The sequence below is a fragment of the Anomaloglossus baeobatrachus genome, chromosome 7, assembly GCF_048569485.1.
Source record: "Anomaloglossus baeobatrachus isolate aAnoBae1 chromosome 7, aAnoBae1.hap1, whole genome shotgun sequence".
Classification (NCBI taxonomy): domain Eukaryota; kingdom Metazoa; phylum Chordata; class Amphibia; order Anura; family Aromobatidae; genus Anomaloglossus; species Anomaloglossus baeobatrachus.
Window position 1 is genome coordinate 230203104 of NC_134359.1, and position 72089 is coordinate 230275192.

Below are 72089 nucleotides of genomic sequence, written 5' to 3' on the forward strand. Positions count from 1 at the left end.
TACAAAAATAATGCCCCCTCGTACAGTAGTATTGCCCCCTGTGAGGAGCCTCTGTACAATACTAATACCTCCTGTACAGTAGTAATGCCTCTTGTGAGCCCCTGTAAAATTGGAATGCCCCCTGTGCGTGCAGTAGTAATGCCCCATGTACCTTAGGAATTCCCCCGTGTGGCCCTGTACAATAGTAATGGCCGTTGTACAGTAGGAAATAGGCCCCATGTTCTCCCAGGATCCTGTGCGGCGCCGATCACATTTGCATACTGATCTCATTTGCATATTAATTTCTGACAAATTATTACTTATTTTTTCCCTGATGAGTTTCTTTACAGTTTAACTGCAACATTCATAGAGTGCTACATGAAACCTTTCAGAATTAACTCATTCAAAAAATAATCTCCCTAATTTAAAATATTCACTTTTATAGGACTATATATATAGCGGACATGTCGGTTAGCAGTTTGTGCTAGCTTCGGCAGCACATATGCTCAGTGGCAGAGCCTACACACAAGATGATTAGCATATGATTGATTAGCCCCTGCACAGCAGCTGCAGCAGGCCATGGATGATGACATGGAAAATACAAAAAACAATCAACTTTTTCCAAAGCGCATTTCTAAACACAAGCTTTTTTTTCCACCCTCATTCACTGACTTAAAAAAAAACATTTCTTGCCTCGTTAACCCCTTCATGTCATGGCCATTTTAACGGGTTTTTTTTTTCATTTTCCTCTCCTTATTCCAAAAGCCAGAACTTTTTTACTTTTCCTTAAATATACTCTAGAAGGGCTTCTTTTTTGGGGGAAAGTTCACCTTTTCACTGACATCATTGATTTTACCATAGAAAGGAGTGGAAAATGGTAAAAAAAAAAATCCAAGTGCACTGAAATTGCTAACAAAGTGCAATTCCGCATTGTTTTTTGGCTTTTTATATACCATGTTCACTATATAATAAAACTCACCTGGTGGTATCATTCCCCAGGTCAGTACGAGTTCATACAGACCAAACATCTAGATTGTTTTATTTTATTTAAGTAGTCAAAAAAAATTCTGAAATAAGTAAAAAAAAAAAATTGTTTTTTTTTTTCCAAGGACCGTAACAGTTTTAATTTTTGGGGATCTGGGGCTGTGTGAGGGCTTATTTTATTTGTACCCTGAACTGACTTTTTACTGATAAAATTTGGGGGTAAATATAATGTATTTTATTACAATGTAAAGGGTGCTTTACACGCTGCGACATCGCTAACGATTTATCGTCGGGGTCACAGTGTTTGTGACGCACATCCGGCGTCGTTAGCATCATCGCAGCGTGTAACACGTACAAGCGACCTACAACGATCGCAAAAGTGGTAAAAATCGTTGGTTTTTGAGAGGTCGTCCAAACACCAAAGATCGTTGTCTGGTGAGTAACGAGGTTGCTTGTCTTTCCTGCGGCAGCATACATCGCGGTGTGTGACACCGCAGAAGCGACAAACATCTCCTCACCTGCCTCCGCTGGCAATGCGGAAGGAAGGAGGTGGGCGGGATGTTACGTCCCGCTCATCTCCGCCCCTCCGCTTCTATTGGACGGCTGCCGTGTGCCGGCCCCTTAGAAAGGAGGCGGATCGCCGGCCACAGCGACGTCGCAGGGCAGGTAAGTAGTGTGACGGGTGTTAGCGATGTTGTGCGTCACGGGCAGCGATTTGCCCGTGACGCACAACCGACAGGGGTGGGTACGATCGCTAGCGATATCGGTACCGATACCGCAGCGTGTAAAGCCCCCTTTAGGCTCTGTGCACATGTAAAGTGTTTGGTGCATCTTTTGGCGGGGAAAATTTACGCGTTTTTGCATTTGTTTTTCCCCTGCATTTTTCTATTTTGTTTTTTTTTATACAGCAATGAATACTTTAGACATAAAAAATATATAGATATAGGCAGATACCAAAACAGACAAATAACTGCACAGCCCCCCACATATAATAATGCTTTCTCTCTTTTTGTGTCCTTCATATTTCCATTTGTGGACTACGTCAGATTCCCAGGACTACATCTGACCTGCCTGGGTTTTTATTTAAATAAATTGGTGAAACAGGAAAGAGTTTGGAGTGTTTTTTTTTCAAATAAACTATTTTTGGGTGTGTTTTTTTTCTCTTTATACTTACTGAGTTAGCAATGGGGGTGTCTAATAGACGCCTCTCCAATACTAACCCCATGGGCTTGATGACAGCTGACATTACAAAGCTAACATCAACTCCAAAAGTATTACCTCAATTGCAAAACCTGCCGACATATAATAAAATTGTACCCTGTGGAGCTTATTGGACATCTATTTATGATTAAATAAATCAATAGAAAAAAACAGGGACCCCTTTACTTTTGAGAACTACAAAGGTCAAGCAGACAGCTGGGGGCTGGTATTATCAGGCTTGGATGGCCTATGATTATTGGCCCCTTCCCAGCCTAAACATAGCGTCCCACAGCTATCCAAGAAGTGGCACCTCACAATAGATGTTAGCACTTTGCTTTGGCTCTTCCTGATTGCCCTGGTGCTGCAGGGGCAAATAACCATGGTCATTCCCAGACTAAAAATAGCAGCAAGCATCCACCCCAGAAGTGGCGCATCACATTAGCTGCGCCAATTCTGGCACTTTTCCTCAGCTCTTCCTGATTGCCATAGTGCAGTAGGAGCCAATAACCATGGGCCTTCTCAGAGTAAAAATAGCAGCACACAGCCACCCCAGAAGTAGCACATCACATTAGATGCGCCAGTTCTGGTGCTTTGCCTCTGCTCGTCCCTGGTGCACTGGCAATCGGGTAATGGTAGTTGGGGTTGATGTCAGCTGTGTAGTGTCAGCTGTCATCAAGCCCAGGGATTAGTAATGGAGAAGCGTCTATCAGACACCCCCATTACTAACCCAGTAATAAAAAAAATACTCACAAGTAAAAAATACTTTATTAAAATAAACACTCCCCAACTCTTTCCATCATTCACCACTTTACTAAATAAAAAAAAAGCAGCAGGACTGCCGTAGTCCAAGGAATCCGCCATAGTCCACAAATGGAAACCAGAAAAACATAAACAGAGAGAAATAAAAACAAGACACAGTCACTAGTTCACCAATTTATTAAAAAGCAAAGTTCCCACGCAGGTCCAACGTAGTCCGGCGCTTACCAAGACGTTGCACAATGATCAAAGACTATGGAGGCTCAGAACAAGGCTCCATAGAGTTTGAGAAGCAGCACACAGCGAAAACCAGCAATTCCGATGAACGGTGACGTCAGGAACGTCCCTTATTAACAGATACTAGCTGTAGCACCCGGCGCTTCCCGGGATAGTAACTGTCTCTCTGTTTCTCTCCCATTCTCTGTCTGTCTCCCCCTCTGTATATCTCTCTCTGTCTCTCTCTCTCTCTGTCTTGGTCTGTCTGTCTTTCCCTGTCTGTCTCTGACTGTCTCTGTCTCTTTCTCCGTCTGTCTCAATCTCTTTCCCTGTCTGTCTATCTATCTCTTTCTCTGTCTGTCTCTGTCTCTCTGTCACTTTCCCTGTCTGTCTCTTTCCCTGTCTGTCTCTTTCCCTCTCTTTCCCTGTCTGTCTCTTTCCCTGTCTGTCTCTTTCCCTCTTTCCCTCTGTCACTTTCCCTGTGTCTGTCTCTTTGTCTGTCTCTTTACCTGTCTTTGTCTGTCTCTTACCCTGTCTGTCTCTTTCCCTCTCTTTCCCTGTCTGTCTCTTACCCTGTCTGTCTCTTTCCCTCTCTGTCTGTTTCCCTGTGTCTGTCTGTCTGTCTCTTTGTCTGTCTCTTTACCTGTCTGTGTCTGTCTCTTAACCTTTCACTCTCTTTCCCTCTCTTTCCCTGTCTCTCTTTCCCTGTCAGTCTGTCTTTTTGTCTGTATCTGTCTCTTTGTGTCTGTGTCTTACCCTGTCTATGTCTGACTCTTTCCCTGTCTGTGTCTGCCTCTTTCCCTGTCTGTGTCTGTCTCTTTCTCTGGCTGCATTGTGACACGCCAACATTCCATTTAAGGGCGTGTCTGCGCATTCTTCTGAAGTTCTGGCTGCACTGTGGCTCCCAGCTCTATTCGCTTTAATGGAGGCAGGTTTTTTGTTGAATAACTGTAAAGCGCGGCGTTAAAACTTCCCCTCAAAACATAGCCTATGACGCTCTTGGGGTCCAGACGTGTGAGTGTGCAAACTTTTGTGGCTGTAGCTGCGACGGTGCAGATGCCAATCCCAGACACACACACACACACACACACACACACACACACACACACACATTCAGCTTTATATATTAGATATGACTTTATGTCCTCCAGACTGTACTCATGCCCCTTTTCGTGTTCCTATACAGTAACAATGTCCCTCTTTGACCACCGTCCATTACCATTGGTCCGCCTTTGTGTTTGTGTTCCTACACAGTAACTGTGCTTCTCTTAGGGCTGTACAGTTATATTACACCCTATGTGCCCCCTTTTGTCCCCCTATACTGTTGTGATGTCCCCATTTGTTTACCCACACAATAATAATGGCCCTTTTATCAGCCACATTCATTGGTATTGTTTGCCCTCTGTGCTCCTATAAAGTAGAAATTACCTCTTTGTGCCCCTATACAAATGTAATGTCACCTTCCATCCATGCAAATTCGTGAAGCGTTCCATATTTTGATGCATTTATTAACCCAAATGTATTTTTTTTTCGTCATTTTTTGAGGTAAGAACATTTCTGGTCTTGTTAACCCCTTCAAGCCATGGCCATTTTACTTTATTTCCTTTTCATTTTTCCATGTAGTGTATTGGAAGAAAAATTCCAAAAGTGTAGAAATTGTAATTAAAAAGTGAAATTCCACAATTTAGGGGGTTTTTTTTGCTTTTTTTCTGTCACCACGTTTACAATTTGGTAAAAGTGACCCGGCATTATGATGCCTCAGGCCGGTGCGAGTTCGTAGATACAAAACATGTATACTTTTACTTTTATCTAAAGGGTGAAGAAAAAGCAGAAGTTTGTCCAAAAAAAGAATAGCGCCTTGTCTCCATGTTCGGAGACCTGTAGCATTCTCATTGTTCGGTATCTGGGGCTCAGTGACGGCTTTTTTTTTTGCGTTTTGAGCTGATGTTTTTAATTATACCATATTTGTATATGATGATTTGATCGCCTGTTATTGCATTTTAGTGCCATGTTGCGATGACCAAAAACCATCATTTTGTCATCTGGAATATTTTTTCTCGCTACACCTTGTACTAATCAGATTAATTGCTTTTATATTTTTATAGCCCAGGCATTTCTGAACTCAGCAATACCAAATATGTGTATTGTCGCACCCCGGGGCAGCCGAGCTGCTTGGATCCGGGCAATCCGTGGCTCGAGGGGTCCCAGATCCAGGGGCACGTTGATCAGTTTTTAAATAAAATGGGAAAAATAATAAAAATAGTCCGACTACGCCACACGCGGTGCGCGGCCAGGGATGGCATGGCCACCGCTGCCGTTCTTCCCTGGGGGTGATGGATGGGGCAGCGTGGATGGTGAAGCCCTACGCGAGCAGGGCTTTTCCTCAGGGGTAGGTAGGGGTTAATGTGGAGGTGCAGTGAAATACCTCAGTCCAGACAGGGGAGTGCAGTTTGGTCGCTTTACTTACAGCTGGGTTCGCAACCTGGGGAGGTGGTGGATCCCAGGTGCGCCCAAGTCCTGTGTCCCTGTGCCAGCTGACCTGGTGCCACTCGCCCACCGATGCACTTGTGTGTGTGTGTGTGTGGGTCCTCCCTGGCGTGGAGCACTTGGAGGTCCTCCTGGTGTCTGGGTCCTGCCGCAGGCAGTTTGGACTATTTAAGGGAATATGTCCCGGTCCTCCCTTTGCTGCTTATGCCTCGGATGTTAATGGTGGCAGATGAGTCCTGGAAACCCACCCACCTGGCAGAGTTAATAGACGGCTTGAAGTCCCGGTCTGTTCTCGGATCTGCACCCCGTGCGTGCAAAGTACTAGGAGCCCTGGATTTCCACTCCCACAGCATTCCACTGTCCCTGGAGCTTGACCTCTCGTTCTCCAGATACTTTCTCCCCTGAGTGGCTGCTGTTTCTACTTAGGTCTTGGCGGGGTCTTTGCTTTTTTCACTGTGTCTCAAGATTCCTTTGTCTTGACACCTTTACTGACAACTCATTCTCCTCCTTGCGACTGCTCACTTTCAGTCTCTCCAGCCCGCTAACTGACTTCTCCCACTCTCCCCAGGCCATCCACTCCCCCCCCAGGTCTGATCTCTCCCTACCCAGTTGTCTGCCTGTTAGCTCACAGTGCCCAGCCCTGTCACCTGGTTCTATGGGAGTCTCCCGCCCTGGTTTTGGAGTGTATGTGTCCTGGTGTGTGTGTACTGACTGGCACAGTTATGTAGGACCCGAGCTGTTACAGTGATGTTACCTTGTTTTGTGACACCTGGTTACCTCAGGGATGTCTCAATTTTGTTTTTTAGTTTTTTAATTGTTTTGCTTTCAATGAGGCAAAAGGGGATTTGATTTGAGCTTTAGCTTTTATTTTTTCATATTTTACATAATTATTTATTTCTTTAATATTTTTTACTGATTTTACTAGTTGCCCTAGAGGACTTTATGACTGTACACTGCGATGGCTTTTCCTGTTCAGAGCGATGCTGCAGCATCGCACTGATCAGGAGAAATGCTGGTCTCCTGAGAGTGCTGGCATTCTGTTGACTCTCACAGGAAGTGATTCATGACAGCATCAGGAGTAATAATCTGACCCCGAGCTGTCATAGAAATACAACGGCGCCCCGTGATCGCATCACGGGGCCACTGACTAGATGCTCTAATTCTGACGCTTTGCCCGCCTCTTCCTGATTGCCATGGTGCAGTGGCAATCGGAGTAATGGTAGCTGGGGTTGACGTCAGCTGTGTAATGTCAGCTGGCAGCAAGCCCATGGGATAGTAATGGAGAGGCGTCTATCAGGCACCCCTATTAATAACCCAGTAATAAAAAAAAGACAACATACACAAATTAACAAAATGATTTATTAAAATAAACACTTTCCATCATTCACTACTTTATTAAAACAAACAAAAAAAAATAGCAGGACCGCCGTAGTCCAAGGAATCCGCCATAGTCCACAAATGGGAACCTGAAAAAGATAAACAGAGAGAAAATAAAAACAAGAGACTGTCCCCTGTGAGCCACTGTATAGTATTAGTAGCCCCATGTACAAAAGTAATGCTTATCAATGAGCCCCTCTACAGTAGTAATGACCTGATGTACAGTAGTAATGCCCCCTGTGTTCCCCAGTACATGAGTAATGCCTCCTGTACAGTAATAATGCCCTCTGTGAGCCCCTGTACAATTATAATGCCCCTGTACAGCAGTAATGTCCCATTGTACAGTAGCAATACTCTCTGTGAGCTCCTGTACACTAGTAATGCCCCCATGTACAGCAGTAATGCCCTCATTCACAATAGTAATGCCCCCTGTACAACAGTAGTGTCCCCTTGTGCAGTAGTAATGCCCCATGATCAGTAGTAATGCCCACTTGTGACCCCATGTACAGTAGTAATGCCCCCTGTACAGTAGTTCTGCCCCCTGCACAGTAGCAATGCCCCCTGTACAGTAGTAATGCCCCCTGTACAGTAGTAATGCCCCCTGCACAGTAGTAATGCCCCCTGTACAATAGCAATGCCCCCAAGATCAGTAGTAATGCCCACCTTTGACCCCATGTACAGTAGTAATGCTCCGTTGTGCAGTAGTAATTACCCCTGTGAGCCCCAGTACAGTAATAATGCCCCCCTGTACAGTAGTATTGCCCAACTGTGACCCCTATGTACAAAAATAATGCCCCCTCGTACAGTAGTATTGCCCCCTGTGAGGAGCCTCTGTACAATACTAATACCTCCTGTACAGTAGTAATGCCTCTTGTGAGCCCCTGTAAAATTGGAATGCCCCCTGTGCGTGCAGTAGTAATGCCCCATGTACCTTAGGAATTCCCCCGTGTGGCCCTGTACAATAGTAATGGCCGTTGTACAGTAGGAAATAGGCCCCATGTTCTCCCAGGATCCTGTGCGGCGCCGATCACATTTGCATACTGATCTCATTTGCATATTAATTTCTGACAAATTATTACTTATTTTTTCCCTGATGAGTTTCTTTACAGTTTAACTGCAACATTCATAGAGTGCTACATGAAACCTTTCAGAATTAACTCATTCAAAAAATAATCTCCCTAATTTAAAATATTCACTTTTATAGGACTATATATATAGCGGACATGTCGGTTAGCAGTTTGTGCTAGCTTCGGCAGCACATATGCTCAGTGGCAGAGCCTACACACAAGATGATTAGCATATGATTGATTAGCCCCTGCACAGCAGCTGCAGCAGGCCATGGATGATGACATGGAAAATACAAAAAACAATCAACTTTTTCCAAAGCGCATTTCTAAACACAAGCTTTTTTTTCCACCCTCATTCACTGACTTAAAAAAAAACATTTCTTGCCTCGTTAACCCCTTCATGTCATGGCCATTTTAACGGGTTTTTTTTTCATTTTCCTCTCCTTATTCCAAAAGCCAGAACTTTTTTACTTTTCCTTAAATATACTCTAGAAGGGCTTCTTTTTTGGGGGAAAAGTTCACCTTTTCACTGACATCATTGATTTTACCATAGAAAGGAGTGGAAAATGGTAAAAAAAAAAATCCAAGTGCACTGAAATTGCTAACAAAGTGCAATTCCGCATTGTTTTTTGGCTTTTTATATACCATGTTCACTATATAATAAAACTCACCTGGTGGTATCATTCCCCAGGTCAGTACGAGTTCATACAGACCAAACATCTAGATTGTTTTATTTTATTTAAGTAGTCAAAAAAAATTCTGAAATAAGTAAAAAAAAAAAATTGTTTTTTTTTTTCCAAGGACCGTAACAGTTTTAATTTTTGGGGATCTGGGGCTGTGTGAGGGCTTATTTTATTTGTACCCTGAACTGACTTTTTACTGATAAAATTTGGGGGTAAATATAATGTATTTTATTACAATGTAAAGGGTGCTTTACACGCTGCGACATCGCTAACGATTTATCGTCAGGGTCACAGTGTTTGTGACGCACATCCGGCGTCGTTAGCATCATCGCAGCGTGTAACACGTACAAGCGACCTACAACGATCGCAAAAGTGGTAAAAATCGTTGGTTTTTGAGAGGTCGTCCAAACACCAAAGATCGTTGTCTGGTGAGTAACGAGGTTGCTTGTCTTTCCTGCGGCAGCATACATCGCGGTGTGTGACACCGCAGAAGCGACAAACATCTCCTCACCTGCCTCCGCTGGCAATGCGGAAGGAAGGAGGTGGGCGGGATGTTACGTCCCGCTCATCTCCGCCCCTCCGCTTCTATTGGACGGCTGCCGTGTGCCGGCCCCTTAGAAAGGAGGCGGATCGCCGGCCACAGCGACGTCGCAGGGCAGGTAAGTAGTGTGACGGGTGTTAGCGATGTTGTGCGTCACGGGCAGCGATTTGCCCGTGACGCACAACCGACAGGGGTGGGTACGATCGCTAGCGATATCGGTACCGATACCGCAGCGTGTAAAGCCCCCTTTAGGCTCTGTGCACATGTAAAGTGTTTGGTGCATCTTTTGGCGGGGAAAATTTACGCGTTTTTGCATTTGTTTTTCCCCTGCATTTTTCTATTTTGTTTTTTTTTATACAGCAATGAATACTTTAGACATAAAAAATATATAGATATAGGCAGATACCAAAACAGACAAATAACTGCACAGCCCCCCACATATAATAATGCTTTCTCTCTTTTTGTGTCCTTCATATTTCCATTTGTGGACTACGTCAGATTCCCAGGACTACATCTGACCTGCCTGGGTTTTTATTTAAATAAATTGGTGAAACAGGAAAGAGTTTGGAGTGTTTTTTTTTCAAATAAACTATATTTGGGTGTGTTTTTTTTCTCTTTATACTTACTGAGTTAGCAATGGGGGTGTCTAATAGACGCCTCTCCAATACTAACCCCATGGGCTTGATGACAGCTGACATTACAAAGCTAACATCAACTCCAAAAGTATTACCTCAATTGCAAAACCTGCCGACATATAATAAAATTGTACCCTGTGGAGCTTATTGGACATCTATTTATGATTAAATAAATCAATAGAAAAAAACAGGGACCCCTTTACTTTTGAGAACTACAAAGGTCAAGCAGACAGCTGGGGGCTGGTATTATCAGGCTTGGATGGCCTATGATTATTGGCCCCTTCCCAGCCTAAACATAGCGTCCCACAGCTATCCAAGAAGTGGCACCTCACAATAGATGTTAGCACTTTGCTTTGGCTCTTCCTGATTGCCCTGGTGCTGCAGGGGCAAATAACCATGGTCATTCCCAGACTAAAAATAGCAGCAAGCATCCACCCCAGAAGTGGCGCATCACATTAGCTGCGCCAATTCTGGCACTTTTCCTCAGCTCTTCCTGATTGCCATAGTGCAGTAGGAGCCAATAACCATGGGCCTTCTCAGAGTAAAAATAGCAGCACACAGCCACCCCAGAAGTAGCACATCACATTAGATGCGCCAATTCTGGTGCTTTGCCTCTGCTCGTCCCTGGTGCACTGGCAATCGGGTAATGGTAGTTGGGGTTGATGTCAGCTGTGTAGTGTCAGCTGTCATCAAGCCCAGGGATTCGTAATGGAGAAGCGTCTATCAGACACCCCCATTACTAACCCAGTAATAAAAAAAATACTCACAAGTAAAAAATACTTTATTAAAATAAACACTCCCCAACTCTTTCCATCATTCACCACTTTACTAAATAAAAAAAAAGCAGCAGGACTGCCGTAGTCCAAGGAATCCGCCATAGTCCACAAATGGAAACCAGAAAAACATAAACAGAGAGAAATAAAAACAAGACACAGTCACTAGTTCACCAATTTATTAAAAAGCAAAGTTCCCACGCAGGTCCAACGTAGTCCGGCGCTTACCAAGACGTTGCACAATGATCAAAGACTATGGAGGCTCAGAACAAGGCTCCATAGAGTTTGAGAAGCAGCACACAGCGAAAACCAGCAATTCCGATGAACGGTGACGTCAGGAACGTCCCTTATTAACAGATACTAGCTGTAGCACCCGGCGCTTCCCGGGATAGTAACTGTCTCTCTGTTTCTCTCCCATTCTCTGTCTGTCTCCCCCTCTGTATATCTCTCTCTGTCTCTCTCTCTCTGTCTTGGTCTGTCTGTCTTTCCCTGTCTGTCTCTGACTGTCTCTGTCTCTTTCTCCGTCTGTCTCAATCTCTTTCCTTGTTTGTCTATCTATCTCTTTCTCTGTCTGTCTCTGTCTCTCTGTCACTTTCCCTGTCTGTCTCTTTCCCTGTCTGTCTCTTTCCCTCTTTCCCTCTGTCACTTTCCCTGTGTCTGTCTCTTTGTCTGTCTCTTTACCTGTCTTTGTCTGTCTCTTACCCTGTCTGTCTCTTTCCCTCTCTTTCCCTGTCTGTCTCTTTCCCTGTCTGTCTCTTTCCCTCTTTCCCTCTGTCACTTTCCCTGTGTCTGTCTCTTTGTCTGTCTCTTTACCTGTCTTTGTCTGTCTCTTACCCTGTCTGTCTCTTTCCCTCTCTTTCCCTGTCTGTCTCTTTCCCTGTCTGTCTCTTTCCCTCTTTCCCTCTGTCACTTTCCCTGTGTCTGTCTCTTTGTCTGTCTCTTTACCTGTCTTTGTCTGTCTCTTACCCTGTCTGTCTCTTTCCCTCTCTTTCCCTGTCTGTCTCTTACCCTGTCTGTCTCTTTCCCTCTCTGTCTGTTTCCCTGTGTCTGTCTGTCTGTCTCTTTGTCTCTTTACCTGTCTGTGTCTGTCTCTTAACCTTTCACTCTCTTTCCCTCTCTTTCCCTGTCTCTCTTTCCCTGTCAGTCTGTCTTTTTGTCTGTATCTGTCTCTTTGTGTCTGTGTCTTACCCTGTCTATGTCTGACTCTTTCCCTGTCTGTGTCTGCCTCTTTCCCTGTCTGTGTCTGTCTCTTTCTCTGGCTGCATTGTGACACGCCAACATTCCATTTAAGGGCGTGTCTGCGCATTCTTCTGAAGTTCTGGCTGCACTGTGGCTCCCAGCTCTATTCGCTTTAATGGAGGCAGGTTTTTTGTTGAATAACTGTAAAGCGCGGCGTTAAAACTTCCCCTCAAAACATAGCCTATGACGCTCTTGGGGTCCAGACGTGTGAGTGTGCAAACTTTTGTGGCTGTAGCTGCGACGGTGCAGATGCCAATCCCGGACACACACACACACACACACACACACACACACACACACATTCAGCTTTATATATTAGATATGACTTTATGTCCTCCAGACTGTACTGATGCCCCTTTTCGTGTTCCTATACAGTAACAATGTCCCTCTTTGACCACCGTCCATTACCATTGGTCCGCCTTTGTGTTTGTGTTCCTACACAGTAACTGTGCTTCTCTTAGGGCTGTACAGTTATATTACACCCTATGTGCCCCCTTTTGTCCCCCTATACTGTTGTGATGTCCCCATTTGTTTACCCACACAATAATAATGGCCCTTTTATCAGCCACATTCATTGGTATTGTTTGCCCTCTGTGCTCCTATAAAGTAGAAATTACCTCTTTGTGCCCCTATACAAATGTAATGTCACCTTCCATCCATGCAAATTCGTGAAGCGTTCCATATTTTGATGCATTTATTAACCCAAATGTATTTTTTTTTCGTCATTTTTTGAGGTAAGAACATTTCTGGTCTTGTTAACCCCTTCAAGCCATGGCCATTTTACTTTATTTCCTTTTCATTTTTCCATGTAGTGTATTGGAAGAAAAATTCCAAAAGTGTAGAAATTGTAATTAAAAAGTGAAATTCCACAATTTAGGGGGTTTTTTTTGCTTTTTTTCTGTCACCACGTTTACAATTTGGTAAAAGTGACCCGGCATTATGATGCCTCAGGCCGGTGCGAGTTCGTAGATACAAAACATGTATACTTTTACTTTTATCTAAAGGGTGAAGAAAAAGCAGAAGTTTGTCCAAAAAAAGAATAGCACCTTGTCGCCATGTTCGGAGACCTGTAGCATTCTCATTGTTCGGTATCTGGGGCTCAGTGACGGCTTTTTTTTTTGCGTTTTGAGCTGATGTTTTTAATTATACCATATTTGTATATGATGATTTGATCGCCTGTTATTGCATTTTAGTGCCATGTTGCGATGACCAAAAACCATCATTTTGTCATCTGGAATATTTTTTCTCGCTACACCTTGTACTAATCAGATTAATTGCTTTTATATTTTTATAGCCCAGGCATTTCTGAACTCAGCAATACCAAATATGTGTATTGTCGCACCCCGGGGCAGCCGAGCTGCTTGGATCCGGGCAATCCGTGGCTCGAGGGGTCCCAGATCCAGGGGCACGTTGATCAGTTTTTAAATAAAATGGGAAAAATAATAAAAATAGTCCGACTACGCCACACGCGGTGCGCGGCCAGGGATGGCATGGCCACCGCTGCCGTTCTTCCCTGGGGGTGATGGATGGGGCAGCGTGGATGGTGAAGCCCTACGCGAGCAGGGCTTTTCCTCAGGGGTAGGTAGGGGTTAATGTGGAGGTGCAGTGAAATACCTCAGTCCAGACAGGGGAGTGCAGTTTGGTCGCTTTACTTACAGCTGGGTTCGCAACCTGGGGAGGTGGTGGATCCCAGGTGCGCCCAAGTCCTGTGTCCCTGTGCCAGCTGACCTGGTGCCACTCGCCCACCGATGCACTTGTGTGTGTGTGTGTGTGGGTCCTCCCTGGCGTGGAGCACTTGGAGGTCCTCCTGGTGTCTGGGTCCTGCCGCAGGCAGTTTGGACTATTTAAGGGAATATGTCCCGGTCCTCCCTTTGCTGCTTATGCCTCGGATGTTAATGGTGGCAGATGAGTCCTGGAAACCCACCCACCTGGCAGAGTTAATAGACGGCTTGAAGTCCCGGTCTGTTCTCGGATCTGCACCCCGTGCGTGCAAAGTACTAGGAGCCCTGGATTTCCACTCCCACAGCATTCCACTGTCCCTGGAGCTTGACCTCTCGTTCTCCAGATACTTTCTCCCCTGAGTGGCTGCTGTTTCTACTTAGGTCTTGGCGGGGTCTTTGCTTTTTTCACTGTGTCTCAAGATTCCTTTGTCTTGACACCTTTACTGACAACTCATTCTCCTCCTTGCGACTGCTCACTTTCAGTCTCTCCAGCCCGCTAACTGACTTCTCCCACTCTCCCCAGGCCATCCACTCCCCCCCCAGGTCTGATCTCTCCCTACCCAGTTGTCTGCCTGTTAGCTCACAGTGCCCAGCCCTGTCACCTGGTTCTATGGGAGTCTCCCGCCCTGGTTTTGGAGTGTATGTGTCCTGGTGTGTGTGTACTGACTGGCACAGTTATGTAGGACCCGAGCTGTTACAGTGATGTTACCTTGTTTTGTGACACCTGGTTACCTCAGGGATGTCTCAATTTTGTTTTTTTAGTTTTTTAATTGTTTTGCTTTCAATGAGGCAAAAGGGGATTTGATTTGAGCTTTAGCTTTTATTTTTTCATATTTTACATAATTATTTATTTCTTTAATATTTTTTACTGATTTTACTAGTTGCCCTAGAGGACTTTATGACTGTACACTGCGATGGCTTTTCCTGTTCAGAGCGATGCTGCAGCATCGCACTGATCAGGAGAAATGCTGGTCTCCTGAGAGTGCTGGCATTCTGTTGACTCTCACAGGAAGTGATTCATGACAGCATCAGGAGTAATAATCTGACCCCGAGCTGTCATAGAAATACAACGGCGCCCCGTGATCGCATCACGGGGCCACTGACTAGATGCTCTAATTCTGACGCTTTGCCCGCCTCTTCCTGATTGCCATGGTGCAGTGGCAATCGGAGTAATGGTAGCTGGGGTTGACGTCAGCTGTGTAATGTCAGCTGGCAGCAAGCCCATGGGATAGTAATGGAGAGGCGTCTATCAGGCACCCCTATTAATAACCCAGTAATAAAAAAAAGACAACATACACAAATTAACAAAATGATTTATTAAAATAAACACTTTCCATCATTCACTACTTTATTAAAACAAACAAAAAAAAATAGCAGGACCGCCGTAGTCCAAGGAATCCGCCATAGTCCACAAATGGGAACCTGAAAAAGATAAACAGAGAGAAAATAAAAACAAGAGACTGTCCCCTGTGAGCCACTGTATAGTATTAGTAGCCCCATGTACAAAAGTAATGCTTATCAATGAGCCCCTCTACAGTAGTAATGACCTGATGTACAGTAGTAATGCCCCCTGTGTTCCCCAGTACATGAGTAATGCCTCCTGTACAGTAATAATGCCCTCTGTGAGCCCCTGTACAATTATAATGCCCCTGTACAGCAGTAATGTCCCATTGTACAGTAGCAATACTCTCTGTGAGCTCCTGTACACTAGTAATGCCCCCATGTACAGCAGTAATGCCCTCATTCACAATAGTAATGCCCCCTGTACAACAGTAGTGTCCCCTTGTGCAGTAGTAATGCCCCATGATCAGTAGTAATGCCCACTTGTGACCCCATGTACAGTAGTAATGCCCCCTGTACAGTAGTTCTGCCCCCTGCACAGTAGCAATGCCCCCTGTACAGTAGTAATGCCCCCTGTACAGTAGTAATGCCCCCTGCACAGTAGTAATGCCCCCTGTACAATAGCAATGCCCCCAAGATCAGTAGTAATGCCCACCTTTGACCCCATGTACAGTAGTAATGCTCCGTTGTGCAGTAGTAATTACCCCTGTGAGCCCCAGTACAGTAATAATGCCCCCCTGTACAGTAGTATTGCCCAACTGTGACCCCTATGTACAAAAATAATGCCCCCTCGTACAGTAGTATTGCCCCCTGTGAGGAGCCTCTGTACAATACTAATACCTCCTGTACAGTAGTAATGCCTCTTGTGAGCCCCTGTAAAATTGGAATGCCCCCTGTGCGTGCAGTAGTAATGCCCCATGTACCTTAGGAATTCCCCCGTGTGGCCCTGTACAATAGTAATGGCCGTTGTACAGTAGGAAATAGGCCCCATGTTCTCCCAGGATCCTGTGCGGCGCCGATCACATTTGCATACTGATCTCATTTGCATATTAATTTCTGACAAATTATTACTTATTTTTTCCCTGATGAGTTTCTTTACAGTTTAACTGCAACATTCATAGAGTGCTACATGAAACCTTTCAGAATTAACTCATTCAAAAAATAATCTCCCTAATTTAAAATATTCACTTTTATAGGACTATATATATAGCGGACATGTCGGTTAGCAGTTTGTGCTAGCTTCGGCAGCACATATGCTCAGTGGCAGAGCCTACACACAAGATGATTAGCATATGATTGATTAGCCCCTGCACAGCAGCTGCAGCAGGCCATGGATGATGACATGGAAAATACAAAAAACAATCAACTTTTTCCAAAGCGCATTTCTAAACACAAGCTTTTTTTTCCACCCTCATTCACTGACTTAAAAAAAAACATTTCTTGCCTCGTTAACCCCTTCATGTCATGGCCATTTTAACGGGTTTTTTTTTCATTTTCCTCTCCTTATTCCAAAAGCCAGAACTTTTTTACTTTTCCTTAAATATACTCTAGAAGGGCTTCTTTTTTGGGGGAAAAGTTCACCTTTTCACTGACATCATTGATTTTACCATAGAAAGGAGTGGAAAATGGTAAAAAAAAAAATCCAAGTGCACTGAAATTGCTAACAAAGTGCAATTCCGCATTGTTTTTTGGCTTTTTATATACCATGTTCACTATATAATAAAACTCACCTGGTGGTATCATTCCCCAGGTCAGTACGAGTTCATACAGACCAAACATCTAGATTGTTTTATTTTATTTAAGTAGTCAAAAAAAATTCTGAAATAAGTAAAAAAAAAAAATTGTTTTTTTTTTTCCAAGGACCGTAACAGTTTTAATTTTTGGGGATCTGGGGCTGTGTGAGGGCTTATTTTATTTGTACCCTGAACTGACTTTTTACTGATAAAATTTGGGGGTAAATATAATGTATTTTATTACAATGTAAAGGGTGCTTTACACGCTGCGACATCGCTAACGATTTATCGTCGGGGTCACAGTGTTTGTGACGCACATCCGGCGTCGTTAGCATCATCGCAGCGTGTAACACGTACAAGCGACCTACAACGATCGCAAAAGTGGTAAAAATCGTTGGTTTTTGAGAGGTCGTCCAAACACCAAAGATCGTTGTCTGGTGAGTAACGAGGTTGCTTGTCTTTCCTGCGGCAGCATACATCGCGGTGTGTGACACCGCAGAAGCGACAAACATCTCCTCACCTGCCTCCGCTGGCAATGCGGAAGGAAGGAGGTGGGCGGGATGTTACGTCCCGCTCATCTCCGCCCCTCCGCTTCTATTGGACGGCTGCCGTGTGCCGGCCCCTTAGAAAGGAGGCGGATCGCCGGCCACAGCGACGTCGCAGGGCAGGTAAGTAGTGTGACGGGTGTTAGCGATGTTGTGCGTCACGGGCAGCGATTTGCCCGTGACGCACAACCGACAGGGGTGGGTACGATCGCTAGCGATATCGGTACCGATACCGCAGCGTGTAAAGCCCCCTTTAGGCTCTGTGCACATGTAAAGTGTTTGGTGCATCTTTTGGCGGGGAAAATTTACGCGTTTTTGCATTTGTTTTTCCCCTGCATTTTTCTATTTTGTTTTTTTTTATACAGCAATGAATACTTTAGACATAAAAAATATATAGATATAGGCAGATACCAAAACAGACAAATAACTGCACAGCCCCCCACATATAATAATGCTTTCTCTCTTTTTGTGTCCTTCATATTTCCATTTGTGGACTACGTCAGATTCCCAGGACTACATCTGACCTGCCTGGGTTTTTATTTAAATAAACTGGTGAAACAGGAAAGAGTTTGGAGTGTTTTTTTTTCAAATAAACTATTTTTGGGTGTGTTTTTTTTCTCTTTATACTTACTGAGTTAGCAATGGGGGTGTCTAATAGACGCCTCTCCAATACTAACCCCATGGGCTTGATGACAGCTGACATTACAAAGCTAACATCAACTCCAAAAGTATTACCTCAATTGCAAAACCTGCCGACATATAATAAAATTGTACCCTGTGGAGCTTATTGGACATCTATTTATGATTAAATAAATCAATAGAAAAAAACAGGGACCCCTTTACTTTTGAGAACTACAAAGGTCAAGCAGACAGCTGGGGGCTGGTATTATCAGGCTTGGATGGCCTATGATTATTGGCCCCTTCCCAGCCTAAACATAGCGTCCCACAGCTATCCAAGAAGTGGCACCTCACAATAGATGTTAGCACTTTGCTTTGGCTCTTCCTGATTGCCCTGGTGCTGCAGGGGCAAATAACCATGGTCATTCCCAGACTAAAAATAGCAGCAAGCATCCACCCCAGAAGTGGCGCATCACATTAGCTGCGCCAATTCTGGCACTTTTCCTCAGCTCTTCCTGATTGCCATAGTGCAGTAGGAGCCAATAACCATGGGCCTTCTCAGAGTAAAAATAGCAGCACACAGCCACCCCAGAAGTAGCACATCACATTAGATGCGCCAATTCTGGTGCTTTGCCTCTGCTCGTCCCTGGTGCACTGGCAATCGGGTAATGGTAGTTGGGGTTGATGTCAGCTGTGTAGTGTCAGCTGTCATCAAGCCCAGGGATTAGTAATGGAGAAGCGTCTATCAGACACCCCCATTACTAACCCAGTAATAAAAAAAATACTCACAAGTAAAAAATACTTTATTAAAATAAACACTCCCCAACTCTTTCCATCATTCACCACTTTACTAAATAAAAAAAAAGCAGCAGGACTGCCGTAGTCCAAGGAATCCGCCATAGTCCACAAATGGAAACCAGAAAAACATAAACAGAGAGAAATAAAAACAAGACACAGTCACTAGTTCACCAATTTATTAAAAAAGCAAAGTTCCCACGCAGGTCCAACGTAGTCCGGCGCTTACCAAGACGTTGCACAATGATCAAAGACTATGGAGGCTCAGAACAAGGCTCCATAGAGTTTGAGAAGCAGCACACAGCGAAAACCAGCAATTCCGATGAACGGTGACGTCAGGAACGTCCCTTATTAACAGATACTAGCTGTAGCACCCGGCGCTTCCCGGGATAGTAACTGTCTCTCTGTTTCTCTCCCATTCTCTGTCTGTCTCCCCCTCTGTATATCTCTCTCTGTCTCTCTCTCTCTGTCTTGGTCTGTCTGTCTTTCCCTGTCTGTCTCTGACTGTCTCTGTCTCTTTCTCCGTCTGTCTCAATCTCTTTCCTTGTCTGTCTATCTATCTCTTTCTCTGTCTGTCTCTGTCTCTCTGTCACTTTCCCTGTCTGTCTCTTTCCCTGTCTGTCTCTTTCCCTCTCTTTCCCTGTCTGTCTCTTTCCCTGTCTGTCTCTTTCCCTCTTTCCCTCTGTCACTTTCCCTGTGTCTGTCTCTTTGTCTGTCTCTTTACCTGTCTTTGTCTGTCTCTTACCCTGTCTGTCTCTTTCCCTCTCTTTCCCTGTCTGTCTCTTTCCCTGTCTGTCTCTTTCCCTCTTTCCCTCTGTCACTTTCCCTGTGTCTGTCTCTTTGTCTGTCTCTTTACCTGTCTTTGTCTGTCTCTTACCCTGTCTGTCTCTTTCCCTCTCTTTCCCTGTCTGTCTCTTACCCTGTCTGTCTCTTTCCCTCTCTGTCTGTTTCCCTGTGTCTGTCTGTCTGTCTCTTTGTCTCTTTACCTGTCTGTGTCTGTCTCTTAACCTTTCACTCTCTTTCCCTCTCTTTCCCTGTCTCTCTTTCCCTGTCAGTCTGTCTTTTTGTCTGTATCTGTCTCTTTGTGTCTGTGTCTTACCCTGTCTATGTCTGACTCTTTCCCTGTCTGTGTCTGCCTCTTTCCCTGTCTGTGTCTGTCTCTTTCTCTGGCTGCATTGTGACACGCCAACATTCCATTTAAGGGCGTGTCTGCGCATTCTTCTGAAGTTCTGGCTGCACTGTGGCTCCCAGCTCTATTCGCTTTAATGGAGGCAGGTTTTTTGTTGAATAACTGTAAAGCGCGGCGTTAAAACTTCCCCTCAAAACATAGCCTATGACGCTCTTGGGGTCCAGACGTGTGAGTGTGCAAACTTTTGTGGCTGTAGCTGCGACGGTGCAGATGCCAATCCCGGACACACACACACACACACACACACACACACACACACACATTCAGCTTTATATATTAGATATGACTTTATGTCCTCCAGACTGTACTCATGCCCCTTTTCGTGTTCCTATACAGTAACAATGTCCCTCTTTGACCACCGTCCATTACCATTGGTCCGCCTTTGTGTTTGTGTTCCTACACAGTAACTGTGCTTCTCTTAGGGCTGTACAGTTATATTACACCCTATGTGCCCCCTTTTGTCCCCCTATACTGTTGTGATGTCCCCATTTGTTTACCCACACAATAATAATGGCCCTTTTATCAGCCACATTCATTGGTATTGTTTGCCCTCTGTGCTCCTATAAAGTAGAAATTACCTCTTTGTGCCCCTATACAAATGTAATGTCACCTTCCATCCATGCAAATTCGTGAAGCGTTCCATATTTTGATGCATTTATTAACCCAAATGTATTTTTTTTTCGTCATTTTTTGAGGTAAGAACATTTCTGGTCTTGTTAACCCCTTCAAGCCATGGCCATTTTACTTTATTTCCTTTTCATTTTTCCATGTAGTGTATTGGAAGAAAAATTCCAAAAGTGTAGAAATTGTAATTAAAAAGTGAAATTCCACAATTTAGGGGTTTTTTTTTGCTTTTTTTCTGTCACCACGTTTACAATTTGGTAAAAGTGACCCGGCATTATGATGCCTCAGGCCGGTGCGAGTTCGTAGATACAAAACATGTATACTTTTACTTTTATCTAAAGGGTGAAGAAAAAGCAGAAGTTTGTCCAAAAAAAGAATAGCGCCTTGTCGCCATGTTCGGAGACCTGTAGCATTCTCATTGTTCGGTATCTGGGGCTCAGTGACGGCTTTTTTTTTGCGTTTTGAGCTGATGTTTTTAATTATACCATATTTGTATATGATGATTTGATCGCCTGTTATTGCATTTTAGTGCCATGTTGCGATGACCAAAAACCATCATTTTGTCATCTGGAATATTTTTTCTCGCTACACCTTGTACTAATCAGATTAATTGCTTTTATATTTTTATAGCCCAGGCATTTCTGAACTCAGCAATACCAAATATGTGTATTGTCGCACCCCGGGGCAGCCGAGCTGCTTGGATCCGGGCAATCCGTGGCTCGAGGGGTCCCAGATCCAGGGGCACGTTGATCAGTTTTTAAATAAAATGGGAAAAATAATAAAAATAGTCCGACTACGCCACACGCGGTGCGCGGCCAGGGATGGCATGGCCACCGCTGCCGTTCTTCCCTGGGGGTGATGGATGGGGCAGCGTGGATGGTGAAGCCCTACGCGAGCAGGGCTTTTCCTCAGGGGTAGGTAGGGGTTAATGTGGAGGTGCAGTGAAATACCTCAGTCCAGACAGGGGAGTGCAGTTTGGTCGCTTTACTTACAGCTGGGTTCGCAACCTGGGGAGGTGGTGGATCCCAGGTGCGCCCAAGTCCTGTGTCCCTGTGCCAGCTGACCTGGTGCCACTCGCCCACCGATGCACTTGTGTGTGTGTGTGTGTGGGTCCTCCCTGGCGTGGAGCACTTGGAGGTCCTCCTGGTGTCTGGGTCCTGCCGCAGGCAGTTTGGACTATTTAAGGGAATATGTCCCGGTCCTCCCTTTGCTGCTTATGCCTCGGATGTTAATGGTGGCAGATGAGTCCTGGAAACCCACCCACCTGGCAGAGTTAATAGACGGCTTGAAGTCCCGGTCTGTTCTCGGATCTGCACCCCGTGCGTGCAAAGTACTAGGAGCCCTGGATTTCCACTCCCACAGCATTCCACTGTCCCTGGAGCTTGACCTCTCGTTCTCCAGATACTTTCTCCCCTGAGTGGCTGCTGTTTCTACTTAGGTCTTGGCGGGGTCTTTGCTTTTTTCACTGTGTCTCAAGATTCCTTTGTCTTGACACCTTTACTGACAACTCATTCTCCTCCTTGCGACTGCTCACTTTCAGTCTCTCCAGCCCGCTAACTGACTTCTCCCACTCTCCCCAGGCCATCCACTCCCCCCCCAGGTCTGATCTCTCCCTACCCAGTTGTCTGCCTGTTAGCTCACAGTGCCCAGCCCTGTCACCTGGTTCTATGGGAGTCTCCCGCCCTGGTTTTGGAGTGTATGTGTCCTGGTGTGTGTGTACTGACTGGCACAGTTATGTAGGACCCGAGCTGTTACAGTGATGTTACCTTGTTTTGTGACACCTGGTTACCTCAGGGATGTCTCAATTTTGTTTTTTTAGTTTTTTAATTGTTTTGCTTTCAATGAGGCAAAAAGGGATTTGATTTGAGCTTTAGCTTTTATTTTTTCATATTTTACATAATTATTTATTTCTTTAATATTTTTTACTGATTTTACTAGTTGCCCTAGAGGACTTTATGACTGTACACTGCGATGGCTTTTCCTGTTCAGAGCGATGCTGCAGCATCGCACTGATCAGGAGAAATGCTGGTCTCCTGAGAGTGCTGGCATTCTGTTGACTCTCACAGGAAGTGATTCATGACAGCATCAGGAGTAATAATCTGACCCCGAGCTGTCATAGAAATACAACGGCGCCCCGTGATCGCATCACGGGGCCACTGACTAGATGCTCTAATTCTGACGCTTTGCCCGCCTCTTCCTGATTGCCATGGTGCAGTGGCAATCGGAGTAATGGTAGCTGGGGTTGACGTCAGCTGTGTAATGTCAGCTGGCAGCAAGCCCATGGGATAGTAATGGAGAGGCGTCTATCAGGCACCCCTATTAATAACCCAGTAATAAAAAAAAGACAACATACACAAATTAACAAAATGATTTATTAAAATAAACACTTTCCATCATTCACTACTTTATTAAAACAAACAAAAAAAAATAGCAGGACCGCCGTAGTCCAAGGAATCCGCCATAGTCCACAAATGGGAACCTGAAAAAGATAAACAGAGAGAAAATAAAAACAAGAGACTGTCCCCTGTGAGCCACTGTATAGTATTAGTAGCCCCATGTACAAAAGTAATGCTTATCAATGAGCCCCTCTACAGTAGTAATGACCTGATGTACAGTAGTAATGCCCCCTGTGTTCCCCAGTACATGAGTAATGCCTCCTGTACAGTAATAATGCGCTCTGTGAGCCCCTGTACAATTATAATGCCCCTGTACAGCAGTAATGTCCCATTGTACAGTAGCAATACTCTCTGTGAGCTCCTGTACACTAGTAATGCCCCCATGTACAGCAGTAATGCCCTCATTCACAATAGTAATGCCCCCATTCACAATAGTAATGCCCCCTGTACAACAGTAGTGTCCCCTTGTGCAGTAGTAATGCCCCATGATCAGTAGTAATGCCCACTTGTGACCCCATGTACAGTAGTAATGCCCCCTGTACAGTAGTTCTGCCCCCTGCACAGTAGCAATGCCCCCTGTACAGTAGTAATGCCCCCTGCACAGTAGTAATGCCCCCTGTACAATAGCAATGCCCCCAAGATCAGTAGTAATGCCCACCTTTGACCCCATGTACAGTAGTAATGCTCCGTTGTGCAGTAGTAATTACCCCTGTGAGCCCCAGTACAGTAATAATGCCCCCCTGTACAGTAGTATTGCCCAACTGTGACCCCTATGTACAAAAATAATGCCCCCTCGTACAGTAGTATTGCCCCCTGTGAGGAGCCTCTGTACAATACTAATACCTCCTGTACAGTAGTAATGCCTCTTGTGAGCCCCTGTAAAATTGGAATTCCCCCTGTGCGTGCAGTAGTAATGCCCCATGTACCTTAGGAATTCCCCCGTGTGGCCCTGTACAATAGTAATGCCCGTTGTACAGTAGGAAATAGGCCCCATGTTCTCCCAGGATCCTGTGCGGCGCCGATCACATTTGCATACTGATCTCATTTGCATATTAATTTCTGACAAATTATTACTTATTTTTTCCCTGATGAGTTTCTTTACAGTTTAACTGCAACATTCATAGAGTGCTACATGAAACCTTTCAGAATTAACTCATTTAAAAAATAATCTCCCTAATTTAAAATATTCACTTTTATAGGACTATATATAGCGGACATGTTGGTTAGCAGTTTGTGCTAGCTTCGGCAGCACATATGCTCAGTGGCAGAGCCTACACGCAAGATGATTAACATATGATTGATTAGCCCCTGCACAGCAGCTGCAGCAGGCCATGGATGATGACATGGAAAATACAAAAAACAATCAACTTTTTCCAAAGCACATTTCTAAACACAAGTTTTTTTTTCCACCCTCATTCACTGACTTAAAAAAAAACATTTCTTGCCTCGTTAACCCCTTCATGTCATGGCCATTTTAACGGTTTTTTTTTTTCATTTTCCTCTCCTTATTCCAAAAGCCAGAACTTTTTTACTTTTCCTTAAATATACTCTAGAAGGGCTTCTTTTTTGGGGGGAAAGTTCACCTTTTCACTGACATCATTGATTTTACCATAGAAAGGAGTGGAAAATGGTAAAAAAAAAATCCAAGTGCACTGAAATTGCTAACAAAGTGCAATTCCGCATTGTTTTTTGGCTTTTTATATACCATGTTCACTATATAATAAAACTCACCTGGTGGTATCATTCCCCAGGTCAGTACGAGTTCATACAGACCAAACATCTAGATTGTTTTATTTTATTTAAGTAGTCAAAAAAAATTCTGAAATAAGTAAAAAAAAAAAATTGTTTTTTTTTTTCCAAGGACCGTAACAGTTTTAATTTTTGGGGATCTGGGGCTGTGTGAGGGCTTATTTTATTTGTACCCTGAACTGACTTTTTACTGATAAAATTTGGGGGTAAATATAATGTATTTTATTACAATGTAAAGGGTGCTTTACACGCTGCGACATCGCTAACGATTTATCGTCGGGGTCACGGTGTTTGTGACGCACATCCGGCGTCGTTAGCATCATCGCAGCGTGTAACACGTACGAGCGACCTACAACGATCGCAAAAGTGGTAAAAATCGTTGGTTTTTGAGAGGTCGTCCAAACACCAAAGATCGTTGTCTGGTGAGTAACGAGGTTGCTTGTCTTTCCTGCGGCAGCACACATCGCGGTGTGTGACACCGCAGAAGCGACAAACATCTCCTCACCTGCCTCCGCTGGCAATGCGGAAGGAAGGAGGTGGGTGGGATGTTACGTCCCGCTCATCTCCGCCCCTCCGCTTCTATTGGACGGCTGCCGTGTGCCGGCCCCTTAGAAAGGAGGCGGATCGCCGGCCACAGCGACGTCGCAGGGCAGGTAAGTAGTGTGACGGGTGTTAGCGATGTTGTGCGTCACGGGCAGCGATTTGCCCGTGACGCACAACCGACAGGGGTGGGTACGATCGCTAGCGATATCGGTACCGATACCGCAGCGTGTAAAGCCCCCTTTAGGCTCTGTGCACATGTAAAGTGTTTGGTGCATCTTTTGGCGGGGAAAATTTACGCGTTTTTGCATTTGTTTTTCCCCTGCATTTTTCTATTTTGTTTTTTTTTATACAGCAATGAATACTTTAGACATAAAAAATATATAGATATAGGCAGATACCAAAACAGACAAATAACTGCACAGCCCCCCACATATAATAATGCTTTCTCTCTTTTTGTGTCCTTCATATTTCCATTTGTGGACTACGTCAGATTCCCAGGACTACATCTGACCTGCCTGGGTTTTTATTTAAATAAATTGGTGAAACAGGAAAGAGTTTGGAGTGTTTTTTTTTCAAATAAACTATTTTTGGGTGTGTTTTTTTTCTCTTTATACTTACTGAGTTAGCAATGGGGGTGTCTAATAGACGCCTCTCCAATACTAACCCCATGGGCTTGATGACAGCTGACATTACAAAGCTAACATCAACTCCAAAAGTATTACCTCAATTGCAAAACCTGCCGACATATAATAAAATTGTACCCTGTGGAGCTTATTGGACATCTATTTATGATTAAATAAATCAATAGAAAAAAACAGGGACCCCTTTACTTTTGAGAACTACAAAGGTCAAGCAGACAGCTGGGGGCTGGTATTATCAGGCTTGGATGGCCTATGATTATTGGCCCCTTCCCAGCCTAAACATAGCGTCCCACAGCTATCCAAGAAGTGGCACCTCACAATAGATGTTAGCACTTTGCTTTGGCTCTTCCTGATTGCCCTGGTGCTGCAGGGGCAAATAACCATGGTCATTCCCAGACTAAAAATAGCAGCAAGCATCCACCCCAGAAGTGGCGCATCACATTAGCTGCGCCAATTCTGGCACTTTTCCTCAGCTCTTCCTGATTGCCATAGTGCAGTAGGATCCAATAACCATGGGCCTTCTCAGAGTAAAAATAGCAGCACACAGCCACCCCAGAAGTAGCACATCACATTAGATGCGCCAATTCTGGTGCTTTGCCTCTGCTCGTCCCTGGTGCACTGGCAATCGGGTAATGGTAGTTGGGGTTGATGTCAGCTGTGTAGTGTCAGCTGGCATCAAGCCCAGGGATTAGTAATGGAGAAGCGTCTATCAGACACCCCCATTACTAACCCAGTAATAAAAAAATACACACAAGTAAAAAATACTTTATTAAAATAAACACTCCCCAACTCTTTCCATCATTCACCACTTTACTAAATAAAAAAAAAGCAGCAGGACTGCCGTAGTCCAAGGAATCCGCCATAGTCCACAAATGGAAACCAGAAAAACATAAACAGAGAGAAATAAAAACAAGACACAGTCACTAGTTCACCAATTTATTAAAAAGCAAAGTTCCCACGCAGGTCCAACGTAGTCCGGCGCTTACCAAGACGTTGCACAATGATCAAAGACTATGGAGGCTCAGAACAAGGCTCCATAGAGTTTGAGAAGCAGCACACAGCGAAAACCAGCAATTCCGATGAACGGTGACGTCAGGAACGTCCCTTATTAACAGATACTAGCTGTAGCACCCGGCGCTGCCCGGGATAGTAACTGTCTCTCTGTTTCTCTCCCATTCTCTGTCTGTCTCCCCCTCTGTATATCTCTCTCTGTCTCTCTCTCTCTCTGTCTTGGTCTGTCTGTCTTTCCCTGTCTGTCTCTGACTGTCTCTGTCTCTTTCTCCGTCTGTCTCAATCTCTTTCCCTGTCTGTCTATCTATCTCTTTCTCTGTCTGTCTCTGTCTCTCTGTCACTTTCCCTGTCTGTCTCTTTCCCTGTCTGTCTCTTTCCCTCTCTTTCCCTGTCTGTCTCTTTCCCTGTCTGTCTCTTTCCCTCTTTCCCTCTGTCACTTTCCCTGTGTCTGTCTCTTTGTCTGTCTCTTTACCTGTCTTTGTCTGTCTCTTACCCTGTCTGTCTCTTTCCCTCTCTTTCCCTGTCTGTCTCTTTCCCTGTCTGTCTCTTTCCCTCTTTCCCTCTGTCACTTTCCCTGTGTCTGTCTCTTTGTCTGTCTCTTTACCTGTCTTTGTCTGTCTCTTACCCTGTCTGTCTCTTTCCCTCTCTTTCCCTGTCTGTCTCTTACCCTGTCTGTCTCTTTCCCTCTCTGTCTGTTTCCCTGTGTCTGTCTGTCTCTTTGTCTGTCTCTTTACCTGTCTGTGTCTGTCTCTTAACCTTTCACTCTCTTTCCCTCTCTTTCCCTGTCTCTCTTTCCCTGTCAGTCTGTCTTTTTGTCTGTATCTGTCTCTTTGTGTCTGTGTCTTAACCTGTCTATGTCTGACTCTTTCCCTGTCTGTGTCTGCCTCTTTCCCTGTCTGTCTGTCTCTTTCTCTGGCTGCATTGTGACACGCCAACATTCCATTTAAGGGCGTGTCTGCGCATTCTTCTGAAGTTCTGGCTGCACTGTGGCTCCCAGCTCTATTCGCTTTAATGGAGGCAGGTTTTTTGTTGAATAACTGTAAAGCGCGGCGTTAAAACTTCCCCTCAAAACATAGCCTATGACGCTCTTGGGGTCCAGACGTGTGAGTGTGCAAACTTTTGTGGCTGTAGCTGCGACGGTGCAGATGCCAATCCCGGACACACACACACACATTCAGCTTTATATATTAGATATGACTTTATGTCCTCCAGACTGTACTCATGCCCCTTTTCGTGTTCCTATACAGTAACAATGTCCCTCTTTGACCACCGTCCATTACCATTGGTCCGCCTTTGTGTTTGTGTTCCTACACAGTAACTGTGCTTCTCTTAGGGCTGTACAGTTATATTACACCCTATGTGCCCCCTTTTGTCCCCCTATACTGTTGTGATGTCCCCATTTGTTTACCCACACAATAATAATGGCCCTTTTATCAGCCACATTCATTGGTATTGTTTGCCCTCTGTGCTCCTATAAAGTAGAAATTACCTCTTTGTGCCCCTATACAAATGTAATGTCACCTTCCATCCATGCAAATTCGTGAAGCGTTCCATATTTTGATGCATTTATTAACCCAAATGTATTTTTTTTTCGTCATTTTTTGAGGTAAGAACATTTCTGGTCTTGTTAACCCCTTCAAGCCATGGCCATTTTACTTTATTTCCTTTTCATTTTTCCATGTAGTGTATTGGAAGAAAAATTCCCAAAGTGTAGAAATTGTAATTAAAAAGTGAAATTCCACAATTTAGGGGTTTTTTTTTGCTTTTTTTCTGTCACCATGTTTACAATTTGGTAAAAGTGACCCGGCATTATGATGCCTCAGGCCGGTGCGAGTTCGTAGATACAAAACATGTATACTTTTACTTTTATCTAAAGGGTGAAGAAAAAGCAGAAGTTTGTCCAAAAAAAGAATAGCGCCTTGTCTCCATGTTCGGAGACCTGTAGCATTCTCATTGTTCGGTATCTGGGGCTCAGTGACGGCTTTTTTTTTTGCGTTTTGAGCTGATGTTTTTAATTATACCATATTTGTATATGATGATTTGATCGCCTGTTATTGCATTTTAGTGCCATGTTGCGATGACCAAAAACCATCATTTTGTCATCTGGAATATTTTTTCTCGCTACACCTTGTACTAATCAGATTAATTGCTTTTATATTTTTATAGCCCAGGCATTTCTGAACTCAGCAATACCAAATATGTGTATTCTCGCACCCCGGGGCAGCCGAGCTGCTTGGATCCGGGCAATCCGTGGCTCGAGGGGTCCCAGATCCAGGGGCACATTGATCAGTTTTTAAATAAAATGGGAAAAATAATAAAAATAGTCCGACTACGCCACACGCAGTGCGCGGCCAGGGATGGCATGGCCACCGCTGCCGTTCTTCCCTGGGGGTGATGGATGGGGCAGCGTGGATGGTGAAGCCCTACGCGAGCAGGGCTTTTCCTTAGGGGTAGGTAGGGGTTAATGTGGAGGTGCAGTGAAATACCTCAGTCCAGACAGGGGAGTGCAGTTTGGTCGCTTTACTTACAGCTGGGTTCGCAACCTGGGGAGGTGCTGGATCCCAGGTGCGCCCAAGTCCTGTGTCCCTGTGCCAGCTGACCTGGTGCCACTCGCCCACCGATGCACTTGTGTGTGTGTGTGTGGGTCCTCCCTGGCGTGGAGCACTTGGAGGTCCTCCTGGTGTCTGGGTCCTGCTGCAGGCAGTTTGGACTATTTAAGGGAATATGTCCCGGTCCTCCCTTTGCTGCTTATGCCTCGGATGTTAATGGTGGCAGATGAGTCCTGGAAACCCACCCACCTGGCAGAGTTAATAGACGGCTTGAAGTCCCGGTCTGTTCTCGGATCTGCACCCCGTGCGTGCAAAGTACTAGGAGCCCTGGATTTCCACTCCCACAGCATTCCACTGTCCCTGGAGCTTGACCTCTCGTTCTCCAGATACTTTCTCCCCTGAGTGGCTGCTGTTTCTACTTAGGTCTTGGCGGGGTCTTTGCTTTTTTCACTGTGTCTCAAGATTCCTTTGTCTTGACACCTTTACTGACAACTCATTCTCCTCCTTGCGACTGCTCACTTTCAGTCTCTCCAGCCCGCTAACTGACTTCTCCCACTCTCCCCAGGCCATCCACTCCCCCCCCAGGTCTGATCTCTCCCTACCCAGTTGTCTGCCTGTTAGCTCACAGTGCCCAGCCCTGTCACCTGGTTCTATGGGAGTCTCCCGCCCTGGTTTTGGAGTGTATGTGTCCTGGTGTGTGTGTACTGACTGGCACAGTTATGTAGGACCCGAGCTGTTACAGTGATGTTACCTTGTTTTGTGACACCTGGTTACCTCAGGGATGTCTCAATTTTGTTTTTTAGTTTTTTAATTGTTTTGCTTTCAATGAGGCAAAAGGGGATTTGATTTGAGCTTTAGCTTTTATTTTTTCATATTTTACATAATTATTTATTTCGTTAATATTTTTTACTGATTTTACTAGTTGCCCTAGAGGACTTTATGACTGTACACTGCGATGGCTTTTCCTGTTCAGAGCGATGCTGCAGCATCGCACTGATCAGGAGAAATGCTGGTCTCCTGAGAGTGCTGGCATTCTGTTGACTCTCACAGGAAGTGATTCATGACAGCATCAGGAGTAATAATCTGACCCCGAGCTGTCATAGAAATACAACGGCGCCCCGTGATCGCATCACGGGGCCACTGACTAGATGCTCTAATTCTGACGCTTTGCCCGCCTCTTCCTGATTGCCATGGTGCAGTGGCAATCGGAGTAATGGTAGCTGGGGTTGACGTCAGCTGTGTAATGTCAGCTGGCAGCAAGCCCATGGGATAGTAATGGAGAGGCGTCTATCAGGCACCCCTATTAATAACCCAGTAATAAAAAAAAGACAACATACACAAATTAACAAAATGATTTATTAAAATAAACACTTTCCATCATTCACTACTTTATTAAAACAAACAAAAAAAAATAGCAGGACCGCCGTAGTCCAAGGAATCCGCCATAGTCCACAAATGGGAACCTGAAAAGATAAACAGAGAGAAAATAAAAACAAGAGACTGTCCCCTGTGAGCCACTGTATAGTATTAGTAGCGCCATGTACAAAAGTAATGCTTATCAATGAGCCCCTCTACAGTAGTAATGACCTGATGTACAGTAGTAATGCCCCCTGTGTTCCCCAGTACATGAGTAATGCCTCCTGTACAGTAATAATGCGCTCTGTGAGCCCCTGTACAATTATAATGCCCCTGTACAGCAGTAATGTCCCATTGTACAGTAGCAATACTCTCTGTGAGCTCCTGTACACTAGTAATGCCCCCATGTACAGCAGTAATGCCCTCATTCACAATAGTAATGCCCCCTGTACAACAGTAGTGTCCCCTTGTGCAGTAGTAATGCCCCATGATCAGTAGTAATGCCCACTTGTGACCCCATGTACAGTAGTAATGCCCCCTGTACAGTAGTTCTGCCCCTGCACAGTAGCAATGCCCCCTGTACAGTAGTAATGCCCCCTGTACAGTAGTAATGCCCCCTGCACAGTAGTAATGCCCCCTGTACAATAGCAATGCCCCCAAGATCAGTAGTAATGCCCACCTTTGACCCCATGTACAGTAGTAATGCTCCGTTGTGCAGTAGTAATTACCCCTGTGAGCCCCAGTACAGTAATAATGCCCCCCTGTACAGTAGTATTGCCCAACTGTGACCCCTATGTACAAAAATAATGCCCCCTCGTACAGTAGTATTGCCCCCTGTGAGGAGCCTCTGTACAATACTAATACCTCCTGTACAGTAGTAATGCCTCTTGTGAGCCCCTGTAAAATTGGAATGCCCCCTGTGCGTGCAGTAGTAATGCCCCATGTACCTTAGGAATTCCCCCGTGTGGCCCTGTACAATAGTAATGCCCGTTGTACAGTAGGAAATAGGCCCCATGTTCTCCCAGGATCCTGTGCGGCGCCGATCACATTTGCATACTGATCTCATTTGCATATTAATTTCTGACAAATTATTACTTATTTTTTCCCTGATGAGTTTCTTTACAGTTTAACTGCAACATTCATAGAGTGCTACATGAAACCTTTCAGAATTAACTCATTTAAAAAATAATCTCCCTAATTTAAAATATTCACTTTTATAGGACTATATATAGCGGACATGTCGGTTAGCAGTTTGTGCTAGCTTCGGCAGCACATATGCTCAGTGGCAGAGCCTACACACAAGATGATTAGCATATGATTGATTAGCCCCTGCACAGCAGCTGCAGCAGGCCATGGATGATGACATGGAAAATACAAAAAACAATCAACTTTTTCCAAAGCGCATTTCTAAACACAAGCTTTTTTTTCCACCCTCATTCACTGACTTAAAAAAAAAACATTTCTTGCATCGTTAACCCCTTCATGTCATGGCCATTTTAACGGGTTTTTTTTTTTCATTTTCCTCTCCTTATTCCAAAAGCCAGAACTTTTTTACTTTTCCTTAAATATACTCTAGAAGGGCTTCTTTTTTGGGGGAAAGTTCACCTTTTCACTGACATCATTGATTTTACCATAGAAAGGAGTGGAAAATGGTAAAAAAAAAATCCAAGTGCACTGAAATTGCTAACAAAGTGCAATTCCGCATTGTTTTTTGGCTTTTTATATACCATGTTCACTATATAATAAAACTCACCTGGTGGTATCATTCCCCAGGTCAGTACGAGTTCATACAGACCAAACATCTAGATTGTTTTATTTTATTTAAGTAGTCAAAAAAAATTCTGAAATAAGTAAAAAAAAAAAATTGTTTTTTTTTTTCCAAGGACCGTAACAGTTTTAATTTTTGGGGATCTGGGGCTGTGTGAGGGCTTATTTTATTTGTACCCTGAACTGACTTTTTACTGATAAAATTTGGGGGTAAATATAATGTATTTTATTACAATGTAAAGGGGTGCTTTACACGCTGCGACATCGCTAACGATTTATCGTCGGGGTCACAGTGTTTGTGACGCACATCCGGCGTCGTTAGCATCATCGCAGCGTGTAACACGTACGAGCGACCTACAACGATCGCAAAAGTGGTAAAAATCGTTGGTTTTTGAGAGGTCGTCCAAACACCAAAGATCGTTGTCTGGTGAGTAACGAGGTTGCTTGTCTTTCCTGCGGCAGCACACATCGCGGTGTGTGACACCGCAGAAGCGACAAACATCTCCTCACCTGCCTCCGCTGGCAATGCGGAAGGAAGGAGGTGGGCGGGATGTTACGTCCCGCTCATCTCTGCCCCTCCGCTTCTATTGGACGGCTGCCGTGTGACGGCGCATGACCCGGCCCCTTAGAAAGGAGGCGGATCGCCGGCCACAGCGACGTCGCAGGGCAGGTAAGTAGTGTGACGGGTGTTAGCGATGTTGTGCGTCACGGGCAGCGATTTGCCCGTGACGCACAACCGACAGGGGTGGGTACGATCGCTAGCGATATCGGTACCGATACCGCAGCGTGTAAAGCCCCCTTTAGGCTCTGTGCACATGTAAAGTGTTTGGTGCATCTTTTGGCGGGGAAAATTTACGCGTTTTTGCATTTGTTTTTCCCCTGCATTTTTCTATTTTGTTTTTTTTTATACAGCAATGAATACTTTAGACATAAAAAATATATAGATATAGGCAGATACCAAAACAGACAAATAACTGCACAGCCCCCCACATATAATAATGCTTTCTCTCTTTTTGTGTCCTTCATATTTCCATTTGTGGACTACGTCAGATTCCCAGGACTACATCTGACCTGCCTGGGTTTTTATTTAAATAAATTGGTGAAACAGGAAAGAGTTTGGAGTGTTTTTTTTTCAAATAAACTATTTTTGGGTGTGTTTTTTTTCTCTTTATACTTACTGAGTTAGCAATGGGGGTGTCTAATAGACGCCTCTCCAATACTAACCCCATGGGCTTGATGACAGCTGACATTACAAAGCTAACATCAACTCCAAAAGTATTACCTCAATTGCAAAACCTGCCGACATATAATAAAATTGTACCCTGTGGAGCTTATTGGACATCTATTTATGATTAAATAAATCAATAGAAAAAAACAGGGACCCCTTTACTTTTGAGAACTACAAAGGTCAAGCAGACAGCTGGGGGCTGGTATTATCAGGCTTGGATGGCCTATGATTATTGGCCCCTTCCCAGCCTAAACATAGCGTCCCACAGCTATCCAAGAAGTGGCACCTCACAATAGATGTTAGCACTTTGCTTTGGCTCTTCCTGATTGCCCTGGTGCTGCAGGGGCAAATAACCATGGTCATTCCCAGACTAAAAATAGCAGCAAGCATCCACCCCAGAAGTGGCGCATCACATTAGCTGCGCCAATTCTGGCACTTTTCCTCAGCTCTTCCTGATTGCCATAGTGCAGTAGGATCCAATAACCATGGGCCTTCTCAGAGTAAAAATAGCAGCACACAGCCACCCCAGAAGTAGCACATCACATTAGATGCGCCAATTCTGGTGCTTTGCCTCTGCTCGTCCCTGGTGCACTGGCAATCGGGTAATGGTAGTTGGGGTTGATGTCAGCTGTGTAGTGTCAGCTGGCATCAAGCCCAGGGATTAGTAATGGAGAAGCGTCTATCAGACACCCCCATTACTAACCCAGTAATAAAAAAAATACACACAAGTAAAAAATACTTTATTAAAATAAACACTCCCCAACTCTTTCCATCATTCACCACTTTACTAAATAAAAAAAAAGCAGCAGGACTGCCGTAGTCCAAGGAATCCGCCATAGTCCACAAATGGAAACCAGAAAAACATAAACAGAGAGAAATAAAAACAAGACACAGTCACTAGTTCACCAATTTATTAAAAAGCAAAGTTCCCACGCAGGTCCAACGTAGTCCGGCGCTTACCAAGACGTTGCACAATGATCAAAGACTATGGAGGCTCAGAACAAGGCTCCATAGAGTTTGAGAAGCAGCACACAGCGAAAACCAGCAATTCCGATGAACGGTGACGTCAGGAACGTCCCTTATTAACAGATACTAGCTGTAGCACCCGGCGCTTCCCGGGATAGTAACTGTCTCTCTGTTTCTCTCCCATTCTCTGTCTGTCTCCCCCTCTGTATATCTCTCTCTGTCTCTCTCTCTCTCTGTCTTGGTCTGTCTGTCTTTCCCTGTCTGTCTCTGACTGTCTCTGTCTCTTTCTCCGTCTGTCTCAATCTCTTTCCCTGTCTGTCTATCTATCTCTTTCTCTGTCTGTCTCTGTCTCTCTGTCACTTTCCCTGTCTGTCTCTTTCCCTGTCTGTCTCTTTCCCTCTCTTTCCCTGTCTGTCTCTTTCCCTGTCTGTCTCTTTCCCTCTTTCCCTCTGTCACTTTCCCTGTGTCTGTCTCTTTGTCTGTCTCTTTACCTGTCTTTGTCTGTCTCTTACCCTGTCTGTCTCTTTCCCTCTCTTTCCCTGTCTGTCTCTTTCCCTGTCTGTCTCTTTCCCTCTTTCCCTCTGTCACTTTCCCTGTGTCTGTCTCTTTGTCTGTCTCTTTACCTGTCTTTGTCTGTCTCTTACCCTGTCTGTCTCTTTCCCTCTCTTTCCCTGTCTGTCTCTTACCCTGTCTGTCTCTTTCCCTCTCTGTCTGTTTCCCTGTGTCTGTCTGTCTCTTTGTCTGTCTCTTTACCTGTCTGTGTCTGTCTCTTAACCTTTCACTCTCTTTCCCTCTCTTTCCCTGTCTCTCTTTCCCTGTCAGTCTGTCTTTTTGTCTGTATCTGTCTCTTTGTGTCTGTGTCTTAACCTGTCTATGTCTGACTCTTTCCCTGTCTGTGTCTGCCTCTTTCCCTGTCTGTGTCTGTCTCTTTCTCTGGCTGCATTGTGACACGCAAACATTCCATTTAAGGGCGTGTCTGCGCATTCTTCTGAAGTTCTGGCTGCACTGTGGCTCCCAGCTCTATTCGCTTTAATGGAGGCAGGTTTTTTGTTGAATAACTGTAAAGCGCGGCGTTAAAACTTCCCCTCAAAACATAGCCTATGACGCTCTTGGGGTCCAGACGTGTGAGTGTGCAAACTTTTGTGGCTGTAGCTGCGACGGTGCAGATGCCAATCCCGGACACACACACACACACACACATTCAGCTTTATATATTAGATATGACTTTATGTCCTCCAGACTGTACTCATGCCCCTTTTCGTGTTCCTATACAGTAACAATGTCCCTCTTTGACCACCGTCCATTACCATTGGTCCGCCTTTGTGTTTGTGTTCCTACACAGTAACTGTGCTTCTCTTAGGGCTGTACAGTTATATTACACCCTATGTGCCCCCTTTTGTCCCCCTATACTGTTGTGATGTCCCCATTTGTTTACCCACACAATAATAATGGCCCTTTTATCAGCCACATTCATTGGTATTGTTTGCCCTCTGTGCTCCTATAAAGTAGAAATTACCTCTTTGTGCCCCTATACAAATGTAATGTCACCTTCCATCCATGCAAATTCGTGAAGCGTTCCATATTTTGATGCATTTATTAACCCAAATGTATTTTTTTTTCGTCATTTTTTGAGGTAAGAACATTTCTGGTCTTGTTAACCCCTTCAAGCCATGGCCATTTTACTTTATTTCCTTTTCATTTTTCCATGTAGTGTATTGGAAGAAAAATTCCAAAAGTGTAGAAATTGTAATTAAAAAGTGAAATTCCACAATTTAGGGGGTTTTTTTTGCTTTTTTTCTGTCACCATGTTTACAATTTGGTAAAAGTGACCCGGCATTATGATGCCTCAGGCCGGTGCGAGTTCGTAGATACAAAACATGTATACTTTTACTTTTATCTAAAGGGTGAAGAAAAAGCAGAAGTTTGTCCAAAAAAAGAATAGCGCCTTGTCTCCATGTTCGGAGACCTGTAGCATTCTCATTGTTCGGTATCTGGGGCTCAGTGACGGCTTTTTTTTTTGCGTTTTGAGCTGATGTTTTTAATTATACCATATTTGTATATGATGATTTGATCGCCTGTTATTGCATTTTAGTGCCATGTTGCGATGACCAAAAACCATCATTTTGTCATCTGGAATATTTTTTCTCGCTACACCTTGTACTAATCAGATTAATTGCTTTTATATTTTTATAGCCCAGGCATTTCTGAACTCAGCAATACCAAATATGTGTATTGTCGCACCCCGGGGCAGCCGAGCTGCTTGGATCCGGGCAATCCGTGGCTCGAGGGGTCCCAGATCCAGGGGCACGTTGATCAGTTTTTAAATAAAATGGGAAAAATAATAAAAATAGTCCGACTACGCCACACGCGGTGCGCGGCCAGGGATGGCATGGCCACCGCTGCCGTTCTTCCCTGGGGGTGATGGATGGGGCAGCGTGGATGGTGAAGCCCTACGCGAGCAGGGCTTTTCCTCAGGGGTAGGTAGGGGTTAATGTGGAGGTGCAGTGAAATACCTCAGTCCAGACAGGGGAGTGCAGTTTGGTCGCTTTACTTACAGCTGGGTTCGCAACCTGGGGAGGTGCTGGATCCCAGGTGCGCCCAAGTCCTGTGTCCCTGTGCCAGCTGACCTGGTGCCACTCGCCCACCGATGCACTTGTGTGTGTGTGTGTGGGTCCTCCCTGGCGTGGAGCACTTGGAGGTCCTCCTGGTGTCTGGGTCCTGCCGCAGGCAGTTTGGACTATTTAAGGGAATATGTCCCGGTCCTCCCTTTGCTGCTTATGCCTCGGATGTTAATGGTGGCAGATGAGTCCTGGAAACCCACCCACCTGGCAGAGTTAATAGACGGCTTGAAGTCCCGGTCTGTTCTCGGATCTGCACCCCGTGCGTGCAAAGTACTAGGAGCCCTGGATTTCCACTCCCACAGCATTCCACTGTCCCTGGAGCTTGACCTCTCGTTCTCCAGATACTTTCTCCCCTGAGTGGCTGCTGTTTCTACTTAGGTCTTGGCGGGGTCTTTGCTTTTTTCACTGTGTCTCAAGATTCCTTTGTCTTGACACCTTTACTGACAACTCATTCTCCTCCTTGCGACTGCTCACTTTCAGTCTCTCCAGCCCGCTAACTGACTTCTCCCACTCTCCCCAGGCCATCCACTCCCCCCCCCAGGTCTGATCTCTCCCTACCCAGTTGTCTGCCTGTTAGCTCACAGTGCCCAGCCCTGTCACCTGGTTCTATGGGAGTCTCCCGCCCTGGTTTTGGAGTGTATGTGTCCTGGTGTGTGTGTACTGACTGGCACAGTTATGTAGGACCCGAGCTGTTACAGTGATGTTACCTTGTTTTGTGACACCTGGTTACCTCAGGGATGTCTCAATTTTGTTTTTTAGTTTTTTAATTGTTTTGCTTTCAATGAGGCAAAAGGGGATTTGATTTGAGCTTTAGCTTTTATTTTTTCATATTTTACATAATTATTTATTTCTTTAATATTTTTTACTGATTTTACTAGTTGCCCTAGAGGACTTTATGACTGTACACTGCGATGGCTTTTCCTGTTCAGAGCGATGCTGCAGCATCGCACTGATCAGGAGAAATGCTGGTCTCCTGAGAGTGCTGGCATTCTGTTGACTCTCACAGGAAGTGATTCATGACAGCATCAGGAGTAATAATCTGACCCCGAGCTGTCATAGAAATACAACGGCGCCCCGTGATCGCATCACGGGGCCACTGACTAGATGCTCTAATTCTGACGCTTTGCCCGCCTCTTCCTGATTGCCATGGTGCAGTGGCAATCGGAGTAATGGTAGCTGGGGTTGACGTCAGCTGTGTAATGTCAGCTGGCAGCAAGCCCATGGGATAGTAATGGAGAGGCGTCTATCAGGCACCCCTATTAATAACCCAGTAATAAAAAAAGACAACATACACAAATTAACAAAATGATTTATTAAAATAAACACTTTCCATCATTCACTACTTTATTAAAACAAACAAAAAAAAATAGCAGGACCGCCGTAGTCCAAGGAATCCGCCATAGTCCACAAATGGGAACCTGAAAAAGATAAACAGAGAGAAAATAAAAACAAGAGACTGTCCCCTGTGAGCCACTGTATAGTATTAGTAGCCCCATGTACAAAAGTAATGCTTATCAATGAGCCCCTCTACAGTAGTAATGACCTGATGTACAGTAGTAATGCCCCCTGTGTTCCCCAGTACATGAGTAATGCCTCCTGTACAGTAATAATGCCCTCTGTGAGCCCCTGTACAATTATAATGCCCCTGTACAGCAGTAATGTCCCATTGTACAGTAGCAATACTCTCTGTGAGCTCCTGTACACTAGTAATGCCCCCATGTACAGCAGTAATGCCCTCATTCACAATAGTAATGCCCCCTGTACAACAGTAGTGTCCCCTTGTGCAGTAGTAATGCCCCATGATCAGTAGTAATGCCCACTTGTGACCCCATGTACAGTAGTAATGCCCCCTGTACAGTAGTTCTGCCCCCTGCACAGTAGCAATGCCCCCTGTACAGTAGTAATGCCCCCTGTACAGTAGTAATGCCCCCTGCACAGTAGTAATGCCCCCTGTACAATAGCAATGCCCCCAAGATCAGTAGTAATGCCCACCTTTGACCCCATGTACAGTAGTAATGCTCCGTTGTGCAGTAGTAATTACCCCTGTGAGCCCCAGTACAGTAATAATGCCCCCCTGTACAGTAGTATTGCCCAACTGTGACCCCTATGTAGAAAAATAATGCCCCCTCGTACAGTAGTATTGCCCCCTGTGAGGAGCCTCTGTACAATACTAATACCTCCTGTACAGTAGTAATGCCTCTTGTGAGCCCCTGTAAAATTGGAATGCCCCCTGTGCGTGCAGTAGTAATGCCCCATGTACCTTAGGAATTCCCCCGTGTGGCCCTGTACAATAGTAATGGCCGTTGTACAGTAGGAAATAGGCCCCATGTTCTCCCAGGATCCTGTGCGGCGCCGAGCACATTTGCATACTGATCTCATTTGCATATTAATTTCTGACAAATTATTACTTATTTTTTCCCTGATGAGTTTCTTTACAGTTTAACTGCAACATTCATAGAGTGCTACATGAAACCTTTCAGAATTAACTCATTAAAAAATAATCTCCCTAATTTAAAATATTCACTTTTATAGGACTATATATAGCGGACATGTCGGTTAGCAGTTTGTGCTAGCTTCGGCAGCACATATGCTCAGTGGCAGAGCCTACACACAAGATGATTAGCATATGATTGATTAGCCCCTGCACAGCAGCTGCAGCAGGCCATGGATGATGACATGGAAAATACAAAAAACAATCAACTTTTTCCAAAGCGCATTTCTAAACACAAGCTTTTTTTTCCACCCTCATTCACTGACTTAAAAAAAAACATTTCTTGCCTCGTTAACCCCTTCATGTCATGGCCATTTTAACGGGTTTTTTTTTTCATTTTCCTCTCCTTATTCCAAAAGCCAGAACTTTTTTACTTTTCCTTAAATATACTCTAGAAGGGCTTCTTTTTTGGGGGAAAGTTCACCTTTTCACTGACATCATTGATTTTACCATAGAAAGGAGTGGAAAATGGTAAAAAAAAAATCCAAGTGCACTGAAATTGCTAACAAAGTGCAATTCCGCATTGTTTTTTGGCTTTTTATATACCATGTTCACTATATAATAAAACTCACCTGGTGGTATCATTCCCCAGGTCAGTACGAGTTCATACAGACCAAACATCTAGATTGTTTTATTTTATTTAAGTAGTCAAAAAAAATTCTGAAATAAGTAAAAAAAAAAAATTGTTTTTTTTTTCCAAGGACCGTAACAGTTTTAATTTTTGGGGATCTGGGGCTGTGTGAGGGCTTATTTTATTTGTACCCTGAACTGACTTTTTACTGATAAAATTTGGGGGTAAATATAATGTATTTTATTACAATGTAAAGGGTGCTTTACACGCTGCGACATCGCTAACGATTTATCGTCGGGGTCACGGTGTTTGTGACGCACATCCGGCGTCGTTAGCATCATCGCAGCGTGTAACACGTACGAGCGACCTACAACGATCGCAAAAGTGGTAAAAATCGTTGGTTTTTGAGAGGTCGTCCAAACACCAAAGATCGTTGTCTGGTGAGTAACGAGGTTGCTTGTCTTTCCTGCGGCAGCACACATCGCGGTGTGTGACACCGCAGAAGCGACAAACATCTCCTCACCTGCCTCCGCTGGCAATGCGGAAGGAAGGAGGTGGGCGGGATGTTACGTCCCGCTCATCTCCGCCCCTCCGCTTCTATTGGACGGCTGCCGTGTGACGGCCCCTTAGAAAGGAGGCGGATCGCCGGCCACAGCGACGTCGCAGGGCAGGTAAGTAGTGTGACGGGTGTTAGCGATGTTGTGCGTCACGGGCAGCGATTTGCCCGTGACGCACAACCGACAGGGGTGGGTACGATCGCTAGCGATATCGGTACCGATACCGCAGCGTGTAAAGCCCCCTTTAGGCTCTGTGCACATGTAAAGTGTTTGGTGCATCTTTTGGCGGGGAAAATTTACGCGTTTTTGCATTTGTTTTTCCCCTGCATTTTTCTATTTTGTTTTTTTTTATACAGCAATGAATACTTTAGACATAAAAAATATATAGATATAGGCAGATACCAAAACAGACAAATAACTGCACAGCCCCCCACATATAATAATGCTTTCTCTCTTTTTGTGTCCTTCATATTTCCATTTGTGGACTACGTCAGATTCCCAGGACTACATCTGACCTGCCTGGGTTTTTATTTAAATAAATTGGTGAAACAGGAAAGAGTTTGGAGTGTTTTTTTTTCAAATAAACTATTTTTGGGTGTGTTTTTTTTCTCTTTATACTTACTGAGTTAGCAATGGGGGTGTCTAATAGACGCCTCTCCAATACTAACCCCATGGGCTTGATGACAGCTGACATTACAAAGCTAACATCAACTCCAAAAGTATTACCTCAATTGCAAAACCTGCCGACATATAATAAAATTGTACCCTGTGGAGCTTATTGGACATCTATTTATGATTAAATAAATCAATAGAAAAAAACAGGGACCCCTTTACTTTTGAGAACTACAAAGGTCAAGCAGACAGCTGGGGGCTGGTATTATCAGGCTTGGATGGCCTATGATTATTGGCCCCTTCCCAGCCTAAACATAGCGTCCCACAGCTATCCAAGAAGTGGCACCTCACAATAGATGTTAGCACTTTGCTTTGGCTCTTCCTGATTGCCCTGGTGCTGCAGGGGCAAATAACCATGGTCATTCCCAGACTAAAAATAGCAGCAAGCATCCACCCCAGAAGTGGCGCATCACATTAGCTGCGCCAATTCTGGCACTTTTCCTCAGCTCTTCCTGATTGCCATAGTGCAGTAGGAGCCAATAACCATGGGCCTTCTCAGAGTAAAAATAGCAGCACACAGCCACCCCAGAAGTAGCACATCACATTAGATGCGCCAATTCTGGTGCTTTGCCTCTGCTCGTCCCTGGTGCACTGGCAATCGGGTAATGGTAGTTGGGGTTGATGTCAGCTGTGTAGTGTCAGCTGGCATCAAGCCCAGGGATTAGTAATGGAGAAGCGTCTATCAGACACCCCCATTACTAACCCAGTAATAAAAAAAATACACACAAGTAAAAAATACTTTATTAAAATAAACACTCCCCAACTCTTTCCATCATTCACCACTTTACTAAATAAAAAAAAAGCAGCAGGACTGCCGTAGTCCAAGGAATCCGCCATAGTCCACAAATGGAAACCAGAAAAACATAAACAGAGAGAAATAAAAACAAGACACAGTCACTAGTTCACCAATTTATTAAAAAGCAAAGTTCCCACGCAGGTCCAACGTAGTCCGGCGCTTACCAAGACGTTGCACAATGATCAAAGACTATGGAAGCTCAGAACAAGGCTCCATAGAGTTTGAGAAGCAGCACACAGCGAAAACCAGCAATTCCGATGAACGGTGACGTCAGGAACGTCCCTTATTAACAGATACTAGCTGTAGCACCCGGCGCTTCCCGGGATAGTAACTGTCTCTCTGTTTCTCTCCCATTCTCTGTCTGTCTCCCCCTCTGTATATCTCTCTCTGTCTCTCTCTCTCTCTGTCTTGGTCTGTCTGTCTTTCCCTGTCTGTCTCTGACTGTCTCTGTCTCTTTCTCCGTCTGTCTCAATCTCTTTCCCTGTCTGTCTATCTATCTCTTTCTCTGTCTGTCTCTGTCTCTCTGTCACTTTCCCTGTCTGTCTCTTTCCCTGTCTGTCTCTTTCCCTCTCTTTCCCTGTCTGTCTCTTTCCCTCTTTCCCTCTGTCACTTTCCCTGTGTCTGTCTCTTTGTCTGTCTCTTTACCTGTCTTTGTCTGTCTCTTACCCTGTCTGTCTCTTTCCCTCTCTTTCCCTGTCTGTCTCTTTCCCTGTCTGTCTCTTTCCCTCTTTCCCTCTTTCCCTCTGTCACTTTCCCTGTGTCTGTCTCTTTGTCTGTCTCTTTACCTGTCTTTGTCTGTCTCTTACCCTGTCTGTCTCTTTCCCTCTCTTTCCCTGTCTGTCTCTTACCCTGTCTGTCTCTTTCCCTCTCTGTCTGTTTCCCTGTGTCTGTCTCTTTGTCTGTCTCTTAACCTTTCACTCTCTTTCCCTCTCTTTCCCTGTCTCTCTTTCCCTGTCAGTCTGTCTTTTTGTCTGTATCTGTCTCTTTGTGTCTGTGTCTTACCCTGTCTATGTCTGACTCTTTCCCTGTCTGTGTCTGCCTCTTTCCCTGTCTGTGTCTGTCTCTTTCTCTGGCTGCATTGTGACACGCCAACATTCCATTTAAGGGCGTGTCTGCGCATTCTTCTGAAGTTCTGGCTGCACTGTGGCTCCCAGCTCTATTCGCTTTAATGGAGGCAGGTTTTTTGTTGAATAACTGTAAAGCGCGGCGTTAAAACTTCCCCTCAAAACATAGCCTATGACGCTCTTGGGGTCCAGACGTGTGAGTGTGCAAACTTTTGTGGCTGTAGCTGCGACGGTGCAGATGCCAATCCCGGACACACACACACACACACACATTCAGCTTTATATATTAGCTATGACTTTATGTCCTCCAGACTGTACTCATGCCCCTTTTCGTGTTCCTATACAGTAACAATGTCCCTCTTTGACCACCGTCCATTACCATTGGTCCGCCTTTGTGTTTGTGTTCCTACACAGTAACTGTGCTTCTCTTAGGGCTGTACACTTATATTACACCCTATGTGCCCCCTTTTGTCCCCCTATACTGTTGTGATGTCCCCATTTGTTTACCCACACAATAATAATGGCCCTTTTATCAGCCACATTCATTGGTATTGTTTGCCCTCTGTGCTCCTATAAAGTAGAAATTACCTCTTTGTGCCCCTATACAAATGTAATGTCACCTTCCATCCATGCAAATTCGTGAAGCGTTCCATATTTTGATGCATTTATTAACCCAAATGTATTTTTTTTCGTCATTTTTTGAGGTAAGAACATTTCTGGTCTTGTTAACCCCTTCAAGCCATGGCCATTTTACTTTATTTCCTTTTCATTTTTCCATGTAGTGTATTGGAAGAAAAATTCCAAAAGTGTAGAAATTGTAATTAAAAAGTGAAATTCCACAATTTAGGGGTTTTTTTTTGCTTTTTTTCTGTCACCATGTTTACAATTTGGTAAAAGTGACCCGGCATTATGATGCCTCAGGCCGGTGCGAGTTCGTAGATACAAAACATGTATACTTTTACTTTTATCTAAAGGGTGAAGAAAAAGCAGAAGTTTGTCCAAAAAAAGAATAGCGCCTTGTCTCCATGTTCGGAGACCTGTAGCATTCTCATTGTTCGGTATCTGGGGCTCAGTGACGGCTTTTTTTTTTGCGTTTTGAGCTGATGTTTTTAATTATACCATATTTGTATATGATGATTTGATCGCCTGTTATTGCATTTTAGTGCCATGTTGCGATGACCAAAAACCATCATTTTGTCATCTGGAATATTTTTTCTCGCTACACCTTGTACTAATCAGATTAATTGCTTTTATATTTTTATAGCCCAGGCATTTCTGAACTCAGCAATACCAAATATGTGTATTGTCGCACCCCGGGGCAGCCGAGCTGCTTGGATCCGGGCAATCCGTGGCTCGAGGGGTCCCAGATCCAGGGGCACGTTGATCAGTTTTTAAATAAAATGGTAAAAATAATAAAAATAGTCCGACTACGCCACACGCGGTGCGCGGCCAGGGATGGCATGGCCACCGCTGCCGTTCTTCCCTGGGGGTGATGGATGGGGCAGCGTGGATGGTGAAGCCCTACGCGAGCAGGGCTTTTCCTCAGGGGTAGGTAGGGGTTAATGTGGAGGTGCAGTGAAATACCTCAGTCCAGACAGGGGAGTGCAGTTTGGTCGCTTTACTTACAGCTGGGTTCGCAACCTGGGGAGGTGCTGGATCCCAGGTGCGCCCAAGTCCTGTGTCCCTGTGCCAGCTGACCTGGTGCCACTCGCCCACCGATGCACTTGTGTGTGTGTGTGTGGGTCCTCCCTGGCGTAGAGCACTTGGAGGTCCTCCTGGTGTCTGGGTCCTGCCGCAGGCAGTTTGGACTATTTAAGGGAATATGTCCCGGTCCTCCCTTTGCGGCTTATGCCTCGGATGTTAATGGTGGCAGATGAGTCCTGGAAACCCACCCACCTGGCAGAGTTAATAGACGGCTTGAAGTCCCGGTCTGTTCTCGGATCTGCACCCCGTGCGTGCAAAGTACTAGGAGCCCTGGATTTCCACTCCCACAGCATTCCACTGTCCCTGGAGCTTGACCTCTCGTTCTCCAGATACTTTCTCCCCTGAGTGGCTGCTGTTTCTACTTAGGTCTTGGCGGGGTCTTTGCTTTTTTCACTGTGTCTCAAGATTCCTTTGTCTTGACACCTTTACTGACAACTCATTCTCCTCCTTGCGACTGCTCACTTTCAGTCTCTCCAGCCCGCTAACTGACTTCTCCCACTCTCCCCAGGCCATCCACTCCCCCCCCAGGTCTGATCTCTCCCTACCCAGTTGTCTGCCTGTTAGCTCACAGTGCCCAGCCCTGTCACCTGGTTCTATGGGAGTCTCCCGCCCTGGTTTTGGAGTGTATGTGTCCTGGTGTGTGTGTACTGACTGGCACAGTTATGTAGGACCCGAGCTGTTACAGTGATGTTACCTTGTTTTGTGACACCTGGTTACCTCAGGGATGTCTCAATTTTGTTTTTTAGTTTTTTAATTGTTTTGCTTTCAATGAGGCAAAAGGGGATTTGATTTGAGCTTTAGCTTTTATTTTTTCATATTTTACATAATTATTTATTTCTTTAATATTTTTTACTGATTTTACTAGTTGCCCTAGAGGACTTTATGACTGTACACTGCGATGGCTTTTCCTGTTCAGAGCGATGCTGCAGCATCGCACTGATCAGGAGAAATGCTGGTCTCCTGAGAGTGCTGGCATTCTGTTGACTCTCACAGGAAGTGATTCATGACAGCATCAGGAGTAATAATCTGACCCCGAGCTGTCATAGAAATACAACGGCGCCCCGTGATCGCATCACGGGGCCACTGACTAGATGCTCTAATTCTGACGCTTTGCCCGCCTCTTCCTGATTGCCATGGTGCAGTGGCAATCGGAGTAATGGTAGCTGGGGTTGACGTCAGCTGTGTAATGTCAGCTGGCAGCAAGCCCATGGGATAGTAATGGAGAGGCGTCTATCAGGCACCCCTATTAATAACCCAGTAATAAAAAAAGACAACATACACAAATTAACAAAATGATTTATTAAAATAAACACTTTCCATCATTCACTACTTTATTAAAACAAACAAAAAAAAATAGCAGGACCGCCGTAGTCCAAGGAATCCGCCATAGTCCACAAATGGGAACCTGAAAAAGATAAACAGAGAGAAAATAAAAACAAGAGACTGTCCCCTGTGAGCCACTGTATAGTATTAGTAGCCCCATGTACAAAAGTAATGCTTATCAATGAGCCCCTCTACAGTAGTAATGACCTGATGTACAGTAGTAATGCCCCCTGTGTTCCCCAGTACATGAGTAATGCCTCCTGTACAGTAATAATGCCCTCTGTGAGCCCCTGTACAATTATAATGCCCCTGTACAGCAGTAATGTCCCATTGTACAGTAGCAATACTCTCTGTGAGCTCCTGTACACTAGTAATGCCCCCATGTACAGCAGTAATGCCCTCATTCACAATAGTAATGCCCCCTGTACAACAGTAGTGTCCCCTTGTGCAGTAGTAATGCCCCATGATCAGTAGTAATGCCCACTTGTGACCCCATGTACAGTAGTAATGCCCCCTGTACAGTAGTTCTGCCCCCTGCACAGTAGCAATGCCCCCTGTACAGTAGTAATGCCCCCTGTACAGTAGTAATGCCCCCTGCACAGTAGTAATGCCCCCTGTACAATAGCAATGCCCCCAAGATCAGTAGTAATGCCCACCTTTGACCCCATGTACAGTAGTAATGCTCCGTTGTGCAGTAGTAATTACCCCTGTGAGCCCCAGTACAGTAATAATGCCCCCCTGTACAGTAGTATTGCCCAACTGTGACCCCTATGTACAAAAATAATGCCCCCTCGTACAGTAGTATTGCCCCCTGTGAGGAGCCTCTGTACAATACTAATACCTCCTGTACAGTAGTAATGCCTCTTGTGAGCCCCTGTAAAATTGGAATGCCCCCTGTGCGTGCAGTAGTAATGCCCCATGTACCTTAGGAATTCCCCCGTGTGGCCCTGTACAATAGTAATGGCCGTTGTACAGTAGGAAATAGGCCCCATGTTCTCCCAGGATCCTGTGCGGCGCCGAGCACATTTGCATACTGATCTCATTTGCATATTAATTTCTGACAAATTATTACTTATTTTTTCCCTGATGAGTTTCTTTACAGTTTAACTGCAACATTCATAGAGTGCTACATGAAACCTTTCAGAATTAACGCATTAAAAAATAATCTCCCTAATTTAAAATATTCACTTTTATAGGACTATATATAGCGGACATGTCGGTTAGCAGTTTGTGCTAGCTTCGGCAGCACATATGCTCAGTGGCAGAGCCTACACACAAGATTATTAGCATATGATTGATTAGCCCCTGCACAGCAGCTGCAGCAGGCCATGGATGATGACATGGAAAATACAAAAAACAATCAACTTTTTCCAAAGCGCATTTCTAAACACAAGCTTTTTTTTCCACCCTCATTCACTGACTTAAAAAAAAACATTTCTTGCCTCGTTAACCCCTTCATGTCATGGCCATTTTAACGGGTTTTTTTTTTTCATTTTTCTCTCCTTATTCCAAAAGCCAGAACTTTTTTACTTTTCCTTAAATATACTCTAGAAGGGCTTCTTTTTTGGGGGAAAGTTCACCTTTTCACTGACATCATTGATTTTACCATAGAAAGGAGTGGAAAATGGTAAAAAAAAAATCCAAGTGCACTGAAATTGCTAACAAAGTGCAATTCCGCATTGTTTTTTGGCTTTTTATATACCATGTTCACTATATAATAAAACTCACCTGGTGGTATCATTCCCCAGGTCAGTACGAGTTCATACAGACCAAACATCTAGATTGTTTTATTTTATTTAAGTAGTCAAAAAAAATTCTGAAATAAGTAAAAAAAAAAAATTGTTTTTTTTTTTCCAAGGACCGTAACAGTTTTAATTTTTGGGGATCTGGGGCTGTGTGAGGGCTTATTTTATTTGTACCCTGAACTGACTTTTTACTGATAAAATTTGGGGGTAAATATAATGTATTTTATTACAATGTAAAGGGTGCTTTACACGCTGCGACATCGCTAACGATTTATCGTCGGGGTCACGGTGTTTGTGACGCACATCCGGCGTCGTTAGTATCATCGCAGCGTGTAACACGTACGAGCGACCTACAACGATCGCAAAAGTGGTAAAAATCGTTGGTTTTTGAGACGTCGTCCAAACACCAAAGATCGTTGTCTGGTGAGTAACGAGGTTGCTTGTCTTTCCTGCGGCAGCACACATCGCGGTGTGTGACACCGCAGAAGCGACAAACATCTCCTCACGTGCCTCCGCTGGCAATGCGGAAGGAAGGAGGTGGACGGGATGTTACGTCCCGCTCATCTCCGCCCCTCCGCTTCTATTGGACGGCTGCCGTGTGACGGCCCCTTAGAAAGGAGGCGGATCGCCGGCCACAGCGACGTCGCAGGGCAGGTAAGTAGTGTGACGGGTGTTAGCGATATTGTGCGTCACGGGCAGCGATTTGCCCGTGACGCACAACCGACAGGGGTGGGTACGATCGCTAGCGATATCGGTACCGATACCGCAGCGTGTAAAGCCCCCTTTAGGCTCTGTGCACATGTAAAGTGTTTGGTGCATCTTTTGGCGTGGAAAATTTACGCGTTTTTGCATTTGTTTTTCCCCTGCATTTTTCTATTTTGTTTTTTTTTATACAGCAATGAATACTTTAGACATAAAAAATATATAGATATAGGCAGATACCAAAACAGACAAATAACTGCACAGCCCCCCACATATAATAATGCTTTCTCTCTTTTTGTGTCCTTCATATTTCCATTTGTGGACTACGTCAGATTCCCAGGACTACATCTGACCTGCCTGGGTTTTTATTTAAATAAATTGGTGAAACAGGAAAGAGTTTGGAGTGTTTTTTTTTCAAATAAACTATTTTTGGGTGTGTTTTTTTTCTCTTTATACTTACTGAGTTAGCAATGGGGGTGTCTAATAGACGCCTCTCCAATACTAACCCCATGGGCTTGATGACAGCTGACATTACAAAGCTAACATCAACTCCAAAAGTATTACCTCAATTGCAAAACCTGCCGACATATAATAAAATTGTACCCTGTGGAGCTTATTGGACATCTATTTATGATTAAATAAATCAATAGAAAAAAACAGGGACCCCTTTACTTTTGAGAACTACAAAGGTCAAGCAGACAGCTGGGGGCTGGTATTATCAGGCTTGGATGGCCTATGATTATTGGCCCCTTCCCAGCCTAAACATAGCGTCCCACAGCTATCCAAGAAGTGGCACCTCACAATAGATGTTAGCACTTTGCTTTGGCTCTTCCTGATTGCCCTGGTGCTGCAGGGGCAAATAACCATGGTCATTCCCAGACTAAAAATAGCAGCAAGCATCCACCCCAGAAGTGGCGCATCACATTAGCTGCGCCAATTCTGGCACTTTTCCTCAGCTCTTCCTGATTGCCATAGTGCAGTAGGAGCCAATAACCATGGGCCTTCTCAGAGTAAAAATAGCAGCACACAGCCACCCCAGAAGTAGCACATCACATTAGATGCGCCAATTCTGGTGCTTTGCCTCTGCTCGTCCCTGGTGCACTGGCAATCGGGTAATGGTAGTTGGGGTTGATGTCAGCTGTGTAGTGTCAGCTGGCATCAAGCCCAGGGATTAGTAATGGAGAAGCGTCTATCAGACACCCCCATTACTAACCCAGTAATAAAAAAAATACACACAAGTAAAAAATACTTTATTAAAATAAACACTCCCCAACTCTTTCCATCATTCACCACTTTACTAAATAAAAAAAAAGCAGCAGGACTGCCGTAGTCCAAGGAATCCGCCATAGTCCACAAATGGAAACCAGAAAAACATAAACAGAGAGAAATAAAAACAAGACACAGTCACTAGTTCACCAATTTATTAAAAAGCAAAGTTCCCACGCAGGTCCAACGTAGTCCGGCGCTTACCAAGACGTTGCACAATGATCAAAGACTATGGAGGCTCAGAACAAGGCTCCATAGAGTTTGAGAAGCAGCACACAGCGAAAACCAGCAATTCCGATGAACGGTGACGTCAGGAACGTCCCTTATTAACAGATACTAGCTGTAGCACCCGGCGCTTCCCGGGATAGTAACTGTCTCTCTGTTTCTCTCCCATTCTCTGTCTGTCTCCCCCTCTGTATATCTCTCTCTGTCTCTCTCTCTCTCTGTCTTGGTCTGTCTGTCTTTCCCTGTCTGTCTCTGACTGTCTCTGTCTCTTTCTCCGTCTGTCTCAATCTCTTTCCCTGTCTGTCTATCTATCTCTTTCTCTGTCTGTCTCTGTCTCTCTGTCACTTTCCCTGTCTGTCTCTTTCCCTGTCTGTCTCTTTCCCTGTCTGTCTCTTTCCCTGTCTGTCTCTTTCCCTCTTTCCCTCTGTCACTTTCCCTGTGTCTGTCTCTTTGTCTGTCTCTTTACCTGTCTTTGTCTGTCTCTTACCCTGTCTGTCTCTTTCCCTCTCTTTCCCTGTCTGTCTCTTTCCCTGTCTGTCTCTTTCCCTCTTTCCCTCTGTCACTTTCCCTGTGTCTGTCTCTTTGTCTGTCTCTTTACCTGTCTTTGTCTGTCTCTTACCCTGTCTGTCTCTTTCCCTCTCTTTCCCTGTCTGTCTCTTACCCTGTCTGTCTCTTTCCCTCTCTGTCTGTTTCCCTGTGTCTGTCTGTCTCTTTGTCTGTCTCTTTACCTGTCTGTGTCTGTCTCTTAACCTTTCACTCTCTTTCCCTCTCTTTCCCTGTCTCTCTTTCCCTGTCAGTCTGTCTTTTTGTCTGTATCTGTCTCTTTGTGTCTGTGTCTTACCCTGTCTATGTCTGACTCTTTCCCTGTCTGTGTCTGCCTCTTTCCCTGTCTGTGTCTGTCTCTTTCTCTGGCTGCATTGTGACACGCCAACATTCCATTTAAGGGCGTGTCTGCGCATTCTTCTGAAGTTCTGGCTGCACTGTGGCTCCCAGCTCTATTCGCTTTAATGGAGGCAGGTTTTTTGTTGAATAACTGTAAAGCGCGGCGTTAAAACTTCCCCTCAAAACATAGCCTATGACGCTCTTGGGGTCCAGACGTGTGAGTGTGCAAACTTTTGTGGCTGTAGCTGCGACGGTGCAGATGCCAATCCCGGACACACACACACACACACACACACACATTCAGCTTTATATATTAGCTATGACTTTATGTCCTCCAGACTGTACTCATGCCCCTTTTCGTGTTCCTATACAGTAACAATGTCCCTCTTTGACCACCGTCCATTACCATTGGTCCGCCTTTGTGTTTGTGTTCCTACACAGTAACTGTGCTTCTCTTAGGGCTGTACACTTATATTACACCCTATGTGCCCCCTTTTGTCCCCCTATACTGTTGTGATGTCCCCATTTGTTTACCCACACAATAATAATGGCCCTTTTATCAGCCACATTCATTGGTATTGTTTGCCCTCTGTGCTCCTATAAAGTAGAAATTACCTCTTTGTGCCCCTATACAAATGTAATGTCACCTTCCATCCATGCAAATTCGTGAAGCGTTCCATATTTTGATGCATTTATTAACCCAAATGTATTTTTTTTCGTCATTTTTTGAGGTAAGAACATTTCTGGTCTTGTTAACCCCTTCAAGCCATGGCCATTTTACTTTATTTCCTTTTCATTTTTCCATGTAGTGTATTGGAAGAAAAATTCCAAAAGTGTAGAAATTGTAATTAAAAAGTGAAATTCCACAATTTAGGGGTTTTTTTTTGCTTTTTTTCTGTCACCATGTTTACAATTTGGTAAAAGTGACCCGGCATTATGATGCCTCAGGCCGGTGCGAGTTCGTAGATACAAAACATGTATACTTTTACTTTTATCTAAAGGGTGAAGAAAAAGCAGAAGTTTGTCCAAAAAAAGAATAGCGCCTTGTCTCCATGTTCGGAGACCTGTAGCATTCTCATTGTTCGGTATCTGGGGCTCAGTGACGGCTTTTTTTTTTGCGTTTTGAGCTGATGTTTTTAATTATACCATATTTGTATATGATGATTTGATCGCCTGTTATTGCATTTTAGTGCCATGTTGCGATGACCAAAAACCATCATTTTGTCATCTGGAATATTTTTTCTCACTACACCTTGTACTAATCAGATTAATTGCTTTTATATTTTTATAGCCCAGGCATTTCTGAACTCAGCAATACCAAATATGTGTATTGTCGCACCCCGGGGCAGCCGAGCTGCTTGGATCCGGGCAATCCGTGGCTCGAGGGGTCCCAGATCCAGGGGCACGTTGATCAGTTTTTAAATAAAATGGGAAAAATAATAAAAATAGTCCGACTACGCCACACGCGGTGCGCGGCCAGGGATGGCATGGCCACCGCTGCCGTTCTTCCCTGGGGGTGATGGATGGGGCAGCGTGGATGGTGAAGCCCTACGCGAGCAGGGCTTTTCCTCAGGGGTAGGTAGGGGTTAATGTGGAGGTGCAGTGAAATACCTCAGTCCAGACAGGGGAGTGCAGTTTGGTCGCTTTACTTACAGCTGGGTTCGCAACCTGGGGAGGTGCTGGATCCCAGGTGCGCCCAAGTCCTGTGTCCCTGTGCCAGCTGACCTGGTGCCACTCGCCCACCGATGCACTTGTGTGTGTGTGTGTGGGTCCTCCCTGGCGTAGAGCACTTGGAGGTCCTCCTGGTGTCTGGGTCCTGCCGCAGGCAGTTTGTACTATTTAAGGGAATATGTCCCGGTCCTCCCTTTGCGGCTTATGCCTTGGATGTTAATGGTGGCAGATGAGTCCTGGAAACCCACCCACCTGGCAGAGTTAATAGACGGCTTGAAGTCCCGGTCTGTTCTCGGATCTGCACCCCGTGCGTGCAAAGTACTAGGAGCCCTGGATTTCCACTCCCACAGCATTCCACTGTCCCTGGAGCTTGACCTCTCGTTCTCCAGATACTTTCTCCCCTGAGTGGCTGCTGTTTCTACTTAGGTCTTGGCGGGGTCTTTGCTTTTTTCACTGTGTCTCAAGATTCCTTTGTCTTGACACCTTTACTGACAACTCATTCTCCTCCTTGCGACTGCTCACTTTCAGTCTCTCCAGCCCGCTAACTGACTTCTCCCACTCTCCCCAGGCCATCCACTCCCCCCCAGGTCTGATCTCTCCCTACCCAGTTGTCTGCCTGTTAGCTCACAGTGCCCAGCCCTGTCACCTGGTTCTATGGGAGTCTCCCGCCCTGGTTTTGGAGTGTATGTGTCCTGGTGTGTGTGTACTGACTGGCACAGTTATGTAGGACCCGAGCTGTTACAGTGATGTTACCTTGTTTTGTGACACCTGGTTACCTCAGGGATGTCTCAATTTTGTTTTTTAGTTTTTTAATTGTTTTGCTTTCAATGAGGCAAAAGGGGATTTGATTTGAGCTTTAGCTTTTATTTTTTCATATTTTACATAATTATTTATTTCTTTAATATTTTTTACTGATTTTACTAGTTGCCCTAGAGGACTTTATGACTGTACACTGCGATGGCTTTTCCTGTTCAGAGCGATGCTGCAGCATCGCACTGATCAGGAGAAATGCTGGTCTCCTGAGAGTGCTGGCATTCTGTTGACTCTCACAGGAAGTGATTCATGACAGCATCAGGAGTAATAATCTGACCCCGAGCTGTCATAGAAATACAACGGCGCCCCGTGATCGCATCACGGGGCCACTGACTAGATGCTCTAATTCTGACGCTTTGCCCGCCTCTTCCTGATTGCCATGGTGCAGTGGCAATCGGAGTAATGGTAGCTGGGGTTGACGTCAGCTGTGTAATGTCAGCTGGCAGCAAGCCCATGGGATAATAATGGAGAGGCGTCTATCAGGCACCCCTATTAATAACCCAGTAATAAAAAAAGACAACATACACAAATTAACAAAATGATTTATTAAAATAAACACTTTCCATCATTCACTACTTTATTAAAACAAACAAAAAAAAATAGCAGGACCGCCGTAGTCCAAGGAATCCGCCATAGTCCACAAATGGGAACCTGAAAAAGATAAACAGAGAGAAAATAAAAACAAGAGACTGTCCCCTGTGAGCCACTGTATAGTATTAGTAGCCCCATGTACAAAAGTAATGCTTATCAATGAGCCCCTCTACAGTAGTAATGACCTGATGTACAGTAGTAATGCCCCCTGTGTTCCCCAGTACATGAGTAATGCCTCCTGTACAGTAATAATGCCCTCTGTGAGCCCCTGTACAATTATAATGCCCCTGTACAGCAGTAATGTCCCATTGTACAGTAGCAATACTCTCTGTGAGCTCCTGTACACTAGTAATGCCCCCATGTACAGCAGTAATGCCCTCATTCACAATAGTAATGCCCCCTGTACAACAGTAGTGTCCCCTTGTGCAGTAGTAATGCCCCATGATCAGTAGTAATGCCCACTTGTGACCCCATGTACAGTAGTAATGCCCCCTGTACAGTAGTTCTGCCCCCTGCACAGTAGCAATGCCCCCTGTACAGTAGTAATGCCCCCTGTACAGTAGTAATGCCCCCTGCACAGTAGTAATGCCCCCTGTACAATAGCAATGCCCCCAAGATCAGTAGTAATGCCCACCTTTGACCCCATGTACAGTAGTAATGCTCCGTTGTGCAGTAGTAATTACCCCTGTGAGCCCCAGTACAGTAATAATGCCCCCCTGTACAGTAGTATTGCCCAACTGTGACCCCTATGTAGAAAAATAATGCCCCCTCGTACAGTAGTATTGCCCCCTGTGAGGAGCCTCTGTACAATACTAATACCTCCTGTACAGTAGTAATGCCTCTTGTGAGCCCCTGTAAAATTGGAATGCCCCCTGTGCGTGCAGTAGTAATGCCCCATGTACCTTAGGAATTCCCCCGTGTGGCCCTGTACAATAGTAATGGCCGTTGTACAGTAGGAAATAGGCCCCATGTTCTCCCAGGATCCTGTGCGGCGCCGAGCACATTTGCATACTGATCTCATTTGCATATTAATTTCTGACAAATTATTACTTATTTTTTCCCTGATGAGTTTCTTTACAGTTTAACTGCAACATTCATAGAGTGCTACATGAAACCTTTCAGAATTAACTCATTAAAAAATAATCTCCCTAATTTAAAATATTCACTTTTATAGGACTATATATAGCGGACATGTCGGTTAGCAGTTTGTGCTAGCTTCGGCAGCACATATGCTCAGTGGCAGAGCCTACACACAAGATGATTAGCATATGATTGATTAGCCCCTGCACAGCAGCTGCAGCAGGCCATGGATGATGACATGGAAAATACAAAAAACAATCAACTTTTTCCAAAGCGCATTTCTAAACACAAGCTTTTTTTTCCACCCTCATTCACTGACTTAAAAAAAAACATTTCTTGCCTCGTTAACCCCTTCATGTCATGGCCATTTTAACGGGTTTTTTTTTTCATTTTCCTCTCCTTATTCCAAAAGCCAGAACTTTTTTACTTTTCCTTAAATATACTCTAGAAGGGCTTCTTTTTTGGGGGAAAGTTCACCTTTTCACTGACATCATTGATTTTACCATAGAAAGGAGTGGAAAATGGTAAAAAAAAAATCCAAGTGCACTGAAATTGCTAACAAAGTGCAATTCCGCATTGTTTTTTGGGTTTTTATATACCATGTTCACTATATAATAAAACTCACCTGGTGGTATCATTCCCCAGGTCAGTACGAGTTCATACAGACCAAACATCTAGATTGTTTTATTTTATTTAAGTAGTCAAAAAAAATTCTGAAATAAGTAAAAAAAAAAAATTGTTTTTTTTTTCCAAGGACCGTAACAGTTTTAATTTTTGGGGATCTGGGGCTGTGTGAGGGCTTATTTTATTTGTACCCTGAACTGACTTTTTACTGATAAAATTTGGGGGTAAATATAATGTATTTTATTACAATGTAAAGGGTGCTTTACACGCTGCGACATCGCTAACGATTTATCGTCGGGGTCACGGTGTTTGTGACGCACATCCGGCGTCGTTAGCATCATCGCAGCATGTAACACGTACGAGCGACCTACAACGATCGCAAAAGTGGTAAAAATCGTTGGTTTTTGAGAGGTCGTCCAAACACCAAAGATCGTTGTCTGGTGAGTAACGAGGTTGCTTGTCTTTCCTGCGGCAGCACACATCGCGGTGTGTGACACCGCAGAAGCGACAAACATCTCCTCACCTGCCTCCGCTGGCAATGCGGAAGGAAGGAGGTGGGCGGGATGTTACGTCCCGCTCATCTCCGCCCCTCCGCTTCTATTGGACGGCTGCCGTGTGACGGCCCCTTAGAAAGGAGGCGGATCGCCGGCCACAGCGACGTCGCAGGGCAGGTAAGTAGTGTGACGGGTGTTAGCGATGTTGTGCGTCACGGGCAGCGATTTGCCCGTGACGCACAACCGACAGGGGTGGGTACGATCGCTAGCGATATCGGTACCGATACCGCAGCGTGTAAAGCCCCCTTTAGGCTCTGTGCACATGTAAAGTGTTTGGTGCATCTTTTGGCGGGGAAAATTTACGCGTTTTTGCATTTGTTTTTCCCCTGCATTTTTCTATTTTGTTTTTTTTTATACAGCAATGAATACTTTAGACATAAAAAATATATAGATATAGGCAGATACCAAAACAGACAAATAACTGCACAGCCCCCCACATATAATAATGCTTTCTCTCTTTTTGTGTCCTTCATATTTCCATTTGTGGACTACGTCAGATTCCCAGGACTACATCTGACCTGCCTGGGTTTTTATTTAAATAAATTGGTGAAACAGGAAAGAGTTTGGAGTGTTTTTTTTTCAAATAAACTATTTTTGGGTGTGTTTTTTTTCTCTTTATACTTACTGAGTTAGCAATGGGGGTGTCTAATAGACGCCTCTCCAATACTAACCCCATGGGCTTGATGACAGCTGACATTACAAAGCTAACATCAACTCCAAAAGTATTACCTCAATTGCAAAACCTGCCGACATATAATAAAATTGTACCCTGTGGAGCTTATTGGACATCTATTTATGATTAAATAAATCAATAGAAAAAAACAGGGACCCCTTTACTTTTGAGAACTACAAAGGTCAAGCAGACAGCTGGGGGCTGGTATTATCAGGCTTGGATGGCCTATGATTATTGGCCCCTTCCCAGCCTAAACATAGCGTCCCACAGCTATCCAAGAAGTGGCACCTCACAATAGATGTTAGCACTTTGCTTTGGCTCTTCCTGATTGCCCTGGTGATGCAGGGGCAAATAACCATGGTCATTCCCAGACTAAAAATAGCAGCAAGCATCCACCCCAGAAGTGGCGCATCACATTAGCTGCGCCAATTCTGGCACTTTTCCTCAGCTCTTCCTGATTGCCATAGTGCAGTAGGAGCCAATAACCATGGGCCTTCTCAGAGTAAAAATAGCAGCACACAGCCACCCCAGAAGTAGCACATCACATTAGATGCGCCAATTCTGGTGCTTTGCCTCTGCTCGTCCCTGGTGCACTGGCAATCGGGTAATGGTAGTTGGGGTTGATGTCAGCTGTGTAGTGTCAGCTGGCATCAAGCCCAGGGATTAGTAATGGAGAAGCGTCTATCAGACACCCCCATTACTAACCCAGTAATAAAAAAAATACACACAAGTAAAAAATACTTTATTAAAATAAACACTCCCCAACTCTTTCCATCATTCACCACTTTACTAAATAAAAAAAAAGCAGCAGGACTGCCGTAGTCCAAGGAATCCGCCATAGTCCACAAATGGAAACCAGAAAAACATAAACAGAGAGAAATAAAAACAAGACACAGTCACTAGTTCACCAATTTATTAAAAAGCAAAGTTCCCACGCAGGTCCAACGTAGTCCGGCGCTTACCAAGACGTTGCACAATGATCAAAGACTATGGAGGCTCAGAACAAGGCTCCATAGAGTTTGAGAAGCAGCACACAGCGAAAACCAGCAATTCCGATGAACGGTGACGTCAGGAACGTCCCTTATTAACAGATACTAGCTGTAGCACCCGGCGCTTCCCGGGATAGTAACTGTCTCTCTGTTTCTCTCCCATTCTCTGTCTGTCTCCCCCTCTGTATATCTCTCTCTGTCTCTCTCTCTCTCTCTGTCTTGGTCTGTCTGTCTTTCCCTGTCTGTCTCTGACTGTCTCTGTCTCTTTCTCCGTCTGTCTCAATCTCTTTCCCTGTCTGTCTATCTATCTCTTTCTCTGTCTGTCTCTGTCTCTCTGTCACTTTCCCTGTCTGTCTCTTTCCCTGTCTGTCTCTTTCCCTCTCTTTCCCTGTCTGTCTCTTTCCCTGTCTGTCTCTTTCCCTCTTTCCCTCTGTCACTTTCCCTGTGTCTGTCTCTTTGTCTGTCTCTTTACCTGTCTTTGTCTGTCTCTTACCCTGTCTGTCTCTTTCCCTCTCTTTCCCTGTCTGTCTCTTTCCCTGTCTGTCTCTTTCCCTCTTTCCCTCTGTCACTTTCCCTGTGTCTGTCTCTTTGTCTGTCTCTTTACCTGTCTTTGTCTGTCTCTTACCCTGTCTGTCTCTTTCCCTCTCTTTCCCTGTCTGTCTCTTACCCTGTCTGTCTCTTTCCCTCTCTGTCTGTTTCCCTGTGTCTGTCTCTTTGTCTGTCTCTTTACCTGTCTGTGTCTGTCTCTTAACCTTTCACTCTCTTTCCCTCTCTTTCCCTGTCTCTCTTTCCCTGTCAGTCTGTCTTTTTGTCTGTATCTGTCTCTTTGTGTCTGTGTCTTACCCTGTCTATGTCTGACTCTTTCCCTGTCTGTGTCTGCCTCTTTCCCTGTCTGTGTCTGTCTCTTTCTCTGGCTGCATTGTGACACGCCAACATTCCATTTAAGGGCGTGTCTGCGCATTCTTCTGAAGTTCTGGCTGCACTGTGGCTCCCAGCTCTATTCGCTTTAATGGAGGCAGGTTTTTTGTTGAATAACTGTAAAGCGCGGCGTTAAAACTTCCCCTCAAAACATAGCCTATGACGCTCTTGGGGTCCAGACGTGTGAGTGTGCAAACTTTTGTGGCTGTAGCTGCGACGGTGCAGATGCCAATCCCGGACACACACACACACACACACACACACACACACACACATTCAGCTTTATATATTAGATATGACTTTATGTCCTCCAGACTGTACTCATGCCCCTTTTCGTGTTCCTATACAGTAACAATGTCCCTCTTTGACCACCGTCCATTACCATTGGTCCGCCTTTGTGTTTGTGTTCCTACACAGTAACTGTGCTTCTCTTAGGGCTGTACAGTTATATTACACCCTATGTGCCCTTTTTTGTCCCCCTATACTGTTGTGATGTCCCCATTTGTTTACCCACACAATAATAATGGCCCTTTTATCAGCCACATTCATTGGTATTGTTTGCCCTCTGTGCTCCTATAAAGTAGAAATTACCTCTTTGTGCCCCTATACAAATGTAATGTCACCTTCCATCCATGCAAATTCGTGAAGCGTTCCATATTTTGATGCATTTATTAACCCAAATGTATTTTTTTTTCGTCATTTTTTGAGGTAAGAACATTTCTGGTCTTGTTAACCCCTTCAAGCCATGGCCATTTTACTTTATTTCCTTTTCATTTTTCCATGTAGTGTATTGGAAGAAAAATTCCAAAAGTGTAGAAATTGTAATTAAAAAGTGAAATTCCACAATTTAGGGGGTTTTTTTTGCTTTTTTTCTGTCACCATGTTTACAATTTGGTAAAAGTGACCCGGCATTATGATGCCTCAGGCCGGTGCGAGTTCCTAGATACAAAACATGTATACTTTTACTTTTATCTAAAGGGTGAAGAAAAAGCAGAAGTTTGTCCAAAAAAAGAATAGCGCCTTGTCTCCATGTTCGGAGACCTGTAGCATTCTCATTGTTCGGTATCTGGGGCTCAGTGACGGCTTTTTTTTTTGCGTTTTGAGCTGATGTTTTTAATTATACCATATTTGTATATGATGATTTGATCGCCTGTTATTGCATTTTAGTGCCATGTTGCGATGACCAAAAACCATCATTTTGTCATCTGGAATATTTTTTCTCGCTACACCTTGTACTAATCAGATTAATTGCTTTTATATTTTTATAGCCCAGGCATTTCTGAACTCAGCAATACCAAATATGTGTATTGTCGCACCCCGGGGCAGCCGAGCTGCTTGGATCCGGGCAATCCGTGGCTCGAGGGGTCCCAGATCCAGGGGCACGTTGATCAGTTTTTAAATAAAATGGGAAAAATAATAAAAATAGTCCGACTACGCCACACGCGGTGCGCGGCCAGGGATGGCATGGCCACCGCTGCCGTTCTTCCCTGGGGGTGATGGATGGGGCAGCGTGGATGGTGAAGCCCTACGCGAGCAGGGCTTTTCCTCAGGGGTAGGTAGGGGTTAATGTGGAGGTGCAGTGAAATACCTCAGTCCAGACAGGGGAGTGCAGTTTGGTCGCTTTACTTACAGCTGGGTTCGCAACCTGGGGAGGTGCTGGATCCCAGGTGCGCCCAAGTCCTGTGTCCCTGTGCCAGCTGACCTGGTGCCACTCGCCCACCGATGCACTTGTGTGTGTGTGTGTGTGGGTCCTCCCTGGCGTGGAGCACTTGGAGGTCCTCCTGGTGTCTGGGTCCTGACGCAGGCAGTTTGGACTATTTAAGGGAATATGTCCCGGTCCTCCCTTTGCTGCTTATGCCTCGGATGTTAATGGTGGCAGATGAGTCCTGGAAACCCACCCACCTGGCAGAGTTAATAGACGGCTTGAAGTCCCGGTCTGTTCTCGGATCTGCACCCCGTGCGTGCAAAGTACTAGGAGCCCTGGATTTCCACTCCCACAGCATTCCACTGTCCCTGGAGCTTGACCTCTCGTTCTCCAGATACTTTCTCCCCTGAGTGGCTGCTGTTTCTACTTAGGTCTTGGCGGGGTCTTTGCTTTTTTCACTGTGTCTCAAGATTCCTTTGTCTTGACACCTTTACTGACAACTCATTCTCCTCCTTGCGACTGCTCACTTTCAGTCTCTCCAGCCCGCTAACTGACTTCTCCCACTCTCCCCAGGCCATCCACTCCCCCCCCAGGTCTGATCTCTCCCTACCCAGTTGTCTGCCTGTTAGCTCACAGTGCCCAGCCCTGTCACCTGGTTCTATGGGAGTCTCCCGCCCTGGTTTTGGAGTGTATGTGTCCTGGTGTGTGTGTACTGACTGGCACAGTTATGTAGGACCCGAGCTGTTACAGTGATGTTACCTTGTTTTGTGACACCTGGTTACCTCAGGGATGTCTCAATTTTGTTTTTTAGTTTTTTAATTGTTTTGCTTTCAATGAGGCAAAAGGGGATTTGATTTGAGCTTTAGCTTTTATTTTTTCATATTTTACATAATTATTTATTTCTTTAATATTTTTTACTGATTTTACTAGTTGCCCTAGAGGACTTTATGACTGTACACTGCGATGGCTTTTCCTGTTCAGAGCGATGCTGCAGCATCGCACTGATCAGGAGAAATGCTGGTCTCCTGAGAGTGCTGGCATTCTGTTGACTCTCACAGGAAGTGATTCATGACAGCATCAGGAGTAATAATCTGACCCCGAGCTGTCATAGAAATACAACGGCGCCCCGTGATCGCATCACGGGGCCACTGACTAGATGCTCTAATTCTGACGCTTTGCCCGCCTCTTCCTGATTGCCATGGTGCAGTGGCAATCGGAGTAATGGTAGCTGGGGTTGACGTCAGCTGTGTAATGTCAGCTGGCAGCAAGCCCATGGGATAGTAATGGAGAGGCGTCTATCAGGCACCCCTATTAATAACCCAGTAATAAAAAAAAGACAACATACACAAATTAACAAAATGATTTATTAAAATAAACACTTTCCATCATTCACTACTTTATTAAAACAAACAAAAAAAATAGCAGGACCGCCGTAGTCCAAGGAATCCGCCATAGTCCACAAATGGGAACCTGAAAAAGATAAACAGAGAGAAAATAAAAACAAGAGACTGTCCCCTGTGAGCCACTGTATAGTATTAGTAGCCCCATGTACAAAAGTAATGCTTATCAATGAGCCCCTCTACAGTAGTAATGACCTGATGTACAGTAGTAATGCCCCCTGTGTTCCCCAGTACATGAGTAATGCCTCCTGTACAGTAATAATGCCCTCTGTGAGCCCCTGTACAATTATAATGCCCCTGTACAGCAGTAATGTCCCATTGTACAGTAGCAATACTCTCTGTGAGCTCCTGTACACTAGTAATGCCCCCATGTACAGCAGTAATGCCCTCATTCACAATAGTAATGCCCCCTGTACAACAGTAGTGTCCCCTTGTGCAGTAGTAATGCCCCATGATCAGTAGTAATGCCCACTTGTGACCCCATGTACAGTAGTAATGCCCCCTGTACAGTAGTTCTGCCCCCTGCACAGTAGCAATGCCCCCTGTATAGTAGTAATGCCCCCTGTACAGTAGTAATGCCCCCTGCACAGTAGTAATGCCCCCTGTACAATAGCAATGCCCCCAAGATCAGTAGTAATGCCCACCTTTGACCCCATGTACAGTAGTAATGCTCCGTTGTGCAGTAGTAATTACCCCTGTGAGCCCCAGTACAGTAATAATGCCCCCCTGTACAGTAGTATTGCCCAACTGTGACCCCTATGTACAAAAATAATGCCCCCTCGTACAGTAGTATTGCCCCCTGTGAGGAGCCTCTGTACAATACTAATACCTCCTGTACAGTAGTAATGCCTCTTGTGAGCCCCTGTAAAATTGGAATGCCCCCTGTGCGTGCAGTAGTAATGCCCCATGTACCTTAGGAATTCCCCCGTGTGGCCCTGTACAATAGTAATGGCCGTTGTACAGTAGGAAATAGGCCCCATGTTCTCCCAGGATCCTGTGCGGCGCCGATCACATTTGCATACTGATCTCATTTGCATATTAATTTCTGACAAATTATTACTTATTTTTTCCCTGATGAGTTTCTTTACAGTTTAACTGCAACATTCATAGAGTGCTACATGAAACCTTTCAGAATTAACTCATTAAAAAATAATCTCCCTAATTTAAAATATTCACTTTTATAGGACTATATATAGCGGACATGTCGGTTAGCAGTTTGTGCTAGCTTCGGCAGCACATATGCTCAGTGGCAGAGCCTACACACAAGATGATTAGCATATGATTGATTAGCCCCTGCACAGCAGCTGCAGCAGGCCATGGATGATGACATGGAAAATACAAAAAACAATCAACTTTTTCCAAAGCGCATTTCTAAACACAAGCTTTTTTTTCCACCCTCATTCACTGACTTAAAAAAAAACATTTCTTGCCTCGTTAACCCCTTCATGTCATGGCCATTTTAACAGGTTTTTTTTTTCATTTTCCTCTCCTTATTCCAAAAGCCAGAACTTTTTTACTTTTCCTTAAATATACTCTAGAAGGGCTTCTTTTTTGGGGGAAAGTTCACCTTTTCACTGACATCATTGATTTTACCATAGAAAGGAGTGGAAAATGGTAAAAAAAAAATCCAAGTGCACTGAAATTGCTAACAAAGTGCAATTCCGCATTGTTTTTTGGCTTTTTATATACCATGTTCACTATATAATAAAACTCACCTGGTGGTATCATTCCCCAGGTCAGTACGAGTTCATACAGACCAAACATCTAGATTGTTTTATTTTATTTAAGTAGTCAAAAAAAATTCTGAAATAAGTAAAAAAAAAAAATTGTTTTTTTTTTTCCAAGGACCGTAACAGTTTTAATTTTTGGGGATCTGGGGCTGTGTGAGGGCTTATTTTATTTGTACCCTGAACTGACTTTTTACTGATAAAATTTGGGGGTAAATATAATGTATTTTATTACAATGTAAAGGGTGCTTTACACGCTGCGACATCGCTAACGATTTATCGTCGGGGTCACGGTGTTTGTGACGCACATCCGGCGTCGTTAGCATCATCGCAGCGTGTAACACGTACGAGCGACCTACAACGATCGCAAAAGTGGTAAAAATCGTTGGTTTTTGAGAGGTCGTCCAAACACCAAAGATCGTTGTCTGGTGAGTAACGAGGTTGCTTGTCTTTCCTGCGGCAGCACACATCGCGGTGTGTGACACCGCAGAAGCGACAAACATCTCCTCACCTGCCTCCGCTGGCAATGCGGAAGGAAGGAGGTGGGCGGGATGTTACGTCCCGCTCATCTCCGCCCCTCCGCTTCTATTGGACGGCTGCCGTGTGACGGCCCCTTAGAAAGGAGGCGGATCGCCGGCCACAGCGACGTCGCAGGGCAGGTAAGTAGTGTGACGGGTGTTAGCGATGTTGTGCGTCACGGGCAGCGATTTGCCCGTGACGCACAACCGACAGGGGTGGGTACGATCGCTAGCGATATCGGTACCGATACCGCAGCGTGTAAAGCCCCCTTTAGGCTCTGTGCACATGTAAAGTGTTTGGTGCATCTTTTGGCGGGGAAAATTTACGCGTTTTTGCATTTGTTTTTCCCCTGCATTTTTCTATTTTGTTTTTTTTTATACAGCAATGAATACTTTAGACATAAAAAATATATAGATATAGGCAGATACCAAAACAGACAAATAACTGCACAGCCCCCCACATATAATAATGCTTTCTCTCTTTTTGTGTCCTTCATATTTCCATTTGTGGACTACGTCAGATTCCCAGGACTACATCTGACCTGCCTGGGTTTTTATTTAAATAAATTGGTGAAACAGGAAAGAGTTTGGAGTGTTTTTTTTTCAAATAAACTATTTTTGGGTGTGTTTTTTCTCTCTTTATACTTACTGAGTTAGCAATGGGGGTGTCTAATAGACGCCTCTCCAATACTAACCCCATGGGCTTGATGACAGCTGACATTACAAAGCTAACATCAACTCCAAAAGTATTACCTCAATTGCAAAACCTGCCGACATATAATAAAATTGTACCCTGTGGAGCTTATTGGACATCTATTTATGATTAAATAAATCAATAGAAAAAAACAGGGACCCCTTTACTTTTGAGAACTACAAAGGTCAAGCAGACAGCTGGGGGCTGGTATTATCAGGCTTGGATGGCCTATGATTATTGGCCCCTTCCCAGCCTAAACATAGCGTCCCACAGCTATCCAAGAAGTGGCACCTCACAATAGATGTTAGCACTTTGCTTTGGCTCTTCCTGATTGCCCTGGTGCTGCAGGGGCAAATAACCATGGTCATTCCCAGACTAAAAATAGCAGCAAGCATCCACCCCAGAAGTGGCGCATCACATTAGCTGCGCCAATTCTGGCACTTTTCCTCAGCTCTTCCTGATTGCCATAGTGCAGTAGGAGCCAATAACCATGGGCCTTCTCAGAGTAAAAATAGCAGCACACAGCCACCCCAGAAGTAGCACATCACATTAGATGCGCCAATTCTGGTGCTTTGCCTCTGCTCGTCCCTGGTGCACTGGCAATCGGGTAATGGTAGTTGGGGTTGATGTCAGCTGTGTAGTGTCAGCTGGCATCAAGCCCAGGGATTAGTAATGGAGAAGCGTCTATCAGACACCCCCATTACTAACCCAGTAATAAAAAAAATACACACAAGTAAAAAATACTTTATTAAAATAAACACTCCCCAACACTTTTCCATCATTCACCACTTTACTAAATAAAAAAAAAGCAGCAGGACTGCCGTAGTCCAAGGAATCCGCCATAGTCCACAAATGGAAACCAGAAAAACATAAACAGAGAGAAATAAAAACAAGACACAGTCACTAGTTCACCAATTTATTAAAAAGCAAAGTTCCCACGCAGATCCAACGTAGTCCGGCGCTTACCAAGACGTTGCACAATGATCAAAGACTATGGAGGCTCAGAACAAGGCTCCATAGAGTTTGAGAAGCAGCACACAGCGAAAACCAGCAATTCCGATGAACGGTGACGTCAGGAACGTCCCTTATTAACAGATACTAGCTGTAGCACCCGGCGCTGCCCGGGATAGTAACTGTCTCTCTGTTTCTCTCCCATTCTCTGTCTGTCTCCCCCTCTGTATATCTCTCTCTGTCTCTCTCTCTCTCTGTCTTGGTCTGTCTGTCTTTCCCTGTCTGTCTCTGACTTTCTCTGTCTCTTTCTCCGTCTGTCTCAATCTCTTTCCCTGTCTGTCTATCTATCTCTTTCTCTGTCTGTCTCTGTCTCTCTGTCACTTTCCCTGTCTGTCTCTTTCCCTGTCTGCCTCTTTCCCTCTCTTTCCCTGTCTGTCTCTTTCCCTGTCTGTCTCTTTCCCTCTTTCCCTCTGTCACTTTCCCTGTGTCTGTCTCTTTGTCTCTTTACCTGTCTTTGTCTGTCTCTTACCCTGTCTGTCTCTTTCCCTCTCTGTCTGTTTCCCTGTGTCTGTCTGTCTCTTTGTCTGTCTCTTTACCTGTCTGTGTCTGTCTCTTAACCTTTCACTCTCTTTCCCTCTCTTTCCCTGTCTCTCTTTCCCTGTCAGTCTGTCTTTTTGTCTGTATCTGTCTCTTTGTGTCTGTGTCTTACCCTGTCTATGTCTGACTCTTTCCCTGTCTGTGTCTGCCTCTTTCCCTGTCTGTGTCTGTCTCTTTCTCTGGCTGCATTGTGACACGCCAACATTCCATTTAAGGGCGTGTCTGCGCATTCTTCTGAAGTTCTGGCTGCACTGTGGCTCCCAGCTCTATTCGCTTTAATGGAGGCAGGTTTTTTATTGAATACTGTAAAGCGCGGCGTTAAAATTTCCCCTCAAAACATAGCCTATGACGCTCTTGGGGTCCAGACGTGTGAGTGTGCAAACTTTTGTGGCTGTAGCTGCGACGGTGCAGATGCCAATCCCGGACACACACACACACACACACACACATTCAGCTTTATATATTAGATATGACTTTATGTTCTCCAGACTGTACTCATGCCCCTTTTCGTGTTCCTATACAGTAACAATGTCCCTCTTTGACCACCGTCCATTACCATTGGTCCGCCTTTGTGTTTGTGTTCCTACACAGTAACTGTGCTTCTCTTAGGGCTGTACAGTTATATTACACCCTATGTGCCCCCTTTTGTCCCCCTATACTGTTGTGATGTCCCCATTTGTTTACCCACACAATAATAATGGCCCTTTTATCAGCCACATTCATTGGTATTGTTTGCCCTCTGTGCTCCTATAAAGTAGAAATTACCTCTTTGTGCCCCTATACAAATGTAATGTCACCTTCCATCCATGCAAATTCGTGAAGCGTTCCATATTTTGATGCATTTATTAACCCAAATGTATTTTTTTTTCGTCATTTTTTGAGGTAAGAACATTTCTGGTCTTGTTAACCCCTTCAAGCCATGGCCATTTTACTTTATTTCCTTTTCATTTTTCCATGTAGTGTATTGGAAAAAAAATTCCAAAAGTGTAGAAATTGTAATTAAAAAGTGAAATTCCACAATTTAGGGGGGTTTTTTTGCTTTTTTTCTGTCACCATGTTTTCAATTTGGTAAAAGTGACCCGGCATTATGATGCCTCAGGCCGGTGCGAGTTCGTAGATACAAAACATGTATACTTTTACTTTTATCTAAAGGGTGAAGAAAAAGCAGAAGTTTGTCCAAAAAAAGAATAGCGCCTTGTCGCCATGTTCGGAGACCTGTAGCATTCTCATTGTTCGGTATCTGGGGCTCAGTGACGGCTTTTTTTTTGCGTTTTGAGCTGATGTTTTTAATTATACCATATTTGTATATGATGATTTGATCGCCTGTTATTGCATTTTAGTGCCATGTTGCGATGACCAAAAACCATCATTTTGTCATCTGGAATATTTTTTCTCGCTACACCTTGTACTAATCAGATTAATTGCTTTTATATTTTTATAGCCCAGGCATTTCTGAACTCAGCAATACCAAATATGTGTATTGTCGCACCCCGGGGCAGCCGAGCTGCTTGGATCCGGGCAATCCGTGGCTCGAGGGGTCCCAGATCCAGGGGCACGTTGATCAGTTTTTAAATAAAATGGGAAAAATAATAAAAATAGTCCGACTACGCCACACGCGGTGCGCGGCCAGGGATGGCATGGCCACCGCTGCCGTTCTTCCCTGGGGGTGATGGATGGGGCAGCGTGGATGGTGAAGCCCTACGCGAGCAGGGCTTTTCCTCAGGGGTAGGTAGGGGTTAATGTGGAGGTGCAGTGAAATACCTCAGTCCAGACAGGGGAGTGCAGTTTGGTCGCTTTACTTACAGCTGGGTTCGCAACCTGGGGAGGTGCTGGATCCCAGGTGCGCCCAAGTCCTGTGTCCCTGTGCCAGCTGACCTGGTGCCACTCGCCCACCGATGCACTTGTGTGTGTGTGTGTGGGTCCTCCCTGGCGTGGAGCACTTGGAGGTCCTCCTGGTGTCTGGGTCCTGACGCAGGCAGTTTGGACTATTTAAGGGAATATGTCCCGGTCCTCCCTTTGCTGCTTATGCCTCGGATGTTAATGGTGGCAGATGAGTCCTGGAAACCCACCCACCTGGCAGAGTTAATAGACGGCTTGAAGTCCCGGTCTGTTCTCGGATCTGCACCCCGTGCGTGCAAAGTACTAGGAGCCCTGGATTTCCACTCCCACAGCATTCCACTGTCCCTGGAGCTTGACCTCTCGTTCTCCAGATACTTTCTCCCCTGAGTGGCTGCTGTTTCTACTTAGGTCTTGGCGGGGTCTTTGCTTTTTTCACTGTGTCTCAAGATTCCTTTGTCTTGACACCTTTACTGACAACTCATTCTCCTCCTTGCGACTGCTCACTTTCAGTCTCTCCAGCCCGCTAACTGACTTCTCCCACTCTCCCCAGGCCATCCACTCCCCCCCCAGGTCTGATCTCTCCCTACCCAGTTGTCTGCCTGTTAGCTCACAGTGCCCAGCCCTGTCACCTGGTTCTATGGGAGTCTCCCGCCCTGGTTTTGGAGTGTATGTGTCCTGGTGTGTGTGTACTGACTGGCACAGTTATGTAGGACCCGAGCTGTTACAGTGATGTTACCTTGTTTTGTGACACCTGGTTACCTCAGGGATGTCTCAATTTTGTTTTTTAGTTTTTTAATTGTTTTGCTTTCAATGAGGCAAAAGGGGATTTGATTTGAGCTTTAGCTTTTATTTTTTCATATTTTACATAATTATTTATTTCTTTAATATTTTTTACTGATTTTACTAGTTGCCCTAGAGGACTTTATGACTGTACACTGCGATGGCTTTTCCTGTTCAGAGCGATGCTGCAGCATCGCACTGATCAGGAGAAATGCTGGTCTCCTGAGAGTGCTGGCATTCTGTTGACTCTCACAGGAAGTGATTCATGACAGCATCAGGAGTAATAATCTGACCCCGAGCTGTCATAGAAATACAACGGCGCCCCGTGATCGCATCACGGGGCCACTGACTAGATGCTCTAATTCTGACGCTTTGCCCGCCTCTTCCTGATTGCCATGGTGCAGTGGCAATCGGAGTAATGGTAGCTGGGGTTGACGTCAGCTGTGTAATGTCAGCTGGCAGCAAGCCCATGGGATAGTAATGGAGAGGCGTCTATCAGGCACCCCTATTAATAACCCAGTAATAAAAAAAAGACAACATACACAAATTAACAAAATGATTTATTAAAATAAACACTTTCCATCATTCACTACTTTATTAAAACAAAAAAAAAAAAATAGCAGGACCGCCGTAGTCCAAGGAATCCGCCATAGTCCACAAATGGGAACCTGAAAAAGATAAACAGAGAGAAAATAAAAACAAGAGACTGTCCCCTGTGAGCCACTGTATAGTATTAGTAGCCCCATGTACAAAAGTAATGCTTATCAATGAGCCCCTCTACAGTAGTAATGACCTGATGTACAGTAGTAATGCCCCCTGTGTTCCCCAGTACATGAGTAATGCCTCCTGTACAGTAATAATGCCCTCTGTGAGCCCCTGTACAATTATAATGCCCCTGTACAGCAGTAATGTCCCATTGTACAGTAGCAATACTCTCTGTGAGCTCCTGTACACTAGTAATGCCCCCATGTACAGCAGTAATGCCCTCATTCACAATAGTAATGCCCCCTGTACAACAGTAGTGTCCCCTTGTGCAGTAGTAATGCCCCATGATCAGTAGTAATGCCCACTTGTGACCCCATGTACAGTAGTAATGCCCCCTGTACAGTAGTTCTGCCCCCTGCACAGTAGCAATGCCCCCTGTACAGTAGTAATGCCCCCTGTACAGTAGTAATGCCCCCTGCACAGTAGTAATGCCCCCTGTACAATAGCAATGCCCCCAAGATCAGTAGTAATGCCCACCTTTGACCCCATGTACAGTAGTAATGCTCCGTTGTGCAGTAGTAATTACCCCTGTGAGCCCCAGTACAGTAATAATGCCCCCCTGTACAGTAGTATTGCCCAACTGTGACCCCTATGTACAAAAATAATGCCCCCTCGTACAGTAGTATTGCCCCCTGTGAGGAGCCTCTGTACAATACTAATACCTCCTGTACAGTAGTAATGCCTCTTGTGAGCCCCTGTAAAATTGGAATGCCCCCTGTGCGTGCAGTAGTAATGCCCCATGTACCTTAGGAATTCCCCCGTGTGGCCCTGTACAATAGTAATGGCCGTTGTACAGTAGGAAATAGGCCCCATGTTCTCCCAGGATCCTGTGCGGCGCCGATCACATTTGCATACTGATCTCATTTGCATATTAATTTCTGACAAATTATTACTTATTTTTTCCCTGATGAGTTTCTTTACAGTTTAACTGCAACATTCATAGAGTGCTACATGAAACCTTTCAGAATTAACTCATTAAAAAAATAATCTCCCTAATTTAAAATATTCACTTTTATAGGACTATATATAGCGGACATGTCGGTTAGCAGTATGTGCTAGCTTCGGCAGCACATATGCTCAGTGGCAGAGCCTACACACAAGATGATTAGCATATGATTGATTAGCCCCTGCACAGCAGCTGCAGCAGGCCATGGATGATGACATGGAAAATACAAAAAACAATCAACTTTTTCCAAAGCGCATTTCTAAACACAAGCTTTTTTTTCCACCCTCATTCACTGACTTAAAAAAAAACATTTCTTGCCTCGTTAACCCCTTCATGTCATGGCCATTTTAACGGTTTTTTTTTTTTTCATTTTCCTCTCCTTATTCCAAAAGCCAGAACTTTTTTACTTTTCCTTAAATATACTCTAGAAGGGCTTCTTTTTTGGGGGAAAAGTTCACCTTTTCACTGACATCATTGATTTTACCATAGAAAGGAGTGGAAAATGGTAAAAAAAAAAATCCAAGTGCACTGAAATTGCTAACAAAGTGCAATTCCGCATTGTTTTTTGGCTTTTTCTATACCATGTTCACTATATAATAAAACTCACCTGGTGGTATCATTCCCCAGGTCAGTACGAGTTCATACAGACCAAACATCTAGATTGTTTTATTTTATTTAAGTAGTCAAAAAAATTCTGAAACAAGTAAAAAAAAAAAATTGTTTTTTTTTTTTCCAAGGACCGTAACGGTTTTAATTTTTGGGGATCTGGGGCTGTGTGAGGGCTTATTTTATTTGTACCCTGAACTGACTTTTTACTGATAAAATTTGGGGGTAAATATAATGTATTTTATTACAATGTAAAGGGTGCTTTACACGCTGCGACATCGCTAACGATTTATCGTCGGGGTCACAGTGTTTGTGACGCACATCCGGCGTCGTTAGCGTCATCGCAGCGTGTAACACGTACGAGCGACCTACAACGATCG